The sequence below is a fragment of the Meles meles genome, chromosome 6, assembly GCF_922984935.1.
Source record: "Meles meles chromosome 6, mMelMel3.1 paternal haplotype, whole genome shotgun sequence".
Lineage (NCBI taxonomy): Eukaryota > Metazoa > Chordata > Mammalia > Carnivora > Mustelidae > Meles > Meles meles.
In genome coordinates, this window is record NC_060071.1 from 152282603 (window position 1) to 152354691 (window position 72089).

The 72089-nt window shown below is 40.4% G+C and overlaps 1 pseudogene and 2 gene segments (V, D, J or C); all 3 read right to left on the reverse strand.

Moving 5' to 3' along the window:
* Positions 1–11624: 11624 nt before the first annotated feature.
* On the reverse strand, positions 11625–12305 carry LOC123943701. The segment is given in 3 exon segments: positions 11625–11678; positions 11777–12084; positions 12188–12305. Coding segments are annotated over 3 exon segments (408 nt in total).
* Positions 12306–26506: 14201 nt separating this feature from the next.
* LOC123943804 lies at positions 26507–43133 on the reverse strand (annotated as a pseudogene).
* Positions 43134–61327: 18194 nt separating this feature from the next.
* Positions 61328–64906, reverse strand: LOC123943702. The segment is given in 4 exon segments: positions 61328–61332; positions 61448–61523; positions 64378–64685; positions 64789–64906. Coding segments are annotated over 4 exon segments (435 nt in total).
* Between the last annotated feature and the right edge of the window lie 7183 nt (positions 64907–72089).

The following is a 72089-nucleotide window of genomic DNA, read 5'->3' on the forward strand; positions in this document are numbered from 1 at the left end:
CTCTCACATATGAAATGTAAACACATATATGATTGTAGAGAACAGATTCTCATAAGGTTATAAATGACCAGGTTCACATTGTCTCCTGACAGAATTTACAACTATTTCCTGCTTTCCTTGTATACTTTATCCCTTCCATATCCACCTCATCTTCTCTGGGCTTTCGTTCTTTAATATTACCAAGTACTTTACATAATTAACAATGTCAAGGTCCCCATTTAAAGTTTTCTCTGAGGTGATAGGGTAAGCCAAGAGAAGGAGGTCACATTCCTGATTCACTGAACACCCACAGATTCCAGCAGACATGGCTAATGGGATGTTCTTGTCCCCACAGGTAGGCCACAGCCCCTCAGAAGTGATCTAGGACCTCCTGTTGCAGTGCAACCAGGGGACAAGGATGCTGCCAATCCTGCACCTGCACTCTGTACCTGCAACAGGACACAGTTTTCTCACTGGGCTGTCTTGTGCTTAAGTAATGATAGGTAACCTCTGCAGCAAACTGTGAAGGTCACATCCCACACCCAGTCCTTCTGGCTTACAGGTGTTTGCCATTAGAAATTATAATTCCTCTCCCTACAAAGGACCAGCACACCAGGTCACCACTAAAGGCCTGCAGGTCACAGATCTGTCTAAGGAGGAGATTTTAGGCATGCTCAGGGACAACCATTTCCTGACCAAGTCTTGGACACTCCATCCTGGGCCACAGATCTGTTCCTTGGTTCCTTCTCATCTTGACCAATACCTGTCCCTACTCTTAGTCCATCTTTTATCCAGGATTATCTATGAAGTCACTGGCAGAAACACAGATCTAGGTGAAAGTGCTGCCTGAGATCCAAAGGGCAAGTGTCAGGAGTGGAGATGACCAGCAGAATGGAGCTCCCTGAATAGACAGAACCAGAGCATTCCTAGTGATGAGTGGTCCCATGGAACTGAGGCAGGTCTTGGAGAGAGCTGACCCCCTCGCCTGTCCCTCTGCTGCCCCACTTAGCAGGTGACCTGGAACAGTGTCCTCTGAGTCAACTGACTTGGCACTGCCCTTCCTCATCCAGTTCTGAGGTCACCAGCCCCTACTGGCATAGGGTCACCAGGACTCCCAGCTACAGTCCAATGATGGTCTGGGGATGACTGTTCCTGACTGTCTCAGGCACAGAACCAGGCTCACACCTTATGGTGTCCACACTATGCCAATGTAGCAAGCACAGCCCTGAGTTCCTGCACTTTTGAGGCCTCCTCTTCCTGGTCATGAACCCAGTGTCCAGACTCCCAGGCCGGGGTGGGGGGGGAACACAGGCCCTGCCTATGCTGGTGTACTTTGTGTGTGGTCCAATTGTCCATGGCCCTGAGTTAGGCTGAAGGATGGCACACTGTTTCTGTCACCAGAGTGCTCCCAGGCCCCAGCAGCACTTCCGACCTTGAAGGAGATCCACGAGGACCCTCTACGCACAACATCAAGCTCTTGTGAGGAGATATTTCATCCAAACCAGAAGCAGATTCGTCTCCTACAATCCGGCTTTTCATGTGTGGCACTTCCGTTCTGGAAACATAAACTAACAAATTCAAGTTAGTGAGGAGTAAGGTGTGTTTGTGTAGTCTTCTGGGCCTTAAACTTCCATTAATGGTGCTAAGGACGTCTGTCTCGTCCTGGTACAGGGAGGGTGCCTTTCCCATGGGAGACTCATGCTCAGCTTTCAGGAGGACAGAGGAGATCAGGATGTCTCTGCACAGGCCATTTCTTTCTTTTTTTTTATTTTTTAAAAAAATTTTTATTAACATATAATGTGTTATTAGCCCCAGGGGTACAAGTCTGTGACTTGCCAGGTTTACGCACTTCACAGTACTCACCATAGCACATACCTTCCCCAATGTCAATAACCTCACCACCCTCTCCCTACCCCCTCTCCCCGGGAACCTTCAGTTTGTTTTGAGACATTAATAGTCTCTTATGGTTTGTCTCCCTCCCAATCCCATCTTGATTCCTTTATTCTTTTCCTACTCCCAAATCCTCCACGTTGCATCTCCCTTTCCTCATATCAGGGAGATCATATGATAGTTTTCTTTCTCTGATGACTTATTTTGCTAAGCTTAATACCCTCTAGTTCCATCCATGTCTTCACAAATGGCAAGGTTTCATTTCTTGTGATGGCTGCATAGTATTCCATTGTATATATATACCACATCTTTATCCATTCATCTGTTGATGGACATCTAGGTTCTTTCCATAGTTTGGCTATTGTGGACATTGCTGCTATAAACATTCAGGTGCATGGGCCCTTTCAGATCACTACATTTGTACCATTAGGGTAAATACGCACTAGTGCAATTGCTGGGTCATAGGGTAGCTGTATTTTCAACTTTTTGTGGAACCTTCATGCTGTTTTCCAGAGTGGTTGCAGCAGCTTGCATTCCCAACAACAGTGTGGTAGTGTTACTCTTTCAAGAGACACATTTTGTACCTAAGGATACGTCCAGACTGAAAATGAAGGGATGGAGAAGAATCTTTCATGCCAATGGGCCTCAAAAGAAGACCAGGATAGCGATTCTCATATCAGATAAATTAGATTTTAAACTAAAGACTGTAGTTAGAGATACAGAAGGACACTACGTCCTTCTTAAAGGGACTATACACCAAGATCTTACAATTGTAAATATTTATTCCCCCAATATGGGAGCAGCCAATTACATAAGACAACTGTTAATCAAGTTAAAGAGTCATATTGATATGAATACATTAAAGTAGGAGATCTTAACATGCCACTCTCAGTAATAGATCATCCAAACAGAAAATCAAAAAAGAAACAAGAGCATTGAATGACACATTGGACCAGATGGACCTCATCGATATATATAGAACATTCCACCCTAAAACAACAGAATACCCATTCTTCTCGAGTGCACATGGTACCTTCTCCATAATAGACAACATACTTGTCACAAAGCAGGGCTCACTTGATACCAAAAGATTGAGATTATTCCCTGCATATTCTCTGACCACAATGTTTGAAACTGGAGTTCAACCACATGGAAAATTTTGGAAGCAATTCAAACACCTGGAAGCTAAAGACCACCTTGCTTAACAATGCTTGCATCAACCAGAAAGTCAAAGCAGAACTTAAACATTTCATGGAAACCAATGAGAATGAAGACACTTTGGTCCAAATCCCATGGGATACAACAAAGGCAGACATAAGGACAAATACATAGTCATCCAAGCCTCCCTCAAAACAACTGAAAAATCCAGAATATACCAACTGTCTTTACACCTTAAAGAACTGGGGAATCAACAACAAATTAAGCCTACTCCACACACAAGAAGGGAAATAATAAGATACAGCAGAGATCAATAAGATAGAAACTAAAGATACAGTAGAATGCATCAATGTAAGAAGAAATTCTTTTTTTTCTTTAAAAAAATTTTTTTAAATTCCTTTTCAGTGTAACAGAATTCATTGATTTTGCACCACACCAAGTGCTCCGTACATTGTGTGCCCTCCATAATACCCACCACCTGGCTCCCCCAACATCCCAACCCCTGCCCCTTCAAAATCATCAGGTTGCTTTTCAGAGTCCCTAGTCTCTCATGGTTCATATCCCCTTCCAATTTCCCTCAACTCCCTTCTCTCCATCTCCCCATGTCCTCCATGTTATTTGCTATGCTCCACAAATAACTGAAACCATATGATAATTGACTCTCTCTTCTTGACTTATTTCACTCACCATAATCTCTTCCAGTCCCATCCATGTTGCTACAAAAGTTGGGTATTCATCCTTTCTGATGGAGGCATAATACTCCATCATGTATATGGACCACATCTTCCTTATCAATTCATCCATTGATGGGCATTTTGGTTCTTTCCACAGTTTGGTGACCATGGCTATTCCTGCTATAAACATTGGGGTAAATGTGGCCATTCTTTTCACTACATCTGTGTCTTTGGGGTAAATACCCAGTAGTGCAATTGCAGGGTCATAGGAAAGCTCTCTTTTTAATTTTTGAGGAATCTCCACACTGTTCTCCAAAGTGGCTGCACCAACTTGCATTCCTACCAACAGTATAAGAAGGTTTCCCTTTCTCCACATCCTCTCCAACACACGTTGTTTCCTGTCTTGTTAATTTTGGCCATTCTAACTAGTGGAAGGTGGTACCTCAATGTGGTTTTAATTTGAATCTCCCTGATGGCTAGTGATGATGAGCATTTTTTCATGTGTCTGATAGACATCTGTACGTCTTCATTGGAGAAATGTCTGTTCATATTTTCTGCCCATTTTTTGATATGATTATCTGCTTTGTGTGTGATGAGTTTGAGAACTTCTTTATAGATCCTGGATAATACCCTTTTGTCTGCACTGTCATTTGTAAATATCTTTTCACATTCCGTGGGTTGCCTCTTTGTTTTTTTTTTTTTTTTCTTTTGTTTTGTTTATTTACAGCATAACAGTGTTCATTGTTTTGGCATCACACCCAGTGCTCCATGCAGTATGTGCCCTCCCTATTACCCACCACCTGGTTCCTCAACCTCCCACCCCCCCCCCGCCGCCCCTTTGTTTTGTTTTGTTTTTTTTTTGACTATTTCCTTTGCTGTGCAGAAGCTTTCGATCTTGATGAAGTCCTAAAAGTTTATTTTTGCTTTTGTTTCTTTTGCCTTTGGAGACATATCTTGAAAGAAGTTGCTGTGGCTGATATCGAAGAGGTTACTGCCTATGTTCTGCTCTAGGATTCTGATGGATTCCTGTCTCACGTTGAGGTTTTTTAACCATTTCGAGTTTATCTTTGTGTATGAGATGTAAGAGGTGTAAGAGAATAGTCGAGTTTCATTCTTCTACGTATAGTTGTCCAGTTTTCCCAGCACCATTTATTGAAGAGACTGTCTTTTTTCCACTGGATATTTTTTTCTGTTTTGTCGAAGATTATTTGACCATAGAGTTGAGGGTCCATATCTGGGCTCTCTACTCTGTTCCACTGGTCTATGTGTCTGTTTTTATGCCATTACCATGCTGTTTTGGTGATCACAGCTTTGTAGTAAAGCTTTAAATCAGGTAATGTGATGTTTTATTTTTGTTTTTCAAAATTTCCTAAGCAATTCGGGGTCTCTTCTGATTCCATACAAATTTTAGTATTATTTGCTCCAGCGCTTTGAAAAATTCCGGTGGAATTTTGGTCAGAATAGCATTAAAAGTATATATTTCTCTAGGCAGTATAAATATTTTAACAATGTTTAATCTTCTGATCCAAGAACATGGAATGGTCTTCCATATTTTTTAGAAACTGTTTTTTTTTTTTTTTTAAAGAATCAGTAAGATCAATAAACCACTCGCCAAAGTAATCCAAAAGAATAGAGGGAAGACACAAATTATTAAAATTATGAATGAAAAGGGATAGATCACAACTAAACCAAGGAAATAGAAGCAATCATCAGAAATTATCATCCACAGTGATATGCCTATAAGTTACACAATCTAGATGAAATGGATGCATTCCTGGAAAACTATAAACTCCCAAAATTGAACCAGGAAGAAAGTGACAACATGAATAGACCAATAGCTAGCAACAAGTTTGAAGCAGTGATCAAAAACCTCCCAAAAAGCAAGAGCCCAGGACTTGATGGATTCCCTGGGAAATTCCTCCAAACTTTCAAAGAAGAAGTAACACCTATTCTCCTGAAGCTGTTTCAAAAAATTGAAGCATAAAGAAAACTTCCAGATGCTTTTAATGAAGCCAGCATTACCCTGATCCCCAAAACAGGTAAAGACCCTACCAAAAAGGAGAATTTCATACCAATATCCCTGATGAATATGGATGCTAAGATTGTCCACAAGATCCTATATAACAGGATCCAACAGGTCATTAAAAAGTTTATCTATCATGGCCAGGTGGGATTCATCCTTGGGTTGGAAGGATGGTTCAATATTTGCAAATGAATCAGTCTGATAGAACAAATCAATAAGAGAAAAGAGAAAAGAGGTAAAGGGTCTGTACAGGTGGAACTGCAGAACATTCATTAAAGAAATTGAAGAAGACACAAAAAGATGGAAGACCATTCCATGCTCATGGATCTGAAAAATAAATATTGTTAAAATGTTTACACTGCCGGGGCGCCTGGGTGGCTCAGTGGATTAAATCCTCTGCCTTTGGCTCAGGTCATGATCCCAGGGTCCTGGGATTGAGCCCTGTATCGGTCTCTCTGCTCAGCGGGGAGCCTGCTTCCTCCTCTCTCTCTGCCTGCCTCTCTGCCTACTTGAGATCTCTGTCAAATAAATAAGTAAAATAAAAAAAATGTTTACACTGCCTAAAGCAATCTATACTTAAATGCCATTTTGATCAAAATTCCACTGGCATTTTTCAAAGAGCTGGAGTAAACAATCCTAAAATTTGCATGGAATCAGAAGAGACCCCGAATTGGTAAGGAAATGTTGAAAAAGAAAAACAAAACTGGTGACATCACATTGCCTGATTTTAAGCTTTACTACAAAGCTTTGATCACCAAGACAGCGTGGTACTGACATAAAAACAGACACATAGACCAGTGGAACAGAGTAGAGAGTCCAGATGTGGACCCTCAACTCTATGGTCAAATAAAAGCAAAGCAGGAAAAATATACAGTGGAAACAAGAGAGTCTCCCCAATAAATGGTGCTGGGGAAATTGGACAGCTATATGTAGAAGAATGAAACTCGCCATTCTCTTACACCATACACAAAGATAAACTCAAAATGGATAAGAGACCTCAATGGAGGCAGAAATTCATTAGAATCTTATGGGAGTACATAGGCCGTAACCTCTTCGATATCAGCCACAGTAACTTCTTTCAAGATATGTCTCCAAACGCCAAGGAAACGAAAGCGAAAATGAACTTTTGGGACTTCATCAAGATCAAAAGCTTCTGCACAGCAAAAGAAACAGTCAACAAAACAAAGAGGCAACCCACGGAATGGGAGAAGATATTTGCAAATGACAGTACAGACAAAAGGTTGATATCCAGGATCTATAAAGATATTCTCAAACTCAACCCACACAAAATAGATAATCTTGTCAAAAAGAGGGCAGAACACATGAACAGACATTTCTCCAATGAAGACATACAAATGACTCACAGACACATGAAAAAATGTTCACCATCACTAGCCATCAGGGAGATTCAAATTAAAACCACATTGAGATACCACCTTCCACCAGTTAGAATGTCCAAAATTAACAAGAGAGTAAACAACACTTGTTGGAGAAGATGTGGAGAAAGGGGAACCCTCTTACACTGTGGAAATGCAAGTTGGTGCAGCCACTTTGTAAAACAGTGTGGAGATTCCTTAAATAATTTAAAATAGCTTCACAGACCTTTACACATTGGGCTAAGATCACATTTTATATTAACAAGAAACAGAAATTAAAAATAGAGCTTCCCTATGACCCTGCAATTACACTACTGGGTATTTACCCCAAATATACATATGTAGTGAATAGAAGGGCCATCTGTATCCCAATGTTCTAGCAGCAATGACCACAGTTGCCAAACTGTGGAAAGAGCAAAGATGCCCTTCAATGGACGAATGGATAAGGAAGATGTGGTCCATATACACAATGGAGTATTATGCCTCCATCAGAAAGGATGAAAACCCAACTTTTGTAGCAGCATGCATGGGACTGGAAGAGATTATGCTGAATGAAATAAGTCAAACAGAGAGAGTCAAGTATCATATGGTTTCACTTATTTGTGAAGCATAAGTAGTAACACTGATGACATGGAGAAATGGATAGAAGGGAGTTTGGGGAAATTGGAGAGAGAGACAAACCATGACAGACTGTGGACTCTTAGAAACAAACTGAGGGATTTGCAAGGGAGGAGGATAGGTTGTTAGGTGAGCCTGGTGATGGGTATTAAGGAGGGCATGTATTGCATGGGGTACTGGGTGTGGTGCATAAACAATGAATCTTGTAACACTGAAAAATTTTAAATTTAAAAAAAAATAAAAAATTATCTATAAAATATATATAGGGTAGAAAATAAAAAAGTGGGCAAGTAAAGAGTGGCTGTAACTTTCATTTTGGACAAAATAGAGTGCTTCAGTTGTTCCTGGGCAAATTTGATCTGTATATTAGAAGACACTAAATGTCAAAATCACTAGGAAACTAAAAGATGGGTATGTAAGAAGGTAAAACTGAGTAGAGCGAAAAAATTGTTAAAATAAAGCATATACCTGTTAAAAAATACAGATTTGTGGGGCGCCTGGGTGGCTCAGTGGGTTAAAGCCTCTGCCTTCGGCTCAGGTCATGATCCCAGAGTCCTGGGATCGAGCCCCACATAGGGCTCTCTGCTCCCCGGGGAGCCTGCTTACTCCTCTCTCTCTGCCTGCCTCTCTGCCTACTTGTGATCTCTGTCTGTCAAATAAATAAATAAAATCTTTAAAAATACATATTTGTAAAATCACAAGTTAAAAATGGCCTATGGAAAAAATGAGCTGGTGTAATAGACATCTTGCCGAACACAACCAATTTCCTGCTTGTAGAAATCCACATATATATTCTTACATCTCAGGTTGATTTCATGGGTGTTCAAAATAGTTTTATAGATATGCAGTTAAATTCAAGGGACTCGCTTTAACTGGGTCCCCTACACCTCCGCCATCTTGCCTCAGTCTGTCTGTTACTGATTGATTTTGGGTCTGTATGTTGTAAGATACTATGTCTGAAAATGTTAAGGAAATCAGAACTTATTTTATATATAAATTGAATAGAGGGAAAATGGGATTATGTGAGGCATAAATCTATAAAATGAAGATTTGAAATTTAGAAACTTAAGTTAGGAAATAAGACTCTATTTGAAATGGGAACAAGGTAAAAAAAGAAAAAGCAAGGAAAAGAAAAGAAAGAAAAAAGAAATGTAAACTTTTATCCTGAGTATAAGCAAGTTGTTAGGGAACATTTGGAGCTCCATGTGTAATTTTCTCCTGGTGCTGGAGTTTCACGTTCCTGTGGGAAATAACCTTATCCTTCACCTGTTCTTCCAGTCTGTCTTCTGGGGGAGGGCCTACTTCTTGGCTTCTCACGCATCTTTCCCCTGGTGGATTTGCCCCACCTTTGTCAGTGTCTTTGGTTTAATGGGAGCCACCCTTGTGTCTGGTTCTTTTTCCCTGGTGGCTTTCTGCTTCTCCTCAGAGGGTCAGAGCAAACATGGCCCTGTGGAAATCTCCAGCCCACAGCCAAAATGTGGTGGCCTAGACCCCCACCACCACATCAGGTCAATCCATCTCCAATTCTATGTGTACCCAAATCCACAGACTTGTGTTATTGATGCCCACTGCAACTTTCTGGGGAAAGTTTCAGGGACCCATGTGTGTCTCCTTGCCTTCTGACTTTGCAACTGCTAACGGGTGTGGTCTTATGAGTGTATCCTCTTCTGCACCTCCCAAGTCATACTGGGTGCTTACCCAGTATCCTGTCTGATGTCACATCATTCTGAGAACAGTTGCCCAGTTGTGGATATAGCCACTTTGTGCACCAAGCCATGGGCTCACACATGCACCCTCTTGGGTGGCTCCCATTTCACTGCCATGTGTCTCTCCAGTGTCCTTTCGTGGTCCACACTGCCCTGAGAGCTGTTGCCCTGTTTTGGTCACAAATCATTTTATATCTCCCATGTGAGGTTAAGCAGCCCACACATTCTAGGCCTTTTCAGGGTTGTCAGGCACAGATAAGTCTCCCAACTGGCCTGACTTGTGGTTTATGGTGACTGGAGCTGAGAGTCCCTTCTGAGCTTGCTGACTGTAACCTGTCTCCCTCTTCTACTGCTTGGGCAGTCTATCGGTTCAGGCTTCCCCATTCGTTCTGATTTTCTGTGATCTGAGATCACAGTGATCCACCCAGAATTCTCTCCTATTCATTCCCTGTGCTCTTTTCAGTACGGGATGTCTCTCACTGGAGCCGATTTCTAAGGGTACTGATTTTTTTTGCTCTCATGTGAATATCACTCTCTGGTGGCTGGCTTTTGGAGACTCCCTCCAATCTGCATTTATCTTCCGATATTTTCCCCGAGGATTTACATTTCTATACCTCCTACCTCACAAAAAGTAGTCATTTTGCTGCTTGTAGAAATCCGGATAATTGTTCCTACATCTGAGGTTGGATTTGTGTGTGTTGAGAATGGTTTGATAGACATCCAGCTAAATCCAAGGGACCAGCTGAAATGAGGTCCCTACTCTGCTGCCATCTTGCTCAGCTTCTCCCAAAACAGAGACTCTGAATGGTAGACTAGGTCAGATTGATTTCATAAAGCATAAAAGATTATGTTTTAAGAATTTTTATTTAAATTCAATTCATTTAACACACAGTACATTACTGGTTTCAGAGGTAGAATTTAGTGATTCACCAGTTGCATATAACACCGTGTGCTCATTCCATCAAGTGCCCTCCTTAATGTCCATGAGACAGTTATGCCATCCCCCCACACCAGCCACCTCTAGTTTGAACACAAAATTTTGAGTATAATTTCAGGATTTGGATTGGGAAGTGTTCCTCCTAGAATCCTAGCTTTAACTATTTATTTTATCAAGGCATTATCTTCTTAAAATCCTTTTTAAAATTATGTTCAGTTAGGCACCAGGTAGTACATCATCACTTTTTGATGTATTGTTCAACAATTCATTATTTGCATCTAAGACCCAGTGCTCACCCATCATGTGTCCTTATTGCCCATCACGGAGTTTCCCCATCCCACCTCCCCTATCCCTCCATAACCCTGTTTGTTCCACAAGAAATATTGATTTCTGAAATCATTTATTTCCAGTTTTCTCTTTTCCTTTTGATAAATCTAGGCGGAGGTTTCTCAATCTTATTTTATTTTTTTCCAAAAAACTAGACCTTGGTTTTTTGTTCTGTTTTGTGTTTGTTTTTTGTTTTGTTTTTATATCATTTATTACTGCTTTAATCTTTACTATTTCCTTCCTTCTCCTGTATTTAGGCTTTAGTCATCAACCTTCTCTAGAGCCTTCAGGTGTAACATTAGAGTGTTTCTTTCAGATTTTTCTTGCTTCATGAGGTCTTCTTGTATGCTGTGTATTTTTGTCTTAGGACCACTTTTGCTGCAGAGAAACTAGGGCAAACTGAAAAAGGTTTCATAATCGTGTGTGTGTGTGTGCGTGTGTGGGTGTGTATGTGTGTGTGTGTTTATGCACGTGTGTGTATAATGTCCAGACTACACATCACACTTGGAGGGGGTTCCACTGCTTTCCCATATTGTGACTAACATTGATGCCGTGAGCATTGTTTAAGACAGTGACTCTCCAACCAAGACCCTTTCTTCTCTTGCTTTCAATTGTTGATGCCTCTGGTGGTCTCATGTCTGGCATGTAATTTATGCTGCTTCTAGCAAGTTTGTACGTTGAGCAGGGTGGACATGTGGTGCACATTGAGAGCAGCTGGGATTCCTGTAAATGTTCACCTGATGAGCACCAGTTTATTTGTGATTCATTGGTATTTAGGGACAGAAATAAACGTGAGTGGCTCTGTATTTTATGTATTTTAGTATAATTGTTTTCCCATTAGAACAAATTTTTGATGTCAGAGAGTGAAGAGTTAAGCACAGAATCATGTGTGCAGAGAAGGTCCCTAAGGGAAAATGTTCTCTGGAGAGGATTCACCTAAATGCTGACAGGAAACCTGCCCATAACCTCCATCTGCATCTGCTCCTGGCGCTTAAAGACAGAATTGGTGAGTGGTGTGCACCCCCTGGTGGTCCAGATCCTTTCCTACAGTGAGGTTTGTGTCTGGGCTCACACTGATGTCCCCTCACTGTGTCCTTCACACAGTAATACAGGGCCATGTCCTCGGCTTTCAGGCTGTTCATCTGCAGATACAGCCTGTTCTTGCCGTTGTCTCTGGAGAAGGTGAATCGGCCCTTCACAGGGTCTGTATAGTATGTTCTTCCACCACTGCTGATGTATGTGACCCACTGCAGCCCTTTCACTGGAGCCCGGCGGACCCAGCTCATGTGGTAGCTACTGAAGGTGAATCCAGAGGCTACACAGGGTAGTCTCAGGGACCCTCCAGACTTCACCAGGTCTCCTCCAAACTCCACCAGCTGCACCTCACCCTGGACACCTGCAGACACAAGGCATCCTGGTCAGAAAACTGTCACACATCCACGGTTTCTCTCACTCATATCCACTCTCACACTAAAGGTCTCTTATTCTCCATGTATTACCTTTTAAAAGAGTAACAAGGAAAACGCAGCCAAGCACAAACTCCATTGTGAGTTGTCTGTGTCCTGTCCTGAGTACTGACTGGAAAACCTGGGAATCCTGGTGCTGGGGGTCCTCTCTCCCAACTGCAGAGTCAGGTTTGGGCTGTTTTTAATCAGCAGATGGAGGGCCCTATTTGCATGTTCTCTGCCTATATACCCCCACAGGACATACTGTCCCCTGAATCACCTGGAGTACAGAGAGGGCAGGCTGGTGAAGAATGTGGAAATCCCTTCTGTAATGGGGACAGGATGATTTTACTTCATCTCTAGGTTGCCCTGAAATATACAGAGCCTCGGGTTTGTGTAGGTATATTTGCTAACATTTCAATATCTATGTGTTCCTCCGAAGTCATCTATGGGATTTTTTGTAAGAATTTTGGTGAGTGTGCTTGATATGGAATGAATGGCATACAGGCAGAGTGTGTGTTAGGATAAACATAGGTGTCAGAATCAACAGTGCCCAGAATGAACAAATCAACGCTCCATAAAACTACCTGTATTTTCTCTGTAATTCCTCCTTCCTCTTCCCTTCTTCACTATGTACACACACAACTATGGGTTGTTCTCATGTTACTTAGACTAGTTTTAATTTTGAAGAATTTATATTGTATGTAATTTTATTTGTTGGACTTTTGTTTTTTTTTTTTTCTCTGAGAAATCCTTGAATAATCAACCATGCTGCTGTCTGTAGAAAGAATAATTTATTTTAATGTTTGGCAGTTACCAAGAAGTGAACATAGTATAATTTTATTTTATTGTATTTTTATTATTTATTTATTTATATATATATTTTGAATTATTATTTTAATTTTTTTATTCGTTTATTTGTTTATTTATAGCATAACAGTGTTCATTGTTTTTGCATCACACCCAGTGCTCCATGCAGTACGTGCCCTCCCTATTACCGACCACCTGGTTGCTCAAACTCCCACCCCTCTCTCCCCCGTCCCTTCAAAACCCTCTGGTTGTTTTTCAGAGTCCATAGTCTCTCATGGGTCATCTCCGCTTCCAGTTTCCCTCAACTCCTGCTCCTCTCCATCTCCCCATGTCCTCCATGTTATTTGTTATGCTCCACAAATAAGTGAGACCATATGATACTTGACTCTCTCTGCTTGACTTATTTCGCTCAGCATAATTTCTTCCAGTCCCGTCCATGTTGCTACAAAAGTTGGGTATTCATCCTTTCTGATGGAGGCATAATACTCCATTGTGTATATGGACCACATCTTCCTTATCCATTCATCTGTTGAAGGGCATCTTGGTTCTTTCCACAGTTTGGCGACCGTAGCCATTGCTGCAATAAACATTGGGGTACAGATGGCCCTTCTTTTCACTACATCTGTATCTTTGGGGTAAATACCCAGCAGTGCAATTGCAGGGTCCTAGGGAAGCTCTATTCTTAATTTCTTCAGGAATCTCCACACTGTTCTCCAAAGTGGCTGCACTACCTTGCATTCCCACAAACAGTGTAAGAGGGTTCCCCTTTCTCCACATCCTCTCCAACACATGTTGTTTCCTGTCTTGCTAATTTTGGCCATTCTAACTGGTGTCAGGTGGTATCTCAATGTCGTTTTAATTTGAATCTCCCTGATGGCTAGTGAGGATGAACATTTTTTCATGTGTCTGATAGCCGTTTGTATGTCTTCGTTGGAGAAGTGTCTGTTCATATCTTCTGCCCATTTTTCGATATGATTATCTGTTTTGTGTATGATGAGTTTGAGGAGTTCTTTATAGATCCTGGATATCAACATTTTGTCTGTACTGTCATTTGCAAATATCTTCTCCCATTCCGTGGGTTGTCTTTTTGTTTTGTTGACTGCTTCCTTTGCTGTGCAGAAACTTTTGATCTTGATGAAGTCCCAAAAGTTCATTTTGCTTTTGTTTCCTTGGCCTTTGGAGACATATCTTGAAAGAAGTTGCTGTGGCTGATATCGAAGAGGTTACTACCTATGTTCTCCTCTAGGATTCTGATAGATTCCTGTCTCACGTTGAGGTCTTTTATTGATTTCGAGTTTATCTTTGTGTACGGTGTAAGAGAATGGTCGAGTTTCATTCTTCTACATATCACTGTCCAGTTTTACCAGCACCATTTATTGAAGAGACTGTCTTTTTTCCATTGAATTTTTTTTCCTGTTTGGGCGAAGATTATTTCACCATAGAGTTGAGGGTCCATATCTGGGCTCTCCACTCTATTCCACTGGTCTATGTGTCTGTTTTTATGCCAGTACCACGCTGTCTTGGTGATCACAGCTTTGTACTAAGTAAAGCTTGAAATCGGGTAATGTGATGCCGCCAGTTTTGTTTTTGTTTTTCAACATTTCCTTAGCAATTTGGGGTCTCTTCTTATTCCATACAAATTTTAGGATTATTTCCTCCAGCTCTTTGAAAAATGCTGGTGGAATTTTGATCAGAATGGCATTAAAAGTATAGATTGCTCTATGCAGTAAAGACATTTTAACAATGTTGATTCTTCCAATCCAAGAGCATGGAACAGTCTTAAATCTTTTTGTGTCTTCTTCAATTTCTTTCATGAGTGTTCTGTAGTTCCTCGAGTACAGGTCCTTTACCTCTTTGGTTAGGTTTATTCCCAGGTATCTTATGGTTCTTGGTGCTATAGTAAATGGAATCGATTCTCTAATTTCCCTTTCTGTATTTTCATTGTTAGTATATAAGAAAGTCACTGATTTTTGTACATTGACTTTGTATCCTGTCACGTTATTGAATTTCTATATGAGTTCTAGTAGTTTGGGGGTGGAGTCTTTGGGGTTTTCCATATAAAGATTCATGTCATCTGCGAAGAGAGAGAGTTTGACTTCTTCCTTGCCAATTTGGATACCTTTTATTTCTCTTTGTTGTCTGATTGCCATTGCTAGAACTTCTAATACTATGTTGAACAAGAGTGGTGAGAGTGGGCATCCTTGTCGTGTTCCTGATCTCAACGGGAAGGGTGCAAGCTTTTTCCCATTGAGGATGATATTTGCTGTGGGTCTTTCATAGATAGATTTTATGAAGTTCAGGAATGGTCCCTCTATCCCTACACATTGAAGCGTTTTCATCAGGATTGGATGCTGGATTTTGTCAAATGCTTTTTCTGCATCAATTGAGAGTACCATGTGGTTCTTCTCTCTTCTCTTATTGATTTGTTCTATCACATTGATTGATTTGCGAATGTTGAACCAACCTTGCAACACAGGGATGAATCCGACCTGGTCATGTTGGATAATCTTTCGAATGTGCTGCTGGATCCTGTTTGCTAGGATCTTGTTGAGAATCTTTGCATCAATATTCATCAGTGATATCGGTCTGAAATTCTCCTTTTTGGTAGGGTCTTTGCCTGGTTTGGGGATCAAGGTAATGCTGGCTTCATAAAAAGAGTCTGGAAGTTTTCCTTCTGCTTCAATTTTTTGGAACAGCTTCGGGAGAATTGGTATTTCTTCTTTGAAAGTTTGGTAGAATTCCCCAGGGAATCTGTCAGGTCCTGGGCTCTTGTTTTTTGGGAGGTTTTTGATCACTGCTTCAATCTCGTTACTAGATATCAGTCTATTCAGGTTGTCAATTTCTTCTTGGTTCAATTTTAGGAGTTTATAGTTTTCCAGGAATGCATCCATTTCCTCTAGGTTGCTTAGCTTATTGGCATATATATGTTGGTAATAATTTCTGATGATTGTTTCTATTTCCTTGGTGTTAGTTGTGATCTCGCCCTTTTCATTCATAATTTTATTAACTTGGGCTGTCTCTCTTTTCTTTTGGATTAGTGTGGCCAATGGTTTATCGATCTTATTGATTCTTTAAAAAAACCAGCTTCTAGTTTCATTGATACGTTCTACTGTATCTCTCGTTTCTACCTCATTGATCTCCGCTCTAATCTTGATTATTTACCTTCTTGCATGTGGAGTTGGTTTGACTTGTTGTTGATTCTCCAGTTCTTTAAGATGTAGAGACAGCTTGTGTATTCTGGATTTTTCAATGTTTCTGAGGGAGGCTTGGATGGCTATGTATTTCCCCCTTAGAACAGCTTTTGCTTTATCCCATAGGTTTTGGACCGAAGTGTCTTCATTCTCATTGGTTTCCATGAATTGTTGAAGTTCGTCTTTGATCTCCTGGTTGATCCAAGCATTCTTAAGCAAGGTGGTCTTTAGCTTCCAGGTGTTTGAGTTCCTACTGAACTTTTCCTTGTGATTGAGTTCCAGTTTCAAAGCATGGGTATCTGAGAATATGCAGGGAATAATGTCAGTCTTTTGTTATCAGTTGAGGCCTGCTTTGTGACCCAGTATGTGGTCTATTCTGGAGAAGGTCCCATGTGCACTTGAGAAGAATGAGTATTCTGTTGTTTTAGGGTGGAATGTTCTGTATACGTCGATGAGGTCCATCTGGTCCAATGTTTCATTCAATGCTCTTATTTCTTTCTTAATTTTCTGCTTTGATGATCTGTCTATTTCTGAGAGAGGTATATTAAGATCTTCTACTATTATTGTATTCATATCAATAGAACTCTTTATCTTGATTAATAGTTTTCTTATGTAATTGGATGCTCCCATATTGGGGGCATAGATATTCACAATTGTTAGATCATCTTGGCAGATAGTCCCTTTAAGAATTAAGTAGTGTCTCCTGTATCTCTCACTACAGTCTTTAGTTTAAAATCTAATTTATCTGATATGAGAATCGCTACTCCGGCCTTCTTTTGAGACCCATTGGCATGAAAGATGCTTCTCCATCCCTTCACTTTCAGTCTGGGTGTAACCTTAGGTTCAAAACGGGTCTCTTGTAGACAACATATCGATGGGTCCTGTCCTTTTATCCAATCTGCAACCCTGTGTCATTTTATGGGCGCATTTAGGCCTTTCACATTGAGAGTGATTATTGAGAGATAGGTTTTTATTTTCATCGTGTTGCCTTTGAAGTCTTTCTGTCTGTATATTGTTTCTCTATTTCTGTTCAGTGATATTCTTAGGACTTTTTCTCTCTTTTACGATGCCACTTAATATTTCCTGCAGTGTCGGCTTGGTGGTTGCATAGTCTTTTAAGCCTTGCCGGTCTTGGAAACTCTTTATCTCTCCATCCATTTTAAATGTCAGTCTTGCTGGATAGAGTATTCTTGGTTGCATGTTCTTCTCATTTAGTACTCTGAATATATTTTTCCAGCCCTTCCTGGCTTGCCAGGTCTCTGTGGAAAGGTCTGACATTATTCTAATGGGCTTTCCTCTTTACGTAAGGAGCTTTTTTGTTCTAGCTGCTTTTAAGAGGGTCTCTCTTGAAACATAATTCCTCATTCTAACTATAAGGTGTCGTGAGGACTTTTGAGAATCTAAAATCTTGGGAGGAAATCTCTCTGCCTCTAGTACATGAATGTTGTTTCCATTCGTGAGATTGGGAAAATTTTCATAGACAACTTCTTCCACTATATCTTCTAGACTTCTTTCTTTTTCCTCCCCTTCAGAGATTCCAATAATTCTGACGTTGGAACGTTTCATGGCATCGTTTATTTCCCTGATTCTGTTTTCGTGGCTTCTGAGCTGTTTGTTCCAGGCTTCCTCCTGATACTTTTTCTCTATCTGTTTGTCCTCCAGATCACTAATTCTATCTTCTGTCTCAGTTACCCTAGCTTTTAGAGAATTTAGATTCGATTGGAACTCATTGAGAGCATTTTGAACATCATCCCTGGTGGCTTTCAGTTCTGCCCTAATCAATTCTGTTTGGTCATCCATGTCTTTCTCCAACCTAGCTATTGCCTGGATAATTGTTAGTCTGAATTCCTTTTCCAACATATTGTCTATGTCGATAGCCATTAGCTCTGTTGCAGAAGATCCATCCTCTGTATTTTTCTTCTGTTGGGTATTCCTCCTCCTAGTCATTTTGGAAAGAGATGACTGAACAGATGCAGCTGGTCTTATCGATTGTGGTGCAGTCAATGTGCACCCTGGAATGCTTCTGTGCAATCAGGATTCCCCACCCAAATGAGAGAAAAAAGAAAAGAAAAAGAAATAGAGAAGAAGAAAGAAAAAAAAGGGGAAAGAAAAAAGGAAAAAAAAGAGAGAGAGAGAGATAGGAAAAAAAGGGAAGATAACAGAGAAGGCTCAGCCCAAATGGGCCACAAGGTAATATTTATGAAGTATAAAAACAAAAACAGACAAACAAAAAGACTGATAAAATATATCAGGAGAGAATATATATATATATATATATATATATATATATATATATATATATATGCAAAAAAAGGGAAGAAACTCATCAGAAAGAACCCCAAGTATAAGATTTATATATTATCAGGACAAACACAAATTCACAGAAACACTGGCAGAAGGGCAAATTGGGAGAGTGGTTATAAATTCTCAGTGTGGATGAGGAAGTTTATTTTGATTCTTCCTGAAGGTATCTTGATGCTTTTGTTAAGGGACTCAACTTTCCTAAGTTACAGGGGGATTAGAAACTGGTTTGCCTATAGGGGTAGCATTGATTGTGGAAAGGGGATTACCTTGAAGTTTAACTCTATATGTATAGTAGAAAATAAAAATTAAAAAAGAATAAACTAGACTAAACTAAGTAAAAATTAAAAAAGAATTAGAAAATAAAAAGCAAAAGAAAAACACGGGTGTATGTATCAAAAAGTTCAGGTTAGAAGGTTATTAAGGAATTTGATGTACTGGACATTTCAGTGTGGTGGTAAATAGGTTAAAAAATTATCTGTATGTATAAAAAAAAGAACCAGAATATTGGTAACGAGTTAAAAATAAAAGTTGTATTTATGAAGTAGTGGTGGTTGTTCTCTTGTAGTCTTTTTTTTTTTTTTCTTCCTTCCTGGTTGGTTTTCTGGGGGAGGGGCCTGCCACGTGGGTTTTCAGACAATGATGTTCCCTGAGTTAGGTCCTCCCGCTCCCGTCAAGGTGGTGAGCTCTGTGGAAACTGTTTTTTTCAGTCTTTTGTTCTCTGGGGGTTTTTATGTTCTTTCATCTGCTTTCTCTCTCATTGACAGCTTTTGATGGTTTTTGGAGGTTTAGAGGAGAGCAAACTGCACCCTGACCTCCCTCTCAGAAAGACGCCCCAGAATGTTTTGGAAAAGCTGCTGGCTGAGTCGGTTCTGAGTCACTGTCCCTGGGGATGCAGGAGCTCCTCGTTGTACCCAAAAACCAGGGCAGCGGTGGCTGTCTAGGCAGCTCCAGACCACCAGAGAGGTTCCAAGCAGAGATCGCATACTGAGATTTTCCTGCTGTCCCGAGCTGGGAATGTCTGTTTTTTCTGGATGCCAGAGCTCCAGGCTAGCGCCTATGAGCACGCATCCCAAGGGAGGGTGTGGGGTGCGCGCGTTTCAGGATTGCCATCTGGCCAGGCTCCCAGCCCCTCAAGGGAGCCAGACCCCACTCATTCTCAGGTGCGCTGGCGTTCAGGTGCACTGGCGGCTCAGGGAGGGAGACCTGATTTCTCCGCAGCACTCTCTCTGGCTCAGTGCCAGGGGAGGCTGTCCTGGGTCCGGGGACTTAGGTCCCTGACCCTAACCACCCAGGTTCCCACTATTACCCCCGCAATCCTTTGCTCTTTGTTTTTTGAGTGCTTTCAACCAGACTCCAAGTTAATGCTGGTCCCCAGACGCAGAGCACTCTCGTGTTGGGGTATTACTTTCCAATCGGTGACCTCTGGTGGCTCCCTCCCCCTTTTGTTTATCTTCTGATATCAGTCCACTGCTCCCAGTCTGCTTTATCTGCCACTGGGTGTCTTCTGTTCCTGTAGAGATCCAGACGTGTATAATTCTGATTTCAGGCTGATTTCATGGGTGGTCAGAGTTCTTTGGTAGGTAATCAACTCACTTTAGTGTACAGGTTGAAATGGTGCCTCCTCCTACTTCCCCGCCATCTTGACTCCCCTGTTTCTTTATTTATAAATTTATTTTAAATTTTTAAAATTTTCTTTTATAGATTACGTCTATGTCAGAGAGTTTTACCTCCGGATCTTTCTTCTGTTTTGAATTCTTCTCTCCAGTCATTTTACCAGGAAAGAATGGATGAATGAGTGAACAAAACACAAATATCAACCCAAACTCAAGCAAAATACACATTAGACAAATCTGAAGAGGTCAGAACCAACAAAACAAAAATGCTGCGTGTAGAAGCAAGAATATAATCTCCCAGGTGGACAGAACAGGGTGATCCAATTGGTCCTGTGTATATTTTGTCCTGTGTGTTAGAAGACACTAAATCCCAAAATTGTAAAGAATGCTATATATATATATGTATATATATATACATATATTTTCAATTATAAATTGTATATATACATATATTTATATACAATTATATGTATACATATATTTACAAATATATATATATTTACAAATATATATATTTGTAAATATATGTATACATATAATTGTAAAGAAAGCTATATATGTATATATAGCTCTATATATATATCTATAGCTATATATATATAGCGTTCTTTACAATTATACAATTTCTTTACAATTTTGTATATATATATATACACAAAAAATAAAATTGAATACAGTGAAAGTAAGCCAAAAACGAAGAATATATGCATAAAAATATATGTATAAAAATAAGTATGTATATGTATAAAAATATGTATAAAAATAAGTTTACAAAATTCGAGTTAGATTAAGACTTAAAAACAGAGTTGTTAAAATAAGAAAGTCATTGTGAAGAAAAAAAGGGAAAAGAAAAGAAAAATTTTAAACTGAAACAGCAATGAATCATGAGAAACAACTGCAAATTCTGTGTAGTATTTTCCCCTAGAGCTGGAGTTGTGCAGTGCTGAGTGCTCTGTACACGTGGTGTTCTGTGTTCTTCAGCTGTTCTTCTGGTGGAAGTGCCTGATGCACTGATTTTCAGGTGTCTCTGTGTCAGTGGAGTTGTATCACTCATTGCCAGGGGTCAGGGTCAGTGTAAGCTATTTCTAGTTTTTCTCTGTGGCTTTTGTTCCCTGGAGGCATTTGAGTCTCTTTAGAGGATGAGAATAAAAATGGCCATATGATGCTCTCCAGTCTTGGAATTGAATGATCCCAGCTCCTTTCTACAGTTAACACTCCGGGATACAAGTTCTTCCCTTTTGTGTGTGCCACCGTCTAGACTCCTGTGGTGTGCATGTGCACCAATCCTCCTGGGTAGGTGGATGGTCGTGTCTTTCTGTCCTTCTCAGGATCCCCCATAGAGAGTGGTCACCTGGGTATGTGCACTCCTGAGCCACTCCTCCTGTGGGATGGTGGTGGGTCACTGCTTTTTTTTTTGGCATTTGCAACATCCCTCCCCCACACTGAGAGCTGTCACCAGAGCTGGTAGGGCTCAGAGTTTATAGCAAACTCAGCTGAGAGCCCCTCCCAAGTTCTCAGACCATAACCAGTTTTCCTGCTCCAATGCTGAGGATCTGCAGGTTCAAGCATTCCCATTTGTCAGTGTCTCCATGATCCTGAGACCACTCTGTCCCCTCTAAGATTCTGCCCCATCCCCTTCACCAAAGAGCATGTTTCAAGCAGGAATTTCTTTCACTGGAGCAGATTTCTAAAGGTTCTGGTTTTGCCATCAGGGGCCATATTATTTATGTTGGCTGGCTTTCTGAAGTTCCGTCCCCTGTTGTTTATCCTCTGATATATCTCCTTTCCTTCATTTCTTGGCCTTCCTTCCTTGAAAAAAAGTGGTTCCTTTTCATTTGTATTCCAGATTTTTTCCCTTACCTCTCAGGTTGAACTCATATATATTCTGAGTGATTATAGAGTTATCTAGCTAAATTCAGGGAAGCAGATTAAATGAAGTCTCTGACTCTTTTACCATCTTGCTTGATCAGTGCATTTAAGAGTTTTTTTTTTATTTTTTACATTTTAAAATTTCTTTTCAGTGTACCAGAATTCATTGTTTATGCACCATGCCCAGTGCTCCATGCAATACATACCCTCCACAATACCTACCACCAGGCTAACCCAAAGTCCCAACCCCGCCCCTTCAAAACCCTCAGATTGTTTTTCAGAGTCCATAGTCTCTCATGGTTCATATCCCCCTCCAATTTCCCTCAACTCCCTTCTCCTCACCATCTCCCCATGTCCTCCGTGTTATTTCTTATGCTCCACAATAAGTGAAACCATATGATAATTGACTCTCTCTGCTTGACTTATTTCACTCAGCATGATTTATTCCAGTCTTGTCCATATTTTTTTTCTTTCTTATTTTTTAAAGGAATTAAAATTTATAGTTAACTCTGAAAAAATGGTGAAACCAAAATTGGTTTTTTTTCTTTTTAAATATTTAGGTGTAAGTTCAACTATCCATCAATTCAGTCCCGTCCATGTTGATACAAAATTTGGGTATTCATCCTTTCTGATGGAGGCATAATACTCCATAGTATATATGGATCACATCTTCCTTATCCATTCGCCCATTGAAGGGCATCTTGGTTCTTTCTAGAGTTTGGCCACCGTGGCTATTTCTGCTATGAACATTGGGGTACAGATGGCCTTTCTTTTCACTACATCTGCATCTTTGCGGTAAAAGCCCAGGAGTGCACTTGCAGGGTCATAGGGAAGCTCTATTTTTAATTTCTTATGGAATCTCCAACTGTTCTCCAAAGTGGTTGCACCTACTTGCATTCCCACCAACAGTGTAAAAGGGTTCCCCTTTCTCCACATCCTCTCCAACACACATTGTTTACTGTTTGTTAATTTTGGCCATTCTAACTGGTGTAAGGTGGTATATCAATGTGGTTTTGATCTGAATCTCCCTGATGGCTGAGATGATGAACGTTTTTTCATGTGTGGGTTAGCCATTTGTATGCTTTCTTTGGAGAAATGTCTGTTCATGTCTTCTACCTATTTTATGATATGATTATCTGTTTTCTGTGTGTTGAGTTTGAGGAGTTTCTATAGATACTGGATATCAGCCCTTTGTCTGTAGTGTCATTTGCGAATATCTTCTCATGTTCTGTGGGTTGCTTCTTTTTTTTTTTATGACTGTTTCCTTTGCTGTGCAGAAGCCTTTGATCCTGATGAAGTCCCAAAAGTTCATTTTCACTTTTTTTCCCTTTGTCTTTGGAGACATATCTTGAATGAAGTTGCTGTGGTCGATATTGAAGAGGTTACTGCCTATGTTCTCCTCTATGTTCTGATGGATTTCTGCATCTCATTGAGGTTTTTTATCCATTTCGAGTTTATCTTTGTGTACGGTGTCAGAGATTGGTCGAGTTTCATTCTTCTACATATAGTTGTCCAGTTTTCTCAGCACCATTTATTGAAGAGACTTTTTTTCCTGCTTTGTTGAAGATTTGTTGAGCACAACGTTGAGTGTCCATATCTGGACTCTCTGTTCCACTGGTCTATGTGTCTGTTTTTATGCTGGTACGATGCTGTCTTGGTGATCACCTCTTTGTAGTAAAGCTTGAAATCAGGCAGCGTGATGCCCACAGTTTTATTATTCTTTTTCAACATTTCCTTAACAATTTAGCATCTCTTCTGATTCCAAATTTTAGGATTGTTTGCTACAGCCCTTTGAGAAATGCCAGTGAAATTTTTATTTGAATGGCATTGAAAGTATAGATTGCTCTAGTCAATCTATGCCCTAAAATGTCAAAATTTTGACATTTTAACAATGTTTATTCTTCTGATCCATGAGCATGGAATGGTCTTTCACCTTTTTGTGTCTTACAGATTCCCCTTTAATATTTCTTGCAGGTCTGTCTTGGTGGTCACATAATCTTTCAGTTTCTGCCCGCCTGAAAGCTCTTTATCTCTCCATCCATTCTGAATGACAGTCTGACAGAATAAAGTATTCTTAGCTGCATGTTCTTTCCAGTTATAACCTGAATCTATCCTACCATCCCTTTTGGCTTGTCTTGTTTCTGTGGGCAGTTCTGACATTATTCTGATGTTCCTCCCTCTGTATGTGAGAAAACTCTTCCCCCTTTCTGCTCTAAGGATATCTTCCCTGGCTCTATGATTCACATGCTTCACTATTTCATGTCAGTGTTTTGATCTATTTTCATTGATTTTTGGAGGGGTCCTCTGTGTTTCTTGGTCTTGAATGCTTGTTTCCTTCTCCAGATTAGGGAGGTTCTCAGCTGTGATTTGGTCAAATATACCTTCTAGTCTTCTCTGTCTCTCCATCCCCTTGGGGATCCCAGTAATTCTGACTTTGAGCCTTTCATGGTATTGTTCTCTCTAAGTCTAATTTCATGTGCCACTAGCTGCCTACCCCTGTCTTGTTCAGTTTGCTTCTTTTGTCTCCGCTTATCTTGTAGGTCACTAATTGTTCTTCTGCCTCATTTCCCTGGCTGTTAGAGAATCCAGTTTAGGCTCTATTTCATTCATAACATTTTTAAACTCAGCCTGATTCGATCTCATTTCTGTCCTTGGGGACTCTATATTGTCATTAATGTTTTTTTTCAAGCCTAGCTATTGACGTCATGATTGCTATCCTGAAGTCTGTGTCTGACATATTGCTTATATTCGAATCCATTAGTTCTGTGGCAGAGGATGTTGCCTGTTGTTCTTTCTTTTGTTGGGATTTCCTCCTCCTAGTCATTTTGTCCATGGGTGGTTGAGTGAATGGATCTAGTCAAAAATATCAAACAAGACCCATTCAGGATGCACCCTAGCAATATCCAGAGTGGTTAGAAGCCACCATTGAAAAAACAAAGGCAAACAAAAATTCAAGAATAAAATAAAAAATTGAAAAGAGGAGGTTTGGCAAGATGGCAGAGAAGTAGGAGACCCTGTTTCAACCGGTCCCCTAAAGTGAGCTAAGTATCTACCAAAGCACTGTGAGCACACATTAAATCAACCTGAGGTGTAGGATTGTATACTTCTGGGTGTCTATGGGGCAGAAAGCACCAGTGGAAAAGTAAAGCAGAGTGGGAATGCTCAGACTGATATTGGAGAATAAACAGAAGGGGGAGGGATCCACCAGAAGCAATCCCTGCAGTTGGGGACCAGCATTAACTTGGAGTCTGGTTAAAAGCACTCAAAAAGAGCAAAAGATCTTAAGGGATAACTGTTGGATTCAGGCAGTCATGGGTATGGGCCTAAGCCCATGGACCAGGATGGCCACTGTTGGTGACCACCCATGCCAGAGAGAGTGCAACTGAGCCTCCAGTTCCTGGTCCCTGAGCCCCTGGCTGTGCACTGCTTGCACTACTGCTCAGGAGAGCACTCAGCACACTCCCACCTGTGCATTAGGGAGTCTGGTGTGGGCGCCAGCCTGAACTCTCTAGAACCATACCCTTTTGTGCTCTGCCCACACTGCACAACCAGGGTCTGAGTGCACTCCCTGCCCATGCCTGAGAGAGCTTGGTATGAGCATTAGCCAGGGTCTCTAGGATTGGCCAAGGCTCTGAATACTCCCAGCCCATGCCTGAAGGAACTCGGTGAGATCTCTGGTCAGGATCCCTCCATGGTGGCAGCCTTCTGGGACCTGGGTGACTGAGTGCTGTGGGTCTGATCCCTATATAGCAGTCTTGGCAAAGGCAGTGACTGGAAGTGGGCTTCCCGGACCAATGTCACTCACCGTTTTAGTGGCCGGGGGGTGCAGAGACAAGCAAGCACTTTGGGCGACCCCTAAGACAGTGGTTGGGGGCCCACACTGCCCAAGACATTAATTTGCGCTGTTCAGTGGAGTTTGCTGAGGGGGAGTGTGCATTCTGGATCATCCAGAGGGGAGCACACTGAGGCTTCTCTCAGAGGGGGAGGTCTGGGTGCATTTTGCTTTCCACTAAACCTCCAAAAAGCTGCAAAAAATAAAACCTCCAAAATACAAAAGCCCAAAGAACCAGTTTCCACAGAGCCCAGACTCTAGATAGGGGGCAGGATGACTCAACCCAAGCAAGACTGACTGAAAAACAGTGCAGTGGGCCTGTCCCCCAGAAGGCAAGCCAAAAGAATGAGAGGACAACCACCACAAGTTCACCATATTACTGTAATACCACAACATCAGGGGAAAACAATATATTAAGCTTCCAGTATGGCCCTAAAATCTGTATATTTCATAGATACAACTCTTTTAAAAAATTCATTCTCATGATTCTTGTTCTTTTAATGTGTTTAACCTACTTACCATTACAACTAGAGGTTTAATACAGCATATTCCATAATAACCTTTTAACTTGAACTTTTTTCATACATATAACTGTGTATTTTCTTTTCTTTTAAAAAATCATATAGATATAAGCTTTAAGATAATCTTAATTCCTTATTCAATATTATCCTTACATCTAAACCAGTTTTAATCCCCCTTTATCTCGGGAAAGTTGAGTCCTTTAACAAAGATATCAAGGTACACCCAGCAAGAATCAAAATAACCATCCTCTTCCACATCGAGGATTTACAACTACCTTCCCATCTTCTTCTTCTATCAGTGTTTTTGTGTATTTGTTTTTGTTCTGGTATTATATAAATCTCATTCATGGGGTTTATTTTGGCTGGGTTCTTTTTTTACTTGTCATTTACTTTTGCCAGTCTTTTTGTTTGTCTGTTTTTGTTTATATTCCTTATAAATCTTACTTTTGGGGCTCATTCTGGTTGGGTTTGTCTTTTTTTCTCTCTATCTCTTTTTTGATTCATTTTGGTGGTGACTTCTGATTGCTGTGAAACATTCCAGGATCCACCTTGGCTGGATCATGGTTGATACATTCAGCTATACATCCCCTCAAAAACCTCTCACCAAAATGACTAGGAAGAGGAACACCCAACAGAGGAAAAATTCAGAGACCGTGCCTCTCCATCAGAACTATTGGATATGGACGTAAACAGTATGTTTATGGGTGGCACAGTGGGTTAAGCCTCTGCTTTTGGCTCAGGTCATGATTGGGATCAAGCCCTGCATTGGGCTGTCTGCTCAGTGGGGAGCCTGTTTCCCCCCTCTCTCTGTCTGCCTCTATGCCTACTTGTGATTTCTCTCTCTCTGTCAAATAAATAAAATCTTTAAAAAAGAAAGAAAGGGAGTTCACCATAACAATTATCCAGGCAGTGGCTAGGTTGGAGAAAAGCATTAGTGACAACATAGTATCTCTAACGGCAGAAGTGAGAGCCACCAGGGCAGAAGTTAAAAGTTTAATCAATGAGATCCAATCTAATCTAAATACTCTAACAGCTAGTGTAACTGAGGCAGAAGATAGAGTTAGTCATCTAGAGGACAAACTGATAGGGAAAAGAATCAGGAGGAGGGCTGGGACAAACAGCTTAGAAGCCATGAAAAGAGAATCAGGAAATAAATGATGCCATGAAATATTCCAACGTCAGAATTATTGGGATCCCTGAGGGGGTGAAGAAAGAGAGAAGACCAGAAGATACAGTTGAACAAATTCTGGATGAAAATTTTCTCAGTATGGGGAAGGGAACAAGAGTTCATGCCTCAAGGCAGAAAGAACATCCCGCATGTCCCCCTCCCTCATGATCAAATAAGCTAAAAAGGCCTCAATACACTTGATTGTGGAACTGATGAATCATAATTTTAGTCAAGAGCTTCTGAGGACATCTAGGGTGAAAAGATTGCTCAGGCACCGAGGAAGGTCTATCAGAATAATATAAAACCTGTCCACAGAAACCTGGCAAGCCAGAAAGCTGGGAAGACATATTCAGGTCATTAAATGAGAAGAACATGCAGCCAAGAATACTTTATCCAGAAAGATTGACCTTCAGAATGGATGGAAAGATAAAGAGCTTCCAAGGCCGGCAAGTTTTAAAAGAGTATGTGACCATCAAGCCAGCACTACAGGAAATATTAAGGGGGGTTCTATAAAAGAAGAAATAACCCAAGGGTGACATTGAGCAGAAATTTGCAGAGATGATATATAGAAACAAGGGCTCACGAGCAACCTTGATGTCAATAAAATCATATCTTTCAATAATCACTCTCATCATGAATGACCCATATGGAACCCTTGTCCCATAAAATGGCAGGGTTGTAGATTGAATAAAACGACAGGACCTGTTTATATGTTGTCTACAAGAGACCCATTTTGAACCCAAGGATGCATCCAGACTGAAAGTGAAAGGATGGAGAAGTATCTTTCATGCCAGTGGGCTTCAAAAGAAAGCTGGGTAGTGATTCTCATATCAGATAAATTAGATTTCAAATTAAGGACTATAGTCAGAGATACAGAAGGACACTATATCATTCTTAAACGGTCTTTCCACCAAAAGACCTAATAATTGTAAATGTTCATACTCCGAATATGGGAGCAGCCAACTACACAAGACAATGGTAAATCAAGATAAAGAGTCATATTGATATGAATACAATAATCATAGGGGATCTTAACATGCCACTCTCAGTAGTGTCTAGATCTAGATCTGTCTAGATCATCCAAGCAAAAAATCAATAAAGAAAAAGGAGCATTTAATGACACATTGGACCAGGCGTACCTCATTGATATATACAGAACATTCCACCCTAAAACAACAAATACTCATTCTTCTCGAGCACATATGGATCTTTCTCCAGAAGAGACCATGTGCTGGGTCATGAATCAGGGCTCAACCAATACCAAAATATTGAGATTATTCCCTGTATATTCTCAGACCACAATGCTTTGAAACTGGAACTCAACAATAAGAAAAAGTTTGGAAGGAACTCAAATACCTGGAAGCAAAGACCACCTTGCTTAAGAATGCTTGGATTGACCAGGAAATCAAAGAAGAACATAAACAATTCGTGGAAACCAGTGAGAATGAAGACGAGGCAGTAAACAATATGTGTTGGAGAGGGTGTGGAGAAAGGGTAACCCTATTACAATGTTTGTGGGAATGCAAGTTGGTACAGCCACTTTGGAAAAGAATGTAGAGATTCCTTAAGAAATTAAAAAAACAACTTCCCTATGACCCTGCAATTGCACTACTGGGTATTTACCCAAAGATACAGTTGTAGTGAAAAGAAGGGCCATCTGTACCCCAATGTTTATAAGAGCAATAACCACAGTTGTCAACTGTGGAAAGAACCAAGTTGCCCTTCAGTGGACGAATGGATAAAGATGTGGTCCATATACACTATGGAGTATTATGTCTCCATCAGAAAGGATGACTACCCAACTTTTGTATCAACATGGATGGAACTGGAGGAGATTATTCTGAGTGAAATAAGTCAAGCAGAGAGAGTCAATTATCATATGGGTTCACTTACTTGTGGAGCATAAGGAATAACATGGAGGACATGGGGAGATGGAGAGGAGAAGGGAGTTGGGAGGAATTGGAAGTGGAGATGAACCATGAGAGACTGTGGACTTGGAGGAACTAACTGATGGTTTTGGAGGGGAAGGGGGTGGGAGATGGGGTGAGCCTAGTGGTGAGTATTAAGGAGTGCACGTATTGCATGGAGCACTGGGTGTGGTGCATAAACAATGAATGCTGGAACACTGAAAAGAAATTTAAAAAATAAATAAAATTAAAAAGTATAAATAACATGGGAATGGAGGAGATTATGTGGAGTGAAATAAGTCAAGCAGAGAGATTCAATTATCATATGGTTTTACTCACTTGTGCAGCATCAGGTGTAACATGGTGGACATGGGGAGATGGAGAGGAGAAGGGAGTCAGGGGAAATCGAAGGGGGAGATGAACCATGAGACACTGGGACTCTGAAAAACAAACTGAGGGTTTTGGAGGGCCGTGGGTTAGGACATTGTGTTAGCCTGGTGGTGGGTATTATGGAGGCAATGTATTGCATGCAGCATTGGTTGTGGGGAATAAAGAATGAATTATGGAATGCTGAAAAGAAATTTTAAAAAATGAAAAGACATAACTAACGTTAAAGCAGATCAGAAGAGTGAGATCCTAATCAGATGGGACTGATATTTTTAAACAAAGATGAATAGGCACTAGTGATCTCGCCCTCTCTAGGAGCATACTGAGGAAAAGCCATATGAGGACAGCAGGATGGTGGCTTTCTGCAAACCAAGAGAGGTCTCATCAGAAACCAGCTATGAAAGCATCATAATCTTGGACTTTCTAGATTCCAGAATGGGAGAAAATAAACCTCTGTTGGCTAAGCAAAAACAGTAGAAGTAGTAGTAGTAGTAGTAGTAGTAGTAGTAGTAGTAGTAGTAATTAATATTGTTATTATTATATTAGTAAATAATTTGAAAGGAGGTAAAATGACATTATTGGTATATTAGGCCTCTTCCAATTATTTTATTATTTTATTTTTTTAGATCATTTATTTATTTATTTGACAGACAGAGATCTAAAGTAGGCAGAGAGGCAGGCAGAGAGAGATAGAGAGAGAGAGGAAGAATCAGGCTCACTGTGGAGAAGAGAGACGAGGCGGGGCTCGAACCCAGGACCCTGGGATTATGACCTGAGCCAAAGGCAGAGGCTTAACTCACCTAGCAACAAGGCTCCCCAGGCATCTTCCACTTATTTAATTGATGAAGGCACAGGAATACCTGAACCATTTCTACAGAGTGTGAAGTTGTTAGAAAAATTGAGACTCGGGGCATTAAAGCATACATAGGGGCTTTAACATGGATTTGTTCACAACAATAGAACTTCAGAGCCATACAGGAAACCCCTCTCTTGTCATCCTACCTCTGTTCCTGCCGCTGGTGCTGGGACCTGTGGTCAGAGGTTCCCGAGGGCCCCATGTAACAAGGTACCTCCTCCCCTTCAGGGCTGCTGCTATCACTACAAGGTGGTCCGAGTGTCTCACTTAGCAGGTGTTCTGAGCTCTGGGTTGTGCTGGATGAGAGCTCTGTGCTGGAATGTGACCATTGTCCCTTTATCATAACACTGTTCTTTCAACCTTTCCTCCAATCACCTCTGCCCACCAGTCTTCATCCCTGCATCTACCATCTGTCCTCCTCCTTCTGGCCTCTTCCATTCACTTCATGAGGATTTACCAACAGTTACCAACACACCATGTCCTGTGTTCATTCCCCTGATGTCATTATGTCCTAACCCATCTCATCTCCTGACCTTCTAGTCATGCATTAAAACCTCTGGGCTTCATGAGTAGAGCTGACTCTGCCCTCTTCAATATCTATCTGTCTCATCTATCCAATCTTCATAGTCATAGGGCAACCACCCAGCTCAGAAAGACCTCAGTACAGGGTGTTAAGGCAAGTATTCTTGGATATAAATTTAGTACAATTAATCTAATAATCATGGAAATTAGAAGTTTACATAAGTAACAAATATGGAAACCTGGACCTTATTTAATGTAAGATTCTGTGAGTTTTCTCTCAGCTATGCACTACAGCCATGTGACCAGACCAAAATCAAGTTACAGGACAACTCAGGAACCACAGTTTGAGGAAGTTGGCATTCTTATGTCTGCCCAAACCTGTCTTTCCACATCAAGTAGTTTTCTATGCACTTGGCCTTGCAGATTGCATACTGTGCAGGTGGGACCTTGCGGCATGTGTCCTCAGGCAGTGGCTTCTCCCATGTAGGGCCATGAATGTGAAAGTCATCCATGTTCAGGCTCATGCTTCTGTTGTCTTCAACTAGTACTTCAGTGTCTATCCATTCACTATAAGAGGAAATCTTAGTTGTGTCCATGATGTAGGACTTACAACGGCAGTGCCTATAAGCATCTGTGTGCATGTTTTGAGTGCACATGTGCTCTAACTTCACTTAGTTCTGTGGATACAGTTGGTGTCACTGGTCATGTGGTTAAATGTGTGACCACACTCACAAAAGAGTGGCTCACATTTTGTACAAGGTGCCATTTTGCATTCCCACCAGCAGCACCTTGCTCTGTTCCAGTGCCCTTTTTATCCTGGGGAAGTTGTGAAATACCTTTCCCTTCACCTCTGAATATTCTCTGTGGCTGGAACAGGGAAACCTAGTCCGACCTGAAGGAAAGACCTCGATCACTGAACTGGTTCATGCTGGGACACACACTCCAAATATCCTCTGTAGGGCCCATGGCTGACTGCCCCAAAAGTACACCAGGAGCAGATTCATTATTTTGCATGGAATGTAATTAGGAAATACCTACTGCAAGGCCCCTCAGACCCTCCTCTGTGCCCCTTAAGGCAGGAGTAATTCTGCCACAAGAAGAATAATTCCCGTCCTGTACTAACAAATAAAAACACATCCTTCTCACTAGAGATAGAGACTTTCTATCTGAAGAAGCTGGAGAAGCAGACCTTTCTAATCTTTTACTAATCTCCTACCTCAGGACAAATTATGCCTAGTATTCCGCATTAAGTAAAGCTTCCAAATACCTGTTTTCATTTTCCTGTAAATTCCTCACAAATGTGTCATCTCTTTGTCCAAAATGTGAAAAAAAAAATAACTGCCTGCTTATTCATCTCTCTGGGTCTCAGTTTCACTACATGTCTTCTGTGCACATGTAATAAAATGTTGTTTTCTTTCTCCTGTTAATCCGTCTCGTGTCAGCTTACCTCTTTGTCCACCAGAACCTGTAACTGAGGGAAATTCTTCCTCCCTTTTCCCTCACTAGACTCTGCATTCAGCCACAATGTGCTTTTCAACGCAGACACCAGCACTAGATGTGACACCCACAACCCTGTGTGCTGGTGTGAAGACCAGAAATCTGTGTTTCTGGCATGAGGTTTCTTGATTTTTAAAAGACCTGCTCTTAAAAAAAAATAAAAATAAAAGACACGCACTTACATTGTCATGAATATAAGCTTGTATTTCCAGTGCATGTTGTGGATTCACTGGGTCAGCCACTATCTGGAACACTAAGGTCCAAATAGACAGAAGGGCTTGTTTTCCACCAGAGTTCTCTTCTTGCCCTCCTGTAGTGCTCTCATTTGGTGTCCAGGCCAACTGGGAGCCCTCCCTCCAGGACATTCCAACAGAAGGTCACATGATGTGACCTCACCTGAATGCAGGTGGTGTTGGGAAAGTACAATCCTCTGAGTGTCCTGGAAGGGGAAAGATATGGATATTGGTGTTGGTTCAGTATTTTCTGTAATCATGTGTCTGTGATGCAAGTAGCACACATGTGGATACTCTGGTACAATTTACAAGATTACCTCCACAAACAAAGATATCCTAGCTAGAACCTAGAGGGAAAATCCTGTTACAGAATTCATATGTTGTACATCTTTCATGAATTATGGGATAAAGTCTTATCCAATGTAAGTTCTGAAACAGTTAATCATGGATTCAAAATAAATTAATTTCTTAATCAATTACTGTTCAAGAAGTTGTGATATTTAATTAAGAGAAAAATCAATAGTCTTTTATGTCACTAATATGTTTTAATTGTATACTAGATAACTGTACAAATAATAAAAATAATGGAAAGTTGGTTTTATAAAATCTTGAAAGAAAATTCCAAGCATATCGTGACTCAAGGTTGTTTTTTTATAAGTTATATAGCACAGTACATTTATCTGTTAAATGTAATTATGTGAATTATTTTTGGTTGCAAAATATATTACCAGTTATGCAAGTAATTACATTAAGTCTTCTAGAATCTAAAAATATATGGATTTTTTTATTTGTTTATTTGTTTATTTACAGCATAACAGTGTTCGTTGTTTTGGCATCACACCCAGTGCTCCGTGCAGTACGTGCCCTCCCTATTACCCACCACCTGGTTCCTCAACCTCCCACCTCCCCCGCCCCTTCAAAACCCTCTGGTTGTTTTTCAGAGTCCATAGTCTCTCATGGTTCATCTCCCCTTCCAGTTTCCCTCAACTCCCTCTCCTCTCCATCTCCCCATGTCCTCCAAGTTCTTTGTTACGCTCCAAAAATAAGTGAGACCATATGATACTTGATTCTCTCTGCTTGACTTATTTCGCTCAGCATAATTTCTTCCAGTCCCGTCCATGTTGCTACAAAAGTTGGGTATTCATCCTTTCTGATGGAGGCATAACACTCCATTGTGTATATGGACCACATCTTCCTTATCCATTCATCCGTTGAAGGTCATCTTGGTTCTTTCCACAGTTTGGCGACCGTAGCCATTGCTGCAATAAACACTGGGGTACAGAGGACCCTTCTTTTCACTACATCTGTATCTTTGGGGTAAATACCCAGCAGTGCAATTGCAGGGTCATAGGGAAGCTCTATTCTTCATTTCTTCAGGAATCTCCACACTGTTCTCCAAAGTGGCTGCACTAACTTGCATTCCCACCAACAGTGTAAGAGGGTTCCCCTTTCTCCACATCCTCTCCAACACACGTTGTTTCCTGTCTTGCTAATTTTGGCCATTCTAACTGGTGTCAGGTGGTATCTCAATGTGGCTTTAATTTGAATCTCCCTGATGGCTAGTGATGATGAACATTTTTTCATGTGTCTGATAGCCATTTGTATGTCTTCATTGGAGAAGTGTCTGTTCATATCTTCTGCCCATTTTTTGATATGATTATCTGTTTTGTGTGTGTTGAGTTTGAGAAGTTCTTTATAGATCCTGGATATCAACCTTTTGTCTGTACTGTCATTTTCAAATATCTTCTCCCATTGTGTGGGTTGCCTTTTTGTTTTGTTGACTGCTTCCTTTGCTATGCAGAACCTTTTGATCTTGATGAAGTCCCAAAAGCTCATTTTTGCTTTTGTTTCCTTGGCCTTTGGAGACATTTCTTGAAAGAAGTTGCTGTGGCTGATATCGAAGAGGTTACTGCCTATGTTCTTCTCTAGGATTCTGATAGATTCCTTCTCACATTGAGGTCTTTTATCCATTTCAAGTTTAACTTTGTGTACGGTGTAAGAGAATGGTCAAGTTTCATTCTTCTACATATCGCTGTCGAGTTTTCATAGCACCATTTATTGAAGAGACTGTCTTTTTTCCATTGTATATTTTTTCTTGTTTTGTCGAAGATTAATTGACCATAGAGTTGAGGGTCCATATCTGGACTCTCCACTCTGTTCCACTGGTCTATGTGTCTGTTTTTATGCCAGTACCATGCTGTCTTGGTGATCACAGCTTTGTTGTAAAGCTTGAAATCGGGTAACATGATGCCGCCAGTTTTGTTTTTGTTTTTCAACATTTCCTTAGCAATTCGGGGTCTCTTCTGATTCCATACAAATTTTAGGATTATTTGCTCAAGCTCTTTGAAAAATATCGGTGGAATTTTGATCGGAATGGCATTAAAAGTATAGATTGCTCTAGGCAGTATAGACATTTTAACAATGGTTTTTCTTCCGATCCAAGAGCATGGAACGGTCTTCCATCTTTTTGTGTCTTCTTCAATTTCTTTCATGAGTGTTCTGTAGTTCCTTGAGTACAGGTCCTTTACCTCTTTGGTTAGGTTTATTCCCAGGTATCTTATGGTTCTTGGCGCTATAGTAAATGGAATCGATTCTCTAATTTTCCTTTCTGTATTTTCATTGTTCGTGTATAAGAAAGCCATTGATTTCTGTATATTGCGTTTGTATCCTGCCACGTTACTGAATTGCTATATGAGTTCTAGTAGTTTGGGGGTGGAGTCTTTGGGGTTTTCCATATAAAGAATCATGTCATCTGCGAAGAGAGAGAGTTTGACTTCTGCCTTGCCAATTTGGATACCTTTTATTTCTCTTTGTTGTCTGATTGCCATTGCTAGAACTTCTAATACTATGTTGAACAAGAGTGCTGAGAGTGGGCATCCTTGTCGTGTTCCTGATCTCAACGGGAAGGCTGCAAGCTTTTTCCCATTGAGGATGATATTTGCTGTGGGTCTTTCATAGATAGATTTTATGAAGTTCAGGAATGGTCCCTCTATCCCTATACATTGAAGCATTTTCATCAGGATCGGATGCTGGATTTTGTCAAATGCTTTTTCTGCATCATTTGAGAGGACCATGTGGTTCTTCTCTCTTCTCTTATTGATTTGTTCTATCACTTTGATTTATTTGCGAATGTTGAACCACCTTGCAACCCAGGGATGAATCCCATCTGGACATGTTGGATAATCTTTCAAATGTGCTGCTGGATCCTGTTTGCTAGGATCTTGTTGAGAATCTATGCATCCATATTCATCAGTGATATTGGTCTGAAATTCTCCTTTTTGGTAGGGTCTTTGCCTGGTTTGGGGATCAAGGTAATGTTGCCTTCATAAAAAGAGTCTGGAAGTTTTCCTTCTGCTTCAATTTTTTGGAAGAGCTTCAGGAGAATTGGTGTTATTTCTTCTTTGAAAGTTTGGTAGAATTCCCCAGGGAATCCGTCAGGTCCTGGGCTCTTGTTTTTTGGGAGGTTTTTGATCACTGCTTCAATCTTGGTACTAGATATCAGTCTATTCAGGTTGTCAATTTCTTCCTGGTTCAATTTTGGGAGTTTGTAGTTTTCCAGGAATGCATCCATTTCCTCTAGGTTGCTTAGCTTATTGGCATATATATGTTGGTAATAATTTCTGATGATTGTTTCTATTTCCTTGGTGTTAGATGTGATCTCTCCCTTTTCATTCATCATTTTATTAATTTGGGCTTTCTCTATTTTCTTTTGGATTAGTGTGGTCAATGGTTTATTGATCTTATTGATTCTTTCAAAAAACCAGCTTCTAGTTTCATTGAAACATTCTAATGTATTTCTCGTTTCTACCTCATTGATCGCCGCTCTAATCTTGATTATTTCCCTTCTTGCATGTGGAGTTGGTTTGATTTGTTGTTGATTCTCCAGTTCTTAAGGTGTAGAGACAGCTGGTGTATTCTGGATTTTCAATATTTTTGAGGGAGGCTTGAATGGCAATGTATTTCCCCCTTAGAACCGCCTTTGCTGTATCCCATAGGTAAGTGTCTTCATTCTCATTGGTTTCCATGAATTGTTGAAGTTCATCTTTGATCTCCTGGTTGATCCAAGCATTCTTAAGCAAGGTGGTCTTTAGCTTTCAGGTGTTTGAGTTCCTTCTGAACTTTTCTTTGTGATTGAGTTCCAGTTTCAAAGCATTGTGATCTGAGAATATGCAGGGAATAATGTCAGTCTTTTGGTATCGGTTGAGTCCTGCTTTGTGACCCAGTATGTGGTCTATTCTGGAGAAGGTTCCATGTGCACTTGAGAAGAATGAGTATTCTGTTGTTTTCAGGTGGAATGTTCTGTATACGTCGATGAGGTCCATCTGGTCCAATGTTTCATTCAATGCTCTTATTTCTTTATTAATTTTCTGCTTCGATGATCTGTCTATTTCTGAGAGAGGTGTATTAAGATCTCCTACTATTACTGTATTCATATCAATATGACTCTTTTTCTTGATTAATAGTTTTCTTATGTAATTGGGTGCTCCCATATTGGTGGCATAGATATTCACAATTGTTAGATCATCTTGGCGGCTAGTTCCTTTAAGAATTATGTAGTGTCCTTCTGTATCTCTGACTACAGTCTTTATATTAAAATCTAATTTATCTGATATGAGAATTGCTACCCCGGCCTTCTTTTGAGGCCCATTGTCATGAAAGATGCTTCTCCATCGCTTTACTTTCAGTCTGGGTGTATCCTTAGGTTCAAAATGGGTCTCTTGTAGACAACATATGGATGGGTCCTGTCGTTTTATGCCACCCTGTGTCATTTTATGGGCGCATTTAGGCCATTCACATTGAGAGTGATTATTGAGAGATAGGTTGTGATTGACTTCGTGTTGCCTTTGAAGTCTTTCTGTCTGTAGATTGTTTCTATATTTCTGTTCAATGATATTCTTAGGATTTTTTCTCTTTTATAAGACCCCCCCTTAATATTTCCTGCAGTGTCGGCTTGGTGGTTGCATAGTCTTTTAAGCCTTGCCGGTCTTGGAAACTCTTTATCTCTCCATCCATTTTAAATGTCAGTCCTGCTAGATAGAGTATTCTTGGTTGCGTGTTCTTCTCATTTAGTACCCTGAATATATTTTTCCAGCCCTTCCTGGCTTACCAGGTCTCTGTGGAAAGGTCTGATGTTATTCTAATGAGCTTTCCTCTTTACGTAAGGAGCTTTTTGTCCTAGCTGCTTTTAAGAGGGTCTCTTTTGAAACATAATTCCTCATTCTAACTATAAGGTGTCATGAGGACTTTTGAGAATCTAATATCTTGGGAGGAAATCTTTCTGCCTCTAGTACATGAACGTTGTTTCCATTCGTGAGATTGGGAAAATTTTCATAGACACCTTCTTCCACTATATCTTCTAGACTTCTTTCTTTTTCCTCCCCTTCAGGGATTCCAATAATTCTGATGTTGGAACGTTTCATGGAATCGGGTATTTCCCTGATTCTGTTTTCGTGGCTTCTGAGCTGTTTGTTCCAGGCTTCCTCCTGATCCTTTCTCTCTATCTGTTTGTCCTCCAGATCACTAATTCTATCTTCTGTCTCAGTTACCCTAGCTTTTAGAGAATTTAGGTTAGATTGGAACTCATTGAGATCATTTTGAACATCATCCCTGGTGGCTTTCAGTTCTGCCCTAACATTGTGAACATCATCCCTGGTGGCTTTCAGTTCTGCCCTAATCAATTCTGTTTGGTCATCCATGGCTTTCTCCAACCTAGCTATTGCCTGGATAATTGTTAGTCTGAATTCCTTTTCTGACATATTGTCTTTGTCGATAACCATTAGCTCTGTTGCAGAAGGCCCATCCTTTGTAGTTTTCTTCTGTTGGTATTCCTCCTCCTAGTCATTTTGGAAAGAGATGACTGAACAGATGCAGCTGGACTTATCGATTGTGGTGCAGTCAACCTGTACCCTGGAACGCTTCTGTACAATCAGGATTCCCCACCCAAATGAGAGAAAAAAGAAAAGAAAAAGAAATAGAAAAGAAGAAATAAAAAAGGGGGGAAAGAAAAAAGGAAAAAGAGAGAGAGAGAGAGAGATAGGAAAAAAAGGGAAGATAAAAGAGAAGGCTCAGTCCAAATGGGCCACAAGGTAATATTTGTGAAGTATACAACCAAAAACAGACAAACAAAAAAACTAATAAAAGTATATGACAAGAGAAAAAATATATATATATAAGCAAAAAAAAAAAAAAAAAAGAGGGAAGAACCTCATCAGAAAAACCCCAAGTATAAGATTTATATATTATCAAGACAAACACAAATTCACAGAAACACTGGCAGAAGGAAAAATTGGGAGAGTGGTTATAAATTCTGTGTGGGTGAGGAAGGTTATTTTGATTCTTCCTGAAGGTATCTTGATGTTTTTGTTAAGGGACTCAACTTTCCTAAGTTACAGGGGGATTAGAAACTGGTTTGCCTATAGGGGAAGCATTGATTGGGGAAAGGGGATTACCTTGAAGTTTAACTCTATATGTATAGTAGACAATAAAAATTATAAAAGAATAAACTAGACTAAACTAAGTTAAAATTAAAAAAGAATTAAGAAAATAGAAAAGCAAAAGAAAAACACGGGTGTATGTATCAAAAAGTTCAGGTTAGAAGGTTATTAAAGAATTTGATGTACTGGACATCTCAGTGTGGTGGTAAATAGGTTAAAAAATTATCTGTATGTATAAAAAAAAAAGAACCAGAATATTGGTAATGAGTTAAAAATAGAAGTTGTATTTATGAAGTAGTGGTGTTTGTTCTCTTGTAGTCTTTTTTTTTTTTTCTTCCTTCCTGGCTGGTTTTCTGGGGGAGGGTCCTGCCATGTGGGTTTTCAGACAATGATGTTCCCTGAGTTAGGTCCTCCTGCTCCCCTCAAGGGGGTTAGCTCTGAGGAAACTGTTTTTTTTCAGCCTTTTGTTCTCTGTGGGTTTTTATGTTCTTTCATCTGCTTTCTCTCACCTTGACAGCTTTTGATGGTTTTTGGAGGTTTAGAGGAGAGCAAACTGCACCCCGACCTCCCTCTCAGAGAGAAGCCTCAGAATGTTTTGCAAAAGCTGCTGGCAGAGTCAGTTCTGAGTCACTGTCCCTGGGGATGCAGGAGCTCCTCGTTGTACCCAAAACCAGGGCAGCGGTGGCTGTCTAGGCAGCTCCAGACTGCCAGAGAGGATCCGAGCAGATCGCACACTGAGATTTTCCCGCTGTCCTGGGCTGGGAATGTCTGTTTTTTTCCGGATGCCAGAGCTCCAGGCTAGCGCCTATGAGCACGTATCCCAAGGCAGTGTGTGGGACGCGCCATTTCAGGATTGCCATCTGGCCAGGCTCCCATCCCCTCGTGGGAGCCAGACCCCACTCGTTCTCAGGTGCGCTGGTGTTCAGGCACACTGGCAGCTCAGGAATGGAGACCTGATTTCTCCGCAGCCCTCTCTCTGGCTCAGCACCAGGGGAGGCTGTCCTGGGTTCAGGGACTTAGGTCCCTGACCCTAACCGCCCTGGTTCCCACTATTACCCCCGCGATCCTTTGCTGTTTGTTTTTTAAGTGCTTTCAACCAGACTCCAAGTTAATGCTGGTCCCCAGACACAGGGCACTCTCCTGTTGGTGTATTACTTTCCAATTGGTGACCTCTGGTGGCTCCCTCCCCCTTTTGTTTATCTTCTGATATCAGTCAGACTCTCCCAGTCTGCTTTACCTGCCACTGGCGTCTTCTGCTCCTGTAGAGATCCAGACGTGTATAATTCTGATCTCAGCCTGATTTCATGGATGGTAGGAGTTCTTTGGTAGGTAATCAGCTCACTTTAGGGTACAGGTTGAAATGGTGCCTCCTCCTACTTCCCTGCCATCTTGACGCCCCCAATATATGGATTTATATGTGTAATAATTCATCAGAGATTATCAGTAAATGAGTCATACCAAGGATATTATGGGAAGATGGATATTACAATTAGACCATGCATGCAGCACATTTTCTGCCAATGCTTGTATATTAGAACAGAAGGAAATATATAAATAGGTTATAAGAAACACAGCAGAGGACAGCATGCTGATTATGCACAGAACAAACTGACAGATGAGATTTGGGGAACAAGGGAGAATACTGAAAGTCCAGATTTGTTCAAGAGAACTCAGTAGTGACACAAGTATGTGAGAGAGTCTATGACGTTCTGCACATCTAGGACTCCTTGTTCAGGTTCATCTGGACCAGTGCACCCAACACAGGGAGACTCACAGGGGGCAGGTACATTAGATTAGAAACTATTCTTAGACATTCCTGAAATGTCTGAGATGCACACACAGGGCAGCTGCTAACAGACAGAACCCCCCCCCCAGGGAGCTTCCCTCTTCTTGGACCGACCGTTCGAAGGAGCTTCATGCTGAGGTGAGGACTGGGCCTGATCCTGCTCCACCTACAAGGGCACAGATTCACCTCAGACACAGCAGGTGGATTCCATGCAGACCCCCCTCGGTTGTTACAAGAATAGAAGGACATTGAGTGGAAGGGTCATTCCTGTGACTCCTCTGATGTGTGGAGTTCAGTACTGGTTTCATGGGCAATCAAGAGAGCAAACTGCCCAGAAGCTATTTATGAATTCTCTATGGGAAATCCTGGCCAGTAGATGGGACAAAAGCAGGCACATGAGAGGGAGTGACAGTATTGTCTCATATAGTACCTGATATATTATTTTACTTCTGGATCATGGTTTGAGCCATAGATCCCCATTTCAGCCTCAGTTTAGGGCTCTTCCATCATGGTAGACATTCATTACTGACCCTCTCTCCATCTGGCACTTGGTGAAAATCTGGGAAGAGTTATAGGGCTCCAGCTCCATGGGGACAGGTTGAAGACAGGTTGAGGGAGAAGTCAGAAGAAGGAGAGAGTGAGGTTGGAGTTGGTTTCTGATGGATATTAAGGGACAGCACAGGGCGGGCAGGGATCTGGGGCCTGTCTACTGGATCTCAGGATTCACATGGATTCCCTATGTGGAAGTCAGGAAACACGTCTCAAACACAGTCACCAGTGATGCTTTCATGGACTCTCCCCACCAGAACAGGACCCAGCAGGACAGGGATGGGTTTCCCTCTCTGGATTGTCATCCTACCACTTTCTTGGGGGAAGTCTGAGACCCCCTCATAGCAGGTGGGTTGCTTTTCCATGCAGGAAATGGAGCAGTGCCTACAGAGGGGCAGTTCCTCTCTACATGTGGGTGGACACAGGTGATCAGTGTGGATATGTGTCCACCCACATGTATGAGCCAGAGGATACACTGAAACCAGGAGGACAAGAACAGAGCTGGACAGTAATCCTAGGGGAAGCTCATAAACATGGGGGCAGTGTGGAGCAGAGAACAGGTACTCAGCATGCAGAGAGCCTGGGCTGTGCAGGTGCTTCTCAAGGACGATGGGAATTTGCAGCATGTGCTTCTGTGGAGAATGAAAATGGGACATAGAAGAGTTTGATGAAGGGAAGTTTTCCCAAAGACTGATGAGATCTCAGCTGTGTGGAGGCAAACTTATATTCTTGTTGTTGGCCACACGGTGAACACGAGGTATTAGAGATGGAAGAAAAAAAATCCCTGTGCACAGTTGAGAGTCTAGAGAGGAAATCCCTGATCTCAAAAGGAAGCCATACCCCACTGTACCTGCTCCTGGGTCTGATCTCTGCCCTGTGGATCCTGAGCACTGTCTGGTGCCCTGAGTGCCCCTGAAGCTTAGCACATCCCGTGTCAACAAGGAGGTTTCTGTCCTGGCTCACACTGAAGGTCACCCACTGTGTCTGTTGCACAGTAATACACGGCTGTGTCCTCGGCACTCAGGCTGTTCATCTGCAGATACAGCGTGTTCTTGCCGTTGTCTCTGGAGATGGTGAACCGGCCCTTTACAGAGTCTGCGTAGCTTGTGCTACTTCCACCACTGTTAATATATGCGACCCACTGTAGCCGCTTCCCTGGAGCCTGGCGGACCCAGTTCATGCCATAGCTACTGAAGGTGAATCCAGAGGCTGCACAGGAGAGTCTCAGGGACCCCCCAGGCTTGACCAGGTCTCCCCCAGACTCCACCAGCTACACCTCACACTGGACACCTGCAGACACAAGACATCCCTGTAAGGAATCCATCACACACCCATGGTTTCTCTCACTCATATCCACTCACGTCCTCAATGTCTCTTGTTCTCCAGAAATTACCTTTCAAAAGAGCAACAAGGAAAACCCAGCCAAGCACAAACTCCATTGTGTGTTGTCTGTGTTCTGTCCTGATCACTGAGTGAACACCTGGGTATCCCGGGCCTGGGGCTCCTCTCCCAGCTGCAGAGTCTTGACTGTGCTGATCAAATCAGCAGAGGGAAGGCCCTATTTGCATGTCCTATGGCTATATATTCAGCTTGGGGATCTATTCTGACAAAGAGACAGTGACTCAAGCCGTTGTGAATGTCTTTAATTTAGTTCTAATGACCAATATTGAAAAAAACAAATGTTTTTTTTTTTTTTGTTATATATGTTTGTTTTTTGTTATATAACCTTCCAGGGGGTATACTTGTGTTTGTAAGGTGTCCATGAATGTATATGGGGTGAGATTGACCCCAGGATCTAGGTCAGATTTTCCTGCACGGAGCTAATGCCCTCCACCCTGAATCATCTGCAGGACAGAGTGTTGGGCTATGAGGCATGTGGAACCCATCCTGTAATGGGGATGGATTGATTTTGCTTATTGTGTACTTTAGTGTAAATACAGAGAAAATCAACATGGTGTAGGTATATTTTCATGTCTTTAACATTCACTCTCTCTGTGTCCCTCCAGAATCACCTTTGTTATTACCTATCATAAGTTTGATGTGTATATTTGACATGAGATCAATGGCCCACATACACCTGTGTGATATATAAACAAAGGTGTCACCATCAACATTTTTGACAGTGAGTGCATCAATTCTACCTAAAATTTCCAGCATTTCCCCCCTGGAATTCCTTCTTCTCTTTCCCTTGTTTACCATATCTCCCCATAACTATTTTTACTTCTCGGGTCACTTTATACTAGCCTTAATTCTGTAGAATTCATAAATGGTCATTGTACTCTATGTACTATTTTGTGGGGCATCTATGCCCCAGAATCGATCCTTGTGGATACAGTCGTGTTGCTGTCTGTATCTGGAATCACTGGTTTTAATGACTGACAGCTCTGAAGGCAGCAGTTGGAAGCACCAGCTGGAGGAAGATCTGAAAGAGCAGAAAGAAGCCTCTTGCTTCAAGCCTCATCCACACACTCTTTTGACCCAGGAGTTCTTTGTTCCAAAAAAAGAGAAGAACTCCCTGTTGTTCAGGAACTGTTTCTGCTGGCTGTGGAGAAGAGAACTGAAGATAGAAAGAGGTGGACAGGAGAAGGTTGAGTTAGAAGCTCAGAAAGACCTGTCCATGGACGATGCGAGGAACCAGGAGGGAGAACAGCATGGGAGGAGCTGTCCTGCTGCAGAAGAAACCTGTGCATGAACAAATCCGACACTCAGGCACCAGGATATCGATGTCATGTCAAGTGGCCAGCCTCTGACTATGCCCGTAACTCCCACATGCTCCACTCAGTTCCACTGCTAACCTCAGCTGTGAACTGCAGTCACCACCTGGGAACAGCAACTGCTTTTTGCCTCAAACCAGGAGCCTTCATTCCTTGTCAGCAGTGGACGGAGACTGGACATTACTTATGAAGTCTACTCTTTATATGTACCTGCCCTTGTGTATGGGACAGAGTAGCATACATATTCTGCCCAGGCCAGTTCTAGGCACCATATTAGTTATATTAGGTCAATCTATCAGACATTCTTTCCACTAGTTCATGCAGTGAACATTATCAAGAGGCCATTGTAGATTCAATGATGATGACAAAAAAAAAAAGACATTTCCAGATCCCGACCATTCTGAAGACCCACAAATGAATACAAAATGCAGATCCTTTATTCTTTACCCAGAAGTCTAGTGTACAGTTCCGTAACTGTTTGTGTAATTCATTAACGAATATTTATTTGGTTCTAACTGCACAAACTATAGCCCCGCCTGGTCTCTGTGAATACATCAATGAACAGAAATAGAAGAACTTGCCTTCATGGAGCTAACCTTTGAGGAGGGAAGACAGACCATAGCCAGTAACAATCCTCACCTTCTCCACATGGTAAAGGATTCTCTGTCTGACTCTGGTGTGGAGAGTAATTAGGAGTGGGATAGGGACATGGGATCTTGTAATCTGGAAGGTGGGGAGATTTTTGCTGGTGTCCAAGTGAAAACTGATAGGAGCTCAGTCCAAGGTTGCAGAAGTGAAGGAGTGAGAAATGTTTGGATTGTGAGTGTGTCTTGAACTTGTAAGTGGCAAGATTGCTGACTAATTAGCCATGGAGTGAGAGAAAGAGACAGTTAAGGAGAGCACTCAGCTATCAGCCCCAGAGTTTGAGGTCTCCATCCTTCATCCTGTGAGAAGGGAAGTTCCACTCCAGTCCTTGTATCTCTTGTGGATTCCTGGGGGGTTTGTTCACTGTGTCTCATTATCTCTGGCTTTGTTGTTTCTCCTTCTGTCCATGTTTTGGTCCTTTCTGTCTGTCTATCCTCTCTAACATTCTCATCCCCACCCTGCACCTTGTATTAACAGTTCTCTGTTGCATCACTATCATTCATGTATTTCCATCTGTTTTAATTTTTGTAATATAATTTGCCCACTTTTAATTTTTGCTTCATTCAGGTAGGAGAATAAATGCAGCCCTTATGTTGAGGTTTCTGTAAATAGTGTCCTTGAGAAGTATGGATGGGAAGGATACTTATACCACTTTTTATCCATTCCAAACTACACCTTCCAGACACAACCATGATGTGATGGTCATGTGTGACAGTCCAGAGGGTTTACATTACTTCATTGCAAACAGCTTAGTATTGAGACATGGGTATCCACTGCTTCCTGCTTCCCAGAGTCCCTCTGCTTCTGAGTGACCATAGATTGCTCCTCATGATGGTCTGCATAGAATTGGGTTCTCTCTCTCAGGACCATGTCGGATTAACTTCCTTTATGGTGCAGCCTCCCCTTCATTCTGATGCTCAAAATCTGCACTTTTATCTACCAGAGAATGTCAGAGTCTTCTCCTTTTAGGCCATATCCTCGAGGGAGCTTGTCCTGGCACACTCAGAAGTCATTCTGGAATTTTCCTGAACAATGAACATATCGTCTGATAGAAATTTACCGACTTTTCCTGAAAAATACATCTGTAACTCTAGCTTATCCATTTTGCAAAGCCTAGCTCATGCACATATGTAGATTGTTAGAATTCCCACAATTTCTGGGAAGGACCCTCTGTTGTTGCAAACTTGACTGCTGTTTTGTTCTATCGAGAGGTTCTACACAGTGTGTCACTGCAAAGTGGATCTTTGCTTGGTAAACAAGTCTCCACTGGAGCTGCTCCAGTGTTTAATGGAGAGGAGATCTGGACACCTCTTTGGAACACAAGATAAGATGTGACTGATTAATGTCAGATTGGAAAAGTACTGTGGGAGTGTAGAAATTCCTTTTGGAGGTGAGATTTAAGTTCTTAATGATGTTTCTTTCTTTTTAAAATAAAAACTACCAAAATACAATATGTTTTAAACAATTAATATAGTAGAGACCTTAAAAAGAATCACTGGTTTAATGATTAGCACCTTTCCAAAGAATGGACATAGCAGGATTTTATTTTTTTAAGAAGTTCTTTGGGGGTCGAATTGTTTCCAGTGTCTGATATTACAATAAAGTTGCTTCTCCCAATAGATATGTAGCTGAGGAGCTCAGAAAATGTATTATTTATATGCTTTCCACAACAACCATTAAACTGAAGAAGATACAGAGGAATAATTTTGCATCATATGCGAGATTCTCTGCTCTGTTTGGTTTCTACTTTACATAGGTGTTTTTGAACGCTCAATTTCAATCATGGGAATATAAATAAAACATAATTAATATTAGGCAGTTTCTGTGAAGATGCTATAAGGACATATGTAATATATTTATGTAATAATTTTAAGGCATTTTTGGAAAAGCTTGATGCCCATAACTATACTAGGGGCTAACCATGGAGCAGAAATCCAGGGTATCATTTATAGCAATGAGTTAATGACTCAGCATATAATTCAAATCCCTGTCCATTAACGGAGTTGGTGAGTCTAATTTTATGTGGCAATGATATCAGCCTGTTTACAGAATCTTATTTCTGATGTGGGATCTGTGTCTCTGTGGCAATGAGACGATTCTGTTCAGGGAGACAGGAGAAGTTCTGTTGGGACATTCCTTCTTCTCCCAAGGATACCTTCAGAAGAATCTCTCTCTTCTCCCAGTCCCTGTTTGGGTCTCCTGTCACCTTTGGGAATGCTGCCACTATGTCCACCCATGATGGGGGTTACCTGGCATTTGGAAGTACCATAAAATTGATTTTACATCAAGGTACTGGAAGCAGTCTGGCTGTCACTTCCCTGAGATCATCTGAAGCCTCTCACCTCTTTGTTGTCACCAGGAGGTATCAAAGCCTGTTAGTTAAATGTTCTGTTGTAGCACGGTGCAATGTAGAGACAAATTAGTTACAACATTGATTCATTACTTGGAAAGAAACTCAGAAAGAGAATCAGAATATTTCCTTCCATGTATCATCATCAGCAACAAACTCCTGGGGAACTAACAAAGTCAGTCTGCGTGTCCACTGTGAGATTTTTTAAAATTATTTTCAGCGTAACAGTACTCATTGCTTTTGCACCACACCCAGTGCTCCATTCAATACGTGCCGTCCCCATTACCCACAACCTGGTTCCCCAACCACCCACCCCTGACCCCTTCAGAACCCTCAGGTTGTTTTTCAGAGTCCATAGTCTCTCATGGTCCATCTCCCCTTCCAATTTCCCTCAACTCCCTTCTCCTCTCCATCACCCTATGTCCTCCATGTTATTTGTTATGCTCCACAAATAAGTGAAACCATATGATAACTTTTTATGGATTCTTTTACTTTCTTTTAAAAAATGTTTTATTTTTTTCAGTGTTCCAAGTCCTTTGACTTTCAGTTAGTAAATTCAACCTAATTAGAGAGCAGTAAATAAATAAATAATAAATAAATATTTAAATGCTACCCTTCAACTTTTTGAAGGATTTACAGGGACTTTTGACAACAAACGCAGCAGAGAATTTCAATTCCAACTCAATTTCAGGTTGCAGCTCTGATCTACTCTGTTTTTGTTTTCTCAGATCAGACCCTTTGACCTTGCTAGATGAGTACAAGACTTCTGTTCTGTCTCCACATCCACCAGTTTCCATCCCTGAATGGATCTTGTGCATCAAGAAGACGGAAAACTGGCCTTGCCATCTAAATGCACCTGTGTTCACTGCATAGAGACATGGAGTGGTGTTAGTAATGTTCCTGCAATTCTTGTCCTTGGGAAGCACCCCTCACAACTTGCTCATAGCCCGTGGCTCACTGCCAGGAGGTGCATTCTCTCTAAGTCTCTGAGTGAGTGAGGTTATGTAGGTGGACAACATATGTCAACCATTACTGCAAAATAATATTATAATTGCATACTATTTAATGGGATTGCTCATTGCAAGATCAATTGAGCCATAAGACAACTGGATCAGATCAAAGAGAGAAATAAATTAGGATATTCTAAAATACAACACCCGATTTCAAGTTTGAGCTTTAGCATATACAGAAGAAGGAATTTATCACACCCTCATTGTTACGAGAAAATGTGGGATGGGGTACTTAGGATGACAGAGGAGATGGGGTCCCTAGGCTTGGATTTCTGGAACACAGCTAGGTAGTCATCTAGTCATTCTGAGCAGCCACGAAGTCAATCAGAGGTCTGAGAGAACAAAACCTCCAAGTCTTCAAATAGAAAATCGATCTCCTTTTGGAATGTAGGAGGTGCAGAGAGTTGTCTTGGGACATCTATAGCTGTGGGGGTGACATCAGGGATGGAGTCCGCTTCTGGAAGCTACCAAGATGCATTGTAGCAGCAGCGCACAAAATCTGAACTTTTAGAAATGTGCTACTGTGGGGATGTGGCCGGCATAAAGGTGCCGAAGTGGCAAATTGGGGCAGAATTCCAGGGTCTGAGGTCTGCTGAGTCACAAGAAGGATGTGTAGCACCATTATGAGGCACAGATGCTAGACAAAGAACCTGGAACCTGGTTGAACAGTGAGTCTAAGTGCAGGCTTTCTGCTCTGATTTGTCATAAACAGTGAAGCACAATCTGACCATGTGACCTCTTTCCTGAGACCTGTGGGCAAATGGAAAAAGGAATGAGACTTTCCCCTGGAGGAATAACATGGGTCCACATCATAGGAGTCCTTAGAAGTTTTGAAACTCAATCATGTGCTTGAGATACAGCAGCTCAGACACAGGTAGGGTGAACAAGGGTTTCAGATGGAAACATTGGAGAGAAAGGGGTTGATTGCCCTTCTGTGAGGACTCACTGAAGAGTGGGGTGTATGTGAAATTTCAACCTCTGCCTAGAGAGCAGATGTCTTATTCAACCTACCCATCAGTGACATGAGGAAGCAAAACAGTGGCACCTAGTGGAGGGCAGACCTGCTTACACCAAGCCCTGTTCCCTGCTTCCAAGATGTGCCTTTCCATGAGAACAAAACCCCTGAGAATAATGATAGCAGGCACCTCCCCCAGAAGATCCACAGAACAATTCCATCTCACCAAGTCAAATGATCATGAAATGTGGAACACTTTCAGTTCCCAGGGAAGTATGCATACCTTTCTTTCTTTTAATTCTTAAGTTATTTTATTTATTTATTTATTTATTTATTTATTTATTTTTATTTTTTATTTATTTTCTGATTCATCTTTCTTTACTTTTATATACTTGCTCCTTACATTTTAGTAGGTTTAATTTTTATAAACACACATACTTATTTTTTCTATTTTTACTTTTTTCATTTATATAGATCCTAGAAAAAAGGATCCAACATCACATTAAAAAGATTATCCACCATGACCAGGTGGGATTCATTTCTGTGTTACAAGGATGGTTCAACATTTGCAAATCTATTAATGTGATAAACAAGTCAATTAGAGAAGAGAGAAGAACCACATGGCACTCTCAATTGATGCAGAAAAAGCATTTGACAAAATCCAGCCTCCATTCCTGATGAAAACATTTCAAAGCATAGTGATAGAGGGAACATTCCTGAACTTCATAAAATCTATCTATAAAAGACCCACAGCAAATATCATCCTCAATGGGAAAAAGATTGAAGCCTTCCCGTTGAGATCAGGAACATGACAATGATAACCACTCTCACCACTCTTGTTCAACATAGTATTAGAAGTCCTAGCAACGGCAATCAGATAACAAAGAGAAATAAAAGGTATCCAGATTGGCAAGGAAGAAGTCAAACTCTCTCTCTTCGCAAATGACATGATTCTTTATATGGAAAACCCCAAAGACTGCACACCCAACCTACTAGAACTCATAGAGCAATTCAGTAACATAGCATGTGCAGGATGGTGAGGGTTTGGTCAGGTGAAGAGGAACAGATTAAATAAGATAACAAATGTGAAACCTTTACTATGGTACCTGACGTAATGTAATCATTCTATAATGGGAATTATTCTGAATGTCCCAAATAAACCCACTGTGTATATAATGCATTCTGGATTTCAGGAGTTATTATTTTAATATGGTGGAGATTGCTGTTAACCAAACTGTGCCTTCTCCTTCCTAGGTTCTTGGCTCCCTGGCTAGACACTTCATAGCCTTCCTTAGTTAGACATGGCCATGAGACTAAGTTCCTGTCAGTAGAATGTGAGAAGTGATGTATGTTCAATGTGATAGAACAATTCAATAAGAGAAGAGAGAAGAACCACATGGTCCTCTCAATTGATGCAGAAAAAGCATTTGACAAAATCCAGCATCCGTTCCTGATGAAAATGCTTCAAAGTATAGGGATAGAAGGAACATTCCTGAACTTCATAAAATCTGAAAGACCCACAGCAAATATCATCCTCAATGGGAAAAAGCTGGTAGCCTTCCTGTTGAGATCAGGAACACGAGAAGGATGCCCACTCTCACCACTCTTGTTCAACATAGTATTAGAAGTCCAGCAACAGCAATCAGAAAACAAAGAGAAATAAAAGATATCTAAAATGGCAAGGAGGAAGTCAAACCCTCTCTTTTCACAGACGATATGTCTCTTTATATGGAAAACCCAAAAGAGTCCACCCCCAATCTTTTAGATCTCATACAGCAATTCAGTAATGCGGCATGATACAAAGTAAATGTACAGAAATCAATGGCTTTCTTACACACTAACAATGAAAATACAGAAAGGGAAATTAGAGAATCGATTCCATTTACTATGGTACCAAAACCATAAAATACCTGGGAATAAACCTAACCAAAGAAGTAAAGGACCTGTACTCGAGGAACTACAGAACTCTCATGGAAGAAATTGAAGAAGACACAAAAAGATGGAAGACTGTTCCATGCTCTTGAATTGGAAGAATAAACATTGTTAAAATGTCTATACTGCCTAGAGCAATCTATACTTTTAATGCCATTCCGATCAAAATTCCACCGGTATTTTTCAAAGAGCTGGAGCAAATAATTCTAAAATTTGTATGGAATCAGAAGAGACCCCAAAGTGCTAAGGAAATGTTGAAAAACTAAAACAAAACTGGCGGCATCACGTTACCCGATTTCAAGCTACTACAAAGCTGTGATCACCAAGACAGCGTGGTACTGGCATTAAAACAGACACATAGACCAGTGGAACAGAGTGGAGAGCCAAGATATAGACCCTGAACTCTATGGTCAAATAATCTTCGACAAAACAGGAAAAAATATTCAATGGAATAAAGACAGTCTCTTCAATAAATGGTGCTGGGAAAACTGGACAGTGATATGTAGAAGAATGAAACTCGACCATTCTCTTACACCGTACACAAAGATAAACTCGAAATGGATAAAAGACCTCAACGTGAGATAGGAATACATCAGAATCCTAGAGGAGAACATAGGCAGTAGCCTCTTTGATATCAGCCACAGCAACTTCTTTCAAGATATGTCTCCAAAGGCCAAGGAACAAAAGTGAAAATGAACTTTTGGGACTTCATCAAGATCAAACACTTCTGCACAGCAAAGGAAACACTCAACAAAACAAAGAGGCAACCCACAGAATGGGAGAAGATATTTGCAAATTACAGTACAGACAAAAGGTTGATATCCAGGATCTATAAAGAACTCCTCAAACTCAACACACACAAAACAGATACTGGTGTCAAAAAATGGGCAGAAGATATGAACAGACACTTCTCCAATGAAGACATACAAATGGTTCTCAGACACAGGAAAAATGTTCATCATCACTAGCCTCAGGCAGATTTAAATTAAAACCACATGGAGATATCACCTAACACCAGTTAAAATGGCCAAAATTAGCAAGATAGGAAACAACGTGTGTTGGAGAGGATGTGGAGAAAGGGGAACCCTCTTCCACTGTTGGTGGGAATGCAAGTTGGTGCAGCCACTTTGGAGAACAGTGTGGAGATTCCTCAAGAAATTAAAATATAAAGAACATAAAGCCAAAAAAAAAACTAATAGAAAAACAAGGTATTATAGAAGTGTCAATTTATTAATAAAAATATTTCTAGATTTTCAAAAAAAAAATTAAAAAAAGAGATACCCTATGACACTGCAATTGAATTGCTGGGTATTTACCCTAAAGATACAGATGTAGTGAAAGTAAGGGCCATCTGTACCCCAATGTTTATAGCAGCAATGGCCATGGTCGCCAAACTTTCGAAAGAACCAAGATGCCCTTCAATAGATGAATGGATAAGGAAGATGTGGTACATATATACGATGGAGTATTATGCCTCCATCAGAAGGAATGAATACCCAACTTTTGTAGCAACATGGATGATACTGGAAGATATTATGCTGAGCGAAATAGTCAAGCAGAGAGAATCAAGTATCATATGTTCTCACTTATTTGTAGAATATAACAAATAACATGGAGGGCATGGGTAGATGGAGGGGAGAAGGGAGTTGAGGGAAATTGGAAGGGGAGATGAACCATGAGAGACTATGGACTCTGAAAAACAACCTGAGGGTATTGAAGGGGCAGGGGGTGGGAGGATGGGGAACCAGGTGGTGGGTAATAGGGATGGCACGTACTGCATGGAGCACTGGGTGTGGTGCAAAAACAATGAATACTGTCAGGCTAAAAATAAATATATAAATAAATAAATTAATTAATTAATTAAAAAGAAGAAAAGAAAATGCTCATACCACATAAGAGAAATTATCAGTGTCCATTTTTTACGTTATATAAATGTATTCAAGTGAGAAAAGCAAGCAGATATAATTTCAACTCTTCATGGAAAACCAGAAAACAGTAATCAATATAAATTAAAAGGAACATCTGAAAGATCTCTAGATGATGGCTATAATAATAATCTACAGGAGATGAAACATGTAAAATCAGGTATGGGTTGTAATATTTGTTGAATTATAGGGTGGTTATAACCATCTGAGAAGGGAAGAGAATTCCACATTTTATTTATTTTATTTTATTTTTTTAAATTTATTTATTTATTTTCAGTGTAACAGTACTCATTGTTTTTGCACCACACCCAGTGCTCCATGTGATATGTGCACTCTCTATTAAGCTCCGCCTGGTTCCCCCAACCTACCACTCTCCGCCACATCAAAACCCTCAGGTTGTTCTAATGCTTCCAATTTTAGAATGTCTCTGAAGACAAGAAAAGAAGTGAAGGGAAGCTATCCTAATATCAATAGGATGCTCAAAATTTCTGAAAAAGGGAAGGAAGAGAATATTGAACAATTTTAATGAAATACACACATTTCTGGTCAACAATAAACACATAAGATTTCCAAAAAGAGAAATAATCCAGTGCTATTTTTTTTATCACTAAATGATAAGCAAAACAGACTGTTAATCAACAAGAAATGTTAGTCATTACTCAGTGAATAAGGAATGCAATATGGACAGAACTTCATGGAGTGAGCATATTGCAAACCACAAAAATCTGGAAGCATGTCATAATTAAATAAGTTTGATAAACTATATACAACAAAAAGATGGTCCAAGCAGATTACATAGCTTGTATTCAATTCAACAGATGGCCCGTGTGCCTGACCAAATCACCTAACAGCAAAAATTGTGATTTAATAGATATTGACAGTACTGTTGGAATTTAGTTGTTCTAAAATTTATGTAACTCTGAAGTATCAACTCTATTCCACAATTCAGTAAGAATTATAAACCTCAAAGCTCTTATTTGTAAGTAAAATAAAAAATGTATCATCTCCCATCAAAGATATAAAGAATTGTAATAAATATTGAAATAAACTGGGTAATTTTAAGAAAGAGGAAGACATTATTATTTTATTTGAAAATAACTTTATAACCCCTATGAAGTGTTACTAAATATTCAATAAATAAAATTTAAAGTAGATATTAAAAAATGTAGGCTTTCACTGCTAGGATATATGAGGCAGAAGAAAAAATTAGTGATATATAAGATCAAATGACAGAGAATAAAGAAGCTGAGCAAAAGAGGGACAAACAGCTACTGGACCATGAGGGGAGAATTCGAGAGATAAGTAACACCATAAGACGAAACAACATTAGAATATTTGGGATTCCAGAAGAGGAAGAAAGAGAGAGGTGAGCAGAAGGTATATTGGAGACAATTATTGGAGAGAATTTCCCTAATATGGCAAAGGGAACAAGCATCAAAATCCAGGAGGTGCAGAGGAACCCCTCAAAATCAACAAGAATAGGTCCACACCCCATCGCCTAATAAAAATTTACAAGTCTTAGTGACAAAGAGAAAATCCTGAATGCAGCCCAGGAAAAGAAGTCTGTAATATATAATGGTAAAAATATTAGACTGGCAGCAGACTTATCCACAGAGACCTGACAGGCCAGAAAGAGCTGGCAGGATATATTTAGAGCACTAAACAAGAAAAACATGCAGCCAAGAATACTATATCCAGCTAGGCTACCATTGAAAATAGAAGGAGAGGTAAAAATTTTCCAGGACAAACAAAAACTGAAAGAATTTCCAAACACCAAACCATCTCTACAGGAAATATCAAAAGGGGTCCTCTAAGCAAAGAGAGAGCCTAAAAGTAGTAGATCAGAAAGGAACAGAGACAATATACAGTAACAGTCACCTTACAGGCAATACAATGGCACTAAATTCATATCTCTCAATAGTTACCCTGAATGTTAATGGGCTAAATGCCCCAATCAAAAAACACAGGGTATCAGAATGGATAAAAAAATAAAACCCATCAGTATGTTGCCTACAAGAAACTCATTTTAGACGCGAAGACACCTCCAGATTTAAAGTGAGGGGGTGGAAAACAATTTACCATGCTAAGGGGCATCAGAAGAAATCTGGGGTGGCAATCCTTATATCAGATCAATTAGATTTGAAGACAAAGCCTATAATAAGAGATGAGAAAGGACACTATATCCTACTCAAAGGGTCTGTCCAACAAGAAGATCTAACAATGTTAAATAACTATGCCTCTAATGTGGGAGCAGCCAACTATATAAACCAATTAATAACAAAATCAAAGAAACATCAATAATAATACAATAATAGTAGGGAACTTTAACACTCCCCTCACTGAAATGGACAGATCATCCAAGCAAAAGGTCAACAAGGAAATAAAGGCCTTAAATGACACTGGACCAGATGGACATCACAGATATATTCAGAACATTTGATCCCAAAGCAACAGAATACACATTATTTCTAGTGCACATGGAACATTCTCCAGATTAGATCACATCCTGGGTCACAAATCAGGTCTCAACCGGTATCAAAAGATTAGGATCATTCCCTGCATATTTTCAGACCACAATGCTCTGAAGCTAGAACTCAGTCACAAGAGGAAAGTTGGAAAGAACCCAAATACATGGAGATTAAACAACATCCTTCTAAAGAATGAATGGATCAACCAGGAAATTAAAGAAGAATTGAAAAAATTCATGGAAACAAATGATAATGAAACACAATGGTTCAAAATCTGTGAACACAGCAAAGGCAGTCCTGATAGGAAAATATGTAGTGGTACAAGCCTTTCTCAAGAAACAAGAAAGGTCTCAAGTACACAACCTAACCCTACACTTAAAGGAGCTGGAGAAAGAACAAGAAAGAAACCCTAAACCCAGCAGGAGAAGAGAAATCATAAAGATCAGAGCAGAAATCAATGAAATAGAAACCAAAAAAAAAAAAAAACAGTAGAACAAATCAACAAAACTCGGAGCTGGTTCTTTGAAAGAATTAATAAGATTGATAAGCTCCTGGCCAGACTTATCAAAGAGAAAAGAGAAAGGACACAAATAAATAAAATCACGAATGAAAGATTAGAGATCACAACCATCACCAAAGAAATAAAAACAATTATAAGAACATACTATGAGCAACTCTACGCCAACAAATTTGACAGTCTGGAAGAAATGGATGCATTCCTAGAGACATATAAACTACCACAACTGAACCAGGAAGAAATAGAAAACCTGAACAGGCCCATAACCAGTAAGGAGATTGAAACAGTCATCAAAAATCTCCAAACAAACAAAAGCCCAGGCCAGACGGCTTCCCAGGGGAATTCTCCCAAACATTTAAAGAAGAACTAATTCCTATTCTCCCGAAACTGTTCCAAAAAATAGAAATTGAAGGAAAACTTCCAAACACATTTTATGAGGCCATCATAACTTTGATCCGAAAACCATACAAGTATCCCACCAGAAAAGAGAACTACAGACCAATATCCTTGATGAACACAGATGCAAAAATTCTTACGAAAGTACTAGCCAATAGGATTCAACAGTACATTAAAAGGATTATTCTCCACGACCAAGTGGGTTTATTCCAGGACTGCAAGTTTGGTTCAACATTCCCAAATCAATCAATGTGATACAACACATTAATAAAAGGAAGAACAAGAACCATATGATACTCTCAATAGATGCTGAAAAAGCATTTGACAAAGTACAGCATCCATTCCTGATCAAAACTCTCCAAAGTGTAGGGATAGAGGTCACATACCTCAAAATATTATCAAATCCATCTATGAAAAACCCACCGCAAATATCATTCGCAATGGAGAAAAACTGAAAGCTTTTCCGCTAAGGTCAGGAACACGGCAGGGATGTCCATTATCACCACTGCTATTCAACATGTTACTAGAAGTCCTAGCCTCATCAATCAGAAAACAAAAGGAAATTAAATGCATCCAAATAGGCAAAGAAGAAGACAAACTATCACTCTTCACAGATGATATGATACTATATGTGGAAAACCCAAAAGACTCCACTCCAAAACTGCTAGAACTTGTACAGGAATTCAGTAATGTGTCAGGATATAAAATCAATGCACAGAAATCAGTTGCATTTCTCTACACCAACAAGAAGACGTAAGAAAGGGAAATTAAGGAGTCAATTCCATTTACAATTGCACCCAACACTATAAGATACCTAGGAATAAACCTAACCAAAGACGCTAAGAATCTATATGCAGAAAGCTATAAAGTACTCATGAAAGAAATTGAGGAAGACACAAAGAAATGAAAAAACGTTCCATGCTCCTGGATTGGAAGAATAAATATTGTGAAAATGTCTATGCTACCTAAAGGAATCTACACATTTAATACAATCCCTATCAAAATACCATCCATTATTTTTAAAGAAATGGAACAAATATTCCTAAAGTTTATATGGAACCAGAAAAGACCTCAAATAGCCAAAGGAATATTGAAAAAGAAAGCCAAAGTGGGTGGCATCACAATTCCGGACTTCAAGCTCTAATGCAAAGCTGTCATCATCAAGACAGCATGGTACTGGCACAAAAACAGACACATAGATCAATGCAACAGAATAGAGAGCCCAGAAATAGACCCTCAACTCTTTGGTCAACTAGTCTTTGACAAAGCAGGGAAGAATGTGCAATGGAAAAAAGACAGCCTCTTCAATAAACTGTGCTTGGAAAATTGGACAGCCACAGACAGAAAAATGAATTTGGACCACTTCCTTACACAACACACGAAAATAGACTCAAAATGGATGAAGGACCTCAATGTGAGAAAGGAATCCATCAAAATCCTTGAGGAGAACACAGGCAGCAACCCCTTTGACCTCAACTGCAGCAACATCTTCCTACGAACATCGGCAAAGGCAAGGGAAGCAAGGGCGAAAATGAACTATTGGGATTTCATCAAGATCAAAAGCTTTTGCACAGCAAAGGAAACAATTAACAAAACCAAAAGAAAGCGGACAAAGTGGGAGAAGATATTTGCAAATGACATATCAGATAAAGGGCTAGTGTCCAAAATCTATAAGGAACTTAGCAAACTCAAAGAACAAATAATCCAATCAAGAAATGGGCAGAGGACATGAACAGACATTTCTTCAAAGAAGACATCCAGATGGCCAAGAGACACATGAAAAAGTGCTCCACATCACTCAGCATCAGGGAAAGACAAATCAAAACCACAATGAGGTATCATCTCACAACAGTTAGAATGGCTAAAATTAACAAGTCAGGAAATGACAGATGCTGGCGAGGATGCGGAGAAAGGGGAACCTTCCTACACTGTTAGTGGGAATGCAAGCCAGTGCAACCACTCTGGAAAACAGCATGGATGTTCCTCAAAATGTTGAAAATAGAACTATCCTAAGACCCAGCAATTGCACTACTGGGTATTTACCCTAAAGATACAAACGTAGTGATCTGAAGGGGTACGTGCACTCAAATGTTTATAGCAGCAATGTCTACAATCGCCAAACTATGGAAAGAACCTAGATGTCGATCAACAGATGAATGGATAAAGAAGAGGTAGTATATATACACAATAGAATGCTATGCAGTCATCAAAAGAAATGAAATCTTGCCATTTGTGATGACGTGGATGGAACTAGAGGGTATCATGCATAATGAAATAAGTCAATCAGAGAAAGATAACTATTATATGATCTCCCTGATATGAGGACGTGGAGATGCAACATGGGGGGTTTAGGGGGATAGGAGAAGAATAAATGAAACAAGATGGGATTGGGAGGGAGACAAACCATAAGTGACTCTTAATCTCACAAAACAAACTGAGGGTTGCTGGGTGGGGGGGATGACAGAGGGGGAGTGGGGTTATGGACATTGGGGAGGGTATGTGCTATGGTGAGTGTTGTAAAGTGTGTAAACCTGGTGATTCACATACCTGTACCCCAGGGGCTAAAAATACATTATATGTTTATACAAAAATAAGAAATAAATAAAAAATTTTTAGAAAAAGAAGTTATTATCAACAGTTATATGCCAATAAGTTAAGCAACCTAGATGAAATGGCTGCATTCCTGGAAAACTATAAACTCCAAAAATTGAGCCAGGAAGAAATTGACAACCTGAATAGACCGATATCTAGTAACATTGAAGCAGTGACAAAACCCTCCCAATAAACAAGAGACAAGGACATGATGGATTCCCTGGGGAATTCTACCAAACTTTCAAAGAAGAAATAACACCTATTCTCTTGAAGCTGTTTCAAAAAAATTGAAGCAGAAGGAAAACTTCCAGACTCTTTTTATGAAGTCAGCATTACCCTGATCTCCAAACCAGGCAAAGACCCTACCAAAAAGGAGAATTTCAGATCAATATCACTGATGAATATGGATGCTAAGATTCTCAACAAGATCCTAGCAAACAGGATCCAACAGTACAATAAAAAGATTATCCAACCTGACCAGGTGGGATTCATTCCTGTGTTACAAGGATGGTTCAACAATCGCAAATCAATCAAAGTGACAGAACAAATCAATAAGAGGAGAGAGAAGAACCACGTGGTCCTCTCAATTGATGCAGAAAAAAACATTTGTCAAATTCCAGCATCCATTCCTGATTAAAATGCTTCAAAGTATAGGGGATAGAGGGAACATTCCTGAACTTCATAAAATCTATCTATGAAAGACCCACAGCAAATATCATCCTCAATGGGAAAAATCTTGCAACCTTCCCATTGAGATCAGGAATACGACAAGGATGCCCACTCTCACCACTCTCGTTCAACATAATATTAGAAGTTCTAGCAACGGCAATCAGATAACAAAGACAAATAAAAGGTATCCAAATTGGCAAGGAAGAAGTCAAACTCTCTCTCTTCGCAGATGACATGATTCTTTATATGGAAAACCCCAAAGACTCCACCTCCAAACTACTAGAACTCATACAGCAATTCAGAAACGTGGTAGGATACAAAGTCAATGTACAGAAATCAGTGGCTTTCTTATACACTAACAATGAAAATACAAAAAGGGAAATTAGAGAATCGATTCCATTTACTTTTGCACCACGAACCATAAGACACATGGGAATAAACCTAACCAAAGAGGTAAAGGATCTGTACTCGAGGAACTACTGAACACTCATGAAAGTAATTGAAGAAGACACAAAATGATGGAAGACCATTCCAGGCTATTGGACTGGAAGAATAAACATTGTTAAAATGTCTATACTGCCTAGAGATATCATTACTTTTAATGCCATTCCGATCAAAATTCTACTGGTATTTTTCAAAGAGCTGGAGCAAAGAATCCTAAAATCTGTACTGAATCAGAAGAGACCCCGAATTGTTAAGGAAATGTTGAAAAACAAAATAAAACTGGTGGCGTCACGTTACCTGATTTCAAGCCTTAGTACAAAGCTGTGATCACCAGGACAGCATGGTACTGGCATAAAAACAGACACATAGACCAGTGGAACAGAGTAGAGAGCCCAGATATGGACCCTCAACTCTTTGGTCAAATAATCTTAGACAAAGCAGGAAAAAATGTCCAGTGGAAGAAAGATAGTCTCCTCAATAAATGGTGTTGGGAAAATTGGACAGCTATTTGTAGAATAATGAAACTCTCCCATTCTCTTACACCATACACAAAGATAAACTTCAAATGTATAAAAGAACTCAACAAGAGGCAGGAATCCATCAGAATCATTTGGGAGTACATAGGCAATAACCTCTTTGATATCATCCACAGCAAATTCTTTCAAGATATTTCTCCAACATCAAAGTTAACAAAAGCAAAAATGAATTTTGGGGCTTCATGAAGATCAAAAGCTTCCACTCAGCAAAGGAAACAGTCAACAAAACAAAGAGTCAACCCATGAGATCAGAGAAGACATTCATAAATGAAATTACAGACAAAGTGCTAATATCCAAGATCTATAGAGAATTCCTCAAACTCAACTGACACAAAACAGATAATCCTGTCAGAAATGGGCAGAAGACATGACCAGACACTTCTCCAATGAAGACATACAAATGGGTATCAGACACATGAAAAAATGTTCATCATCACTAGCCACCAGGGAGATTCAAATCAAAACCACATTGAGATACCACTTAACACCAGTTAGAATGACTAAAATTCACAAGAGAGTAGACAACGTGTATTCTAGAGGATGTGGAGAAAGGGGAACCCTCTTACTCTGTTGGCGAGAATGCAAGTTGGCGCAAACACTTTAGAATAGAGTGTGGAAATTCCTTACGATATTAAAAATGGAGCTATTCTCTGACTCTGCAATTGCTCTATTGGGTATTTACCCCAAGGATACTGATGTAATGAATGAAGGGCAATCTGTACCCAATGTTCATAGCAGCAATGACCACAGTCACCAATCTATGGAAGGAGCCAGGATTCCCTTCAATGGACCAATGGATAATGAAGATGTGGTCCATACACACTATGGAGTATTATGCCTCCATCAGAAAGGATGAATACCCAACTTTTGTGCCATCATGGTGGGGACTGGTAAAGATTACGCTGAGTGAAATAAGTCCAGCAGAGAGAGTCAATTATCATATGGTTTTGCTTATTTGTGGAGCATAAGGAATAACATGGAGGACGTGGGGAACTGGAGAGTAGAAGGGAGTTGGGGAAAATCGGAGGGGGAGATGAACCATGAGAGACTGTGGAGTCTGAGAAAGAAACTGAGGGTTTTCAAAGGGAGGGGGCTGGGAAGTTAGTTGAGCTGGTGGTCGGTATTAAGGAGGGCATGTATTGCATGGATCACTTGGTGTGGTGCATAAATAATGAATCTTGGAACACTGAAAAGAATTAAAATTAAAAACATTGAAAAAAATTAAAAATATATAAAATATATACAGAGTAGAAAATAAAAAAGAGGGCGTGTAAAGAGTGTGTGTAACTTTCATTTTGGACAAAATAGAGTGCTTCAGTTGTTCCTGGGTGAATTTTGATCTGTATGTTAGAGGACACTAAATATCAAAATCACTAGAAAATTAAAAGATGGATATATAAGAAAGTAAAACTGAGTAGATTGAACAACTTGTTAAAATAAAGCATATACCTCTTAAAAATACAGGTTTTCAAAAATACAAGTTAAAAATGGCCTATGAAAAATGAGCTGGTATAATAGACATCTTGTCAAACACAGCCAATTTTTGTAGAGTCCACATATATAGCCTTACATCTCAGGTTGATTCATGGATGTTCAAAATAGTTTTATAGATACACAGCTAAATTCAAGGGACCTGCTTAAACTGGTTCTCCTACACCTCCGCCAGCTTGCCTCGATCTCCCTGTTCCTGATAGATTTTTGGTATATGCTAGAAGACACTATATTTGAAAAAGTTAAGGAAATCAGAACTTATTTTATATATAAATTGAATAGAGGGAAAAATGGGATTATGTGGGGCATAAATCTACAAAATGAAGATTTGAAATTTAGAAACTAAAGTTAGGAAATAAGACTGCTTGAAATGGGAACAGGGTAAAAGAGAAAAAGCAAGGAAAAGAGAAAAGAATATAAAGAGACGTGAATTCTAGAAAGACGTGTATTCTATAAAGAGAAAAGAAATATAAAATTTTATGCAGAATATAAGCAAGTCGTAAGGAGCACTTGAAGCTCCGTATGTAATTTTCCCCTGGTGCTGGAGTTTCACGTTCCTGTGGGAAATAACTGTATCCTTCACCTGTTCTTCTAGTCTGTCTTTTGGGGGAGGGGCCTGCTGCTTGGCTTCTCAGGCATCTTTGCCCAGGTGGAGTTGCCCCACCTTTGTCAAGGTTGTTGGCTTAATGTGAGCCACCCCTGTGTCTGGTTCTTTTTCCCTGATGGGTTTCTGCTTCTCCTCAGAGGGTCAGAGCAAACATGGCCCTGAGGGAATCTCCAGCCCAGAGCCGCAATGTGGTGGCCCGGACTCCCCCACCACCTCAGGAAATCCTCCAGGTCAATCCATCTAAAAAGAAATTAAAAAAATATGTAAAATGATAAATTGTAAAATAAATAAATAAATAAATAAACTTATATTCAGTTAGCCACAACACAGTACATCACTAGTTTTTAATATTCTGTTCAACAATTCAGTATTTGCGTGTAACACCCAGTGCTCACCAATCATGTGTCCTTATTGCCCATCACCGAGTTCCCCATCCTGCCCCTCCTACCCTTTCAAAACCCTGTTTGTCCCAAAGAGAAACATATTGATTTCTGATAACATTTATTTCTGGTTTTCTCTTTTCCTTTTGTTAAAACTAGGCAGAGGATTCTCAATTTTATTGCTTTTTTTTCCCCCGAAAAATAGACCTTGCTTTTTTGTTCTGTTCTGGGTTTGTTTTTTGTTTTGTTTTGTTTTTATATCATTTATTACTGCTCTCATCTTTATGATTTCCTTCCTTCTCCTGTATTTAGGCTTTAGTCATCGTAACTTCTCTAGCTCCTTCAGGTGTAACATTACAGTGTTTCTTTCAGATTTTTCTTGCGTCTTGGGTATTCATGTATGATGTGTATTTTAGTCTTAAGACAACTTTTGCTTCAAAGAAATTAGTGCAAAGTGAAATAGGTTTCATATTCATGTGTGTGTGTGTGTGTGTGTGTGTGTGTGTGTGTTTATTCATGTGTGTTTGTAAAGTCCAGACTACACATCACACTTGGAGGGGGTTCCACTGCTTTCCCATGTTGTCACTAACATTGATGCTGTGAGCATTGTTTAAGACAGTGATGCCCCAACCAAGACCCTTTCTTTTTTGCTTTGAATTCTTGATGACTCTGTGGCCTCATGTCCAGCGTGCACATTATGCTGCTTGTAGCGAGTTTGCACTTTGAGCAGGGTGGACCTGTGATGCACAGTGAGAGCAACTGGGAGTCCTGTAAAGGCTCACTTGATGAGCACCAGGATATTTGTGTTTCTTTGGTATTTAGGGACAGCAATAAACAACGTGAGTGGCTCTGTATTTTGTGCATTTTAGTATAATTGTTTTCCCATTAGAGCAAATTTTCAAAGTCAGAGAGTGAAGAGGTAAGCACAGAATCATGTGTGTAGAGAAGGTCCCTGAGGGAAAGTATTCTCTGGAGAGGAATCGCTAGATCCTGATGGGAAACCTGCCCATGACCTTCATCTGCATCTGCTCCTGGGGCTTAAAGACAGAATTGGTGAGTGGTGTGCACTCCCTGGTGGTCCAGATCCCTCCTACAGTGAGGTTTGTGTCTGGGCTCACACTGATGTCCCTTCACTGTGTCCTTCACACAGTAATATACGGCCGTGTCCTCGCCTCTCAGGCTGTTCATCTGCAGATACAGCGTGTTCTTGCCGTTGTCTCTGGAGATGGTGAATCGGCCCTTCACAGAGTCTGCGTAGTATGTGCTTCCACCACTGCTAATATATGCGACCCACTGCAGCCCCTTCCCTGCAGCCTGGCGGACCCAGCTCATGGCATAGCTACTGAAGGTTAATCCAGAGGCCGCACAGGAGAGTCTCAGGGACCCTCCAGGCTTCACCAGGTCTCCCCCAGACTCCACCAGCTGCACCTCACCCTGGACACCTGAAGACACAAGACATCCTGGTCAGGAAATGGTCACACATCCACGGTTTCTTTCACTCATAACCAGTCACGTCCTCAACGTCTCCTGTTCACCATGAATTACCTTTTAAAAGAGCAACAAGGAAAACCCAGCCAAGCACAAACTCCATTGTGAGTTGTCTGTGTCCTGTCCTGAGTACTGATTGGAACACCTGGGAATCCTGGTGCTGGGGCTCCTCTCCCAGCTGCAGAGTCAGTTTTGTGCTGTTTTTAACCAGCAGATGGAGGGCTCTATTTGCATGTTCTCTGAATATATGTTCAGCTTGGAATCTATGTGACCATAGAGGGCAATGGCCAGAAGAGATATGACTGCCTTTGTTTTGTGGGCATTGAACACTTAAGAATAGAATATGGTTTTCATTATATAACTTCCCAGAGTATATAGTTGGATATGTGCTTTCTTTTTACATATTCACATAACCGTTGTGGGATCGATTTCATGTTAGCCATAATGTAATATAAATCTACAACCAGAAATTTAGAAGGTTTTGTGAAGTGTTCAAGAGCACCCACAAGGTGAGAGTGAGCCCCAGTATGTGGACCTGTGCTCATCCCCACAGGACACACTGTCTCCTGACCTCCTGGAGGACAGAGTGAGCATGCTGGTGAGGAATGTGTAACCCCTCCTGTAATGGGGATGGGATCACTTTACCTCCTTTATCTTGCCGTGAAATATAGAGAGCATCAGGGTTTGTGCAAGTGTATTTCTAACATTTCAATGTCTATGCTTTCCTCCCAAGTCATCTCTGGGATTATTTGTAAGAATATTGGTGAGTGTGCTTAAATGGAATGAAGAGCATATAGGCAGAGTGTGTGATAGGATAAACATGGGTGTCATTATCAACAGTATCCAGAGTGAACAAATCAATTCTCTATAAAACTTCCTTTATTTTCTCTGGAATTTCTCTTTCCACTTCCCTTCACTATGTACCCACACAACTATTGGCTTTTCTCATGTTACTTAGAATAATTTTAGTTTTGAAGAATTTATATTGTATGTAATTTTGTTTGTAGGACTTTTTTTTTTCTTTTGCTCTGCACAAATTCTTAAAAATTCAACCATGCTGCTGTCTATAGCAAGAATCATTTATGTTAATGTTTGGCAGTTACCCAAGGAATGAACATAGCATAATTTTATTTTACTGTATTTTTTAATTTGTTAAATTATGTTAATTAACATTTATAATTTGCCCCAGGGGTACAGGACAGAATCATCAGGCTTACACATTTCACAGCAGTCACCATAGTACATACCCTCTCCAATGTCCATAACCCAACCACCCTATCCCTACTCCAATGCCCCCCAGCAACCCTCAGTTTGTTTTGTGTGATTAAGAGTCCTTTATGGATTGTCTCCCTCCTCATCCCATCTTGTTTCATTTTTTCCCTCCCTACCCCCAACCATCCCCTGTTCTGCCTTTCAAATTCCTCATATCAGGGAGATCATATGATAATTGTCTTTCTCTGATTGACTGCTTTCACTCAGCATAATATCTTTCACTTCCATCCACATCATTGGAATTGGCAAGATTTCATTTCTTCTGATGGCTGCTTGGTATTCCATTGTGTATATATATCAACATCTTCTTTATCCATTCATTTGTTGGTGGACATCTATGTTCTTCCCATAGTTTGGCTATTGTGGACATTGCTGCTATAAATATTTGGGTGCACATGGTGCTTCAGATCACTGTATTTGTATCCTTAGGGTAAATACCCACTAGTGTTATTGGTGCACTAGAGGGTAGTAGAGCAATTTATGCTTCCTAAGGTAGCTCTTTGTCCAACTTTTTGAGGAACTTCCATGCTGTTTTCCAGAGTTGTTGCACCAGCTTGCATTCCCATTGACAGTGTAGGAGGGTTCCCCTTTCTCTGCATCCTCACCAGCATCTATCATTTCCTGACTTGTTAATTTTAGCCATTCTGACTAGTGTGAGGTGGTATCTCATTGTGGTTTTGATTTGTATTTCCCTGATGCCGAGTGATGTGGAGGACATTTTCATGTGACTGTTGGCCACCTGGATGTCTTCTTTGCAGAAATGTCCGTTCATGACTCCTACCCATTTCTTGATTGGATTATTTATTCTTTGGGTGTTGAGTTTTATAACTTCTTTATAGATTTTGAATACTAGCCCTTTATCTGATATGTTATTTGTGAATATCTTCTACCATTCTTTCAGTTGTCTTTTGGTTTTGTTGACTTCTACCTTTGCTGTCCATAAAGTTTGATCTTGATGAAGTTCCAATAGCTCAGTATTGCCCTTGTTTCCCTTGAATTTGCTAATGTTTCTAGGATGACATAGCTGTGGCTGAGGTTGAAGGGGTTTCTTCCTGTGTTCTTCTCAAGGATTTTGATGGATATCTGTCTCACATTGAGGTCTTTTATACACTTTGAGTCTATTTTTGTGTGTGGTGCAAGGAAATTGTCCAGTTTCATTCCTCTTTATGTGGCTGTCCAATTTTATTGTATTTTTATTTATTTATTTATTTAAAAATTTTGAGTTTTATTTTATAGATTATATCTGTGGCAGAGAGTCTTACCTCTGGATCTCTTCTGCTTTGAATTCTTCTCTCTAGTCATTTTGCCCAGAGAAGGATGGATGAATGAGTGAACAAAAGCACAAATAGCAACCCAAACTCAAACAAAATACACAGTGGACAAGTATGAAGAGGTCAGAAACAACCAAACAAAAATACTGGGTGTGGAATAGAGAATATAATCTCCCGGGTGGAAAAAAAAAAAAAAGGGAGATCGACTTGGTCCTGCGCATATTTCGGGCTGTGTGTTAGAAGTAACTAAATTGGGGAGGCAAGATGGCGGGGAAGTAGGAGGAGGCACCATTTCAACCTGTACCCTAAAGTGAGCTGATTACCTACCAAAGAACACCGACCACCCGTGAAATCAGCCTGAGATCAGAATTATACACGTCTGGATCTCTACAGGAGCAGAAGACGCCAGTGGCAGGTAAAGCCAACTGGGAGCATTGGACTGATATCGGAAGATAAACAAAAGGGGGAGGGAGCCACCAGAGGTGACCAATTGGAAAGTAATACCCCAATACGAGAGTGCCCTGTGTCTGGGGACCAGCATTAACTTGGAGTCTGGTTGAAAGCACTCAAAAAACAAAGAGCAAAGAATTGAGGGGTGAAATAGTGGGAACCTGGGCTGTTAGGGTCAGGGACCTAAGTCTCGGGACCCAGGACAGTCTCCCCTGGTGCTGAGCCAGAGAGAGTGCGGCGGAGAAATCAGGTCTCCATCCCTGAGCCACCAGTGCTCCTGACCTGGCAGCGCAGGGGAGAATGAGTGGGGTCTGGCTCCAGTGAGGGGCTGGGAGCCTGGCCAGATGGCAATCCTGAAACGTGCGCATCCCACACCCTCCCTTGGGAGAGGTGCTCTTAGGCGCTAGCCTGGAGCTCTGGCATCCAGAAAAACCATACATTCATAGCCCAGGACAGCGGGAAAATCTCAGTGTGCAATCTCAGCTTGGAACCTCTCTGGCGGTCTGGAGCTGCCTATAACACCACTGTTGCCCTGGTTTTTGGTAAAACGAGGAGCTCCTGCATCCCCAGGGACAGTGACTAAGAACCAACTCTGCCAGCAGCTCTTGCAAAACATTCTGAGGCTTCTCTCTGAGAAGCAGGTCGGGGTGCAGTTTGCTCTCCTTTAAAACTCCAAAAACCATCAAAAGCTGTCAAGGCGAGAGAAAACAGATGAAAGAACATAAAAACCCCCAGAGAACAAAAGCCTGAAAAAAAAACAGTTTCCTCAGAGCCCACCCCCTTGAGGGGAGTGGGAGGACCTAACTCAGGGAACATCATTGTCTGAAAACCCACATGGCAGGCCCCACCCCCAGAAAACCCACCAGGAAGGAAAAAAAAAAAAGACTACAAGAGAACAACCACCACTACTTCATGAATACAACTTTTATTTTTAACTCTTTACCAATATTCTTGTTATTTTTTATACATACAGATAATTTTTAACCTATTTACCATCACACTGAGATGTCCAGTACATCACATTCTTTAAGAACCCTCTAACCTGAACTTTTTCATACATACACCCGTGTTTTTCTTTTGCTTTTTTTTAATTCTTTTTAAATTTTAACTTAGTTTAGTCTAGTTTATTCTTTTTTAATTTTTATTTTCTGTAATACATATAGAGTTAAACTTCAAGGTAATCCCCTTTCCCCAATCAATGTTACCCCTATAGGCAAACCAGTTTCTAATCCCCCTGTAACTTAGAAAAGTTGAGTCCCTCAACAAAAACATCAAAATACATTCAGGAAGAATCAAAATAACCTTCCTCACCCACACTGAGAATTTATAACCAATCTCCCAATTTTTCCTTCTGTCAGTGTTTCTGTGAATTTGTGTTTGTCATGATAATATATAAGTCTTATAGTTGAGGTTCTTTTTGATGAGGTTCTTCCATTTTTTTGCTTATAAATATATTTTTTTTCTCTTCTCATATAAATTTATCAGTCTTTTTGTTTGTCTGTTTTTCTTTGTATACTTCACAAATCTTACCTTGTGGCCCAATTGGGCCAAGCCTTCTCTTTTATCTTCCCTTTTTTTCCTGTCTCTCTCTATATATATCTTTTTTTTCCCTTTTTTCTTTTCCTTTTTTCTTTCTTCTTCTCTATTTCTTTTTCTTTTATTTTCTCTCTCATTTGGGTGGGGAACCCTGATTGCACAGAAGCATTCCAGGGTGCACCTTGAGTGCACCACAATCGATAAGTCCAGCTGCATCTGTTCAGTCATATCTTACCAAAATGACTAGGAGGAGGAATACCCAACAGAAGAAAAATACAGAGGATGGACCTTCTGCAACAGAGCTAATGGCTATTGACATAGACAATATGTCAGAAAAGGAATTCAGACTAACAATTATCCAGGCAATAGCTAGGTTGGAGAAAGCCATGGATGACCAAACAGAATTGATTAGGGAAGAACTGAAAGCCACCAGGGATGATGTTCACAATGTTAGGGCAGAACTGAAAGCCACCAGGGATGATGTTCAAAATGCTCTCAATGAGTTCCAATCGAATCTAAATTCTCTAAAAGCTAGGGTAACTGAGACATAAGATAGAATCAGTGATCTGGAGGACAAACGGATAGAGAGAAAGGATCAGGAGGAAGCCTGGAAGAAACAGCTCAGAAGCCACGAAAACAGAATCAGGGAAATAAATGATGCCATGAAACGTTCCAACGTCATAATTATTAGAATCCCTGAAGGGGAGGAAAAAGAGAGAAGTCTAGAAGTTATAGTGGAAGAAGTTGTCTATGAAAATTTTCCCAATCACACGAATGGAAACAACGTTCATGTACTAAAGGCAGAGAGATTTCCTCCCAAGATTTTAGATTCTCAAAAGTCCTCACGACACCTTATAGTTAAAATGAGGAATTATGTTTCACGACAGACCCTCTTAAAACCAGCTAGGACAAAGAGGCTCCTTACCTACAGAGGAAAGCCCATTAGAATAACGTCAGACCTTTCCAAAGAGACCTAGAAAGCCAGGAAGGGCTGGCAAAATACATTCAGAGTACTAAATGAGAAGAACATGCAACCAAGTATACTCTATCCAACAAGACTGACTTTTAAAATGGATGGAGAGATAAAGAGATTCCAAGACCGGCAAGGCTTAAAAGACTATGCAACCACCAAGCCAACACTGCAGGAAATATTAAGGGGGGTCCTATAAAAGAGAAAAAATCCTAAGAATATCACTGGTCAGAAATATAGAAACAATCTACAGACAGAAAGACTTCAAAGTCAACACGATGTCAATAAAAACCAATCTCTCAATAATCACTCTCAATGTGAATGGCCTAAATGCGACCAAAAAACGACACAAGGATGCAGATTGGATAAAACGACAGGACCCATCCATATGTTGTCTACAAGAGACCCATTTTGAACCTAAGGAGACACCCAGACTGAAAGTGAAGGGATGGAGAAGCATCTTTCATGCCAATGGGCCTCAAAAGAAGGACGGGGTGGCGAGTCTCATATCAGATAAATTAGATTTTAAACTAAAGACTGTAGTCAGAGATACAGAAGGACACTACATAATGCTTAAAGGGACTATCCACCAAGATGATCTAACAATTGTGAATATCTATGCCCCCAATATGGGAGCAACAAATTACATAAGAAAACTATTCATCGAGATAAAGAGTCATATTAATATGAATACAATAATAGTAGGAGATCTTAATAAGACTCTCTCAGTAACAGACAGGACATCAAAGCAGAAAATTAATAAAGAAATAAGAGCATTGAATGAAACATTGGACCAGATGGACCTCATAGACATATACAGAACATTCCACCCTAAAACAGCAAAATACCCATTCTTCTCAAGTGCACATGGAACCTTCTCCAGAATAGACCACATACTAGGTCACAAAGCAGGACTCAACCTATACCAAAATACTGACATTATTCCCTGCATATTCTCAGATCACAATACTTTGAAACTGGAGCTCAATCACAAGGAAAAGTTTAGAAGGAACTCAAACACCTGGCAGCTAAAGACCACCTTGCTTAAGAATGCTTGGATCAACTAGGAGATCAAAGAAGAACTTCAACAATTCATGGAAACCAATGAGAATGAAGACAGTTTGCTCCAAAACCGATGGGATACAGCAAAAGCGGTTCTAAGGGGGAAGTAGATAGCCATCCAAGCCTCCCTCAAAAAAATTGAAAAATCCAGAATACAACAGCTGTCTCTACACCTTAAAGAACTGGAGAGTCAACAACAAATCAAACCAACTATACACGCAAGAGAGAAAATAATCAAGAATACAGCAGAAATCAAGAGGTAGAAACGAGAGATACAGTAGAATGTATCAACGAAAATAGAAGCTGGTTTTTTGAAAGAATCAATAAGATCGATAAACCATTGGCCACACTAATCCAAAAGAAAAGAGAGAAAGCCCAAATTAATAAAATGATGAATGATAAGGGAGAGATCACAACTAAAACCAAGGAAATGGAAATAATCATCAGAAATTATTACCAAAAGTTATATGCCAATAAGCTAAGCAACCTAGATGAAATGGATGCATTCCTGGATAACTACAAACTCCAAAAATTGAACCAGATGAAATTGACAACCTGAATAAACCGATATCTAGTAACGAGATTGAAGCAGTGATCAAAAACCTCCCATAAAACAAGAGCCCAGGCAAAGACCCTACCAAAAAGGACAATTTCAGACCAATATCACCGATGAATATGCATGCAAAGATTCTCAACAAGAGCCTAGAAAACAGGATCCAACAGCACATTAAAAAGGTTATCCACCATGACCAGGTGGGATTCATCCCTGGGTTGCAAGGTTGGTTCAACATTTGCAA